We start from the raw sequence: 70,570 nt of genomic DNA, 5'->3' as shown, positions 1-70,570 counted from the left end.
TTTATTCAGATCCAGTGAAGGGGACCTCCATTCCAACTTTGAAGCTCCCCAAGATCAGAGGTGTGGAACCGTGGCCCCTTTAAGACTTGTGGACTTCAACTCCCAGAATCCCTGAGCCAGCATGGAATTCTGAGCATGGCTGGCTCTGGAATTCTGGGAGTTGAAGTCCACAAGTCTTAAAGGGGCCACGGGTTCCCCACCTCTGCCTTAGTCAATAAAAGCAATTTCTGTTGCTAAGCAAGGCAGTTGTTAAGTGAGTTTTGCCCCGTTTTATGGCCTATCTTGCCACAGTTGTTAAGTGAATCACTGCAGTTGTTGAGTGAGTGACACAGTTGTTAAGTGAATCTGGCTCCCCCGTTGACTTTGCTTGTCAGAAGGTCTCAAAAGGGGATCATGTGACCCCGAGACCCTGCAACCGTCATAAATACGAGTTAGTTGCAAGCATCCAAATTTTGATTCCGTGACCATGAGGATGCTGCAACAGACGTAAATGTGAAAACAGCCATAAGTCACTATTTTTAGTTCCTTCGTAATTTCGAATAGTCATTAAATGAACTGTTGTAAGTCGAGGACTACATGCACATCTCAAGCTAGTTGGCAAACACAAGAAATGGGTTAAGGCTGTTGGGTGAAGTCATCCCGCCCGTTTAAGAGGTCCAAGAGTTACAGAGAGGTAGTGTGCTGTCCCAACAGTATATAGCTAACGTAGGAATTAAGAAACTACCTCATGGGAAATGTAGGCAGAACTGCCTTGTGGGAAATGTAGTTCCATAACATGTGACCACATCTGTGTTCCCTGATTGGGCAGTGGGGTACTCTGCCCGGGAAAAGTGATTTATTACTGATCCCTCTCTAATCGGAAAAGTGATTTATTACTGATCCCTCTCTAATCGCCTTTTGTCTACGAGTAGAAAGCAGCTTGCATCGCTGCATGGGTTAGAAGAAATTAATGTGCAATGATGCACATTAATGATGCTCGGGCAGCCAATTAACTCCACGCTTAGGACATTCTTTATAGACCACGTTTATTATCAGGCATCCTTAATAGCAAAACTTACAGTTCAGTGTTAAGATTCTTCTGACTTTCCATGATCTGTCCCATCACGTAGTGTAAAAAGATGATGATTTTATCCCCATGCTGAGTTGGGGATGTAGAATGCTACTATTCCGGTTCACAAAAGCAATTGAACTACGTGATGGGACAGATGATGGAAAGTCGGAAGAATCTTAACACTGAACTGTAAGTTTTGCTATTAAGGATGCCTGATAATAAACTTGATCTGAAAAGAGATTCCTAAACGTGGATTTAACTGTCTGCCCGAGCCTCATTGCCCGGGGAAGAACAGGTAACGTATGGTGAGTAACGCTTGATTCTGCTGTGCCAGTTGCAAAATTAGACCAAAAGAACGTTCACACCGAAGTCATTAAGTGGAAGCACCAGGAATTTCTGGAGACGTGGAATCCGATGGTTTTTCTGAAAAATCCTTCCAGAGTCGCTGAGGTAAATGAATGGGGGCCCACACTGTGACCAGCATGGGGAAGGGGAAGAGGAAGAGGAGGAAGGGAAAGGGAAGGAACAGAAAGAAAAGGGAAGGGAAAGGGAAGAGAGGAAAGGAAACGGAAAGGGGAAAAGTGAGAGTGAGAGTTAAAGTGGAAGTGCAGGAGAAGTGAACCTGTGGGAAAGGGAAAGTGGGAGTGAGCGGAAGGGAAGGGAACGAAGGGTTAAGGCTATGTTTAGGGAAAGAAAGTGAAAATGAAAGCAAAGGTGTAAGTGAAAATGAAACCGAAAGTGAAAGTGTGGGGGCACGAAAGCGAAAAGAAAGGAAAGGGGAAAGGTAAGGAAAGCAAAAGCAAAAGTGGAAGGAATGGAAAGGAAAAGGAAGGAAGAAAGGTTTAGGGCTATGATTAGGGAAAGGGGAAGGAAAGAAAGTGAAAATGAAAGAGGAAGCATAATTGAAAATGAAAATAAGAGTGAAAGTGCGGGGGGGAAGCAAACATGAAAGGAAAGGAGAAAGGTTTAGAGTTGTGGTTAGGGAAAGGGACATAGAAATAGAAATAGAAAGAAAAGAAAGCAAGTGAAACTGAAAGTGAAAGCATAAGTGAAACTGAAAGTGAAAGCATAAGTGAAACTGAAAGTGAAAGCATAAGTGAAAGTGAAAGTGCGAGGAAAGGAAAGGAAAGGCCCTTCCTCTTGCTCTGTCTCCTCCAGGTATTCAGCGTCTACTTCAGCCCCAGAGAGAAGACAGATTTCCTCCTGACTGTCCTGGATGGACTGACGGATGCCTGCAATAATTTCTCTTTGGCAGCTACGGAGTCTCTTCTTGCCAGCATTGCCAGAACCTGCGGCCCAGATATGGAAAAGGTAAGTGAGAACCCCCCCCCCTTGCAAAAAAAAGCCTGGGGAAGTTCCTGAATCCATAACTAGAGACCCCTAACTACACCTGTTTTCAGGTGCTTTGCTTATTCAACTGTCTTAAAGCTTTTCAAGATCTTCAGGACGACAAATGTGAAAAGCTACCTAGTGAGTTTTGCGTTCCAAGTTCATGCAGAATTAAATCAGAGTCCAAGGCAAAACGATCCTTTTTGTTCCAATTTAATAAGACCGACATCTTAGGCACATCTGTGTTAATCCCAATTCTGGAAATGACATCAGAATCCCACCCAGTTAAAACTTCACGATCTTGTCCCCACACCCACAATCCATCACATGATCCAATCTCCTTCTTCCACGCTGGCGTCCATGCCCAGCTTCTTCCGGTCAGGTGTACTGGTGTGGAGACAAAGGATGACCTTGGCTTCTAGTAAAGAATGAAAAACAATACATTCCAAAATCCTACTCCTTCTATTCCCCCCTCCCATTGACTATACTTAAAAAACCAGCATAATGAAATAAGAGGAACTGTGTCAGGCCAAAATTCTAAAAGGAATATAAATGCAGGGCCGACACTTCATTCTTGAACAAAAGGAGTATTTGAGTATTTGAGTATTTGAAAATTTATTTATAGGCCGCCCTTTTCCCTGGGGGGACTCAGGGCGGCTTACAACTCAAAGGGAGGGGGATACAGACAATAACACATAAGGACAATACATAATTAAAAATAGAACACAACATTCATACCATTCGGGTGGGGGTGAGTTACATTCTTTAACCCCAGGCCTGACGGGATAGCCAGATTTTAAGGGCTGTGCGGAAGCTCTGGAGGGTGGTGAGGGTACGAATCTCCACGGGGAGATCGTTCCAAAGGGTCGGAGCTACTACCGAGAAGGCTCTCCTCCGCGTAGTTGCCAGTCGACACTGACTGGCAGATGGAACTCGGAGGAGGCCTAATCTATGTGATCTAATGGGTCGCGAGGAGGTGATTGGCAGGAGGCGGTCTCTCAAGTATCCAGATCCACTACCATGAAGGGCTTTATGGGTGGTAAGTAGCACCTTGAAGCGCACCCAGAGATCGACAGGTAGCCAGCGCAGCTTGCGGAGGATAGGTGTTATGTGGGTGTACCGAGGTACACCCACGATCGCTCGCACGGCCGCATTCTGGACTAGCTGAAAATCAGTTGCTTCCTCCTCCTGCTCTTCCTCTCAAGGACAGTCTCACTGACCGTTACAATAGCACAGTGGTTCCCAAACTTGGCAACTTTAAGACTTGTGGACTTCAACTCCCAGAATTCTCCAGCCAGCCAGAGAATTCTGGGAGTTGAAGTCCACAAGTCTTAAAAGTTGCCAAGTTTGGGAACCACTGCAATAGCAGAACCTTTTGGAGAAAGTTGAGTTTGCGGGAATAGGTGATTTCTTGCACGAGGGTCAACGTTGCCTCTTCTTGAACCTTCCTTCCTCGTTGTCCTCCTGACCGTTTAGGTACCCGATATTATAGAAGGCATCTGCAGCCGTTTGAACCTGATCCGCCGGCCCAGCACCAGAAGGCTGCTCATGAAGTTGGTGGGGCTGTTGGCAGGCAGGACGGAGCACTTGGATACCGTTATCTCAAGTCTTCTGGAACATTCCGCCTCAATAGACAGGTGCCAAACGCCTCCTTCCAGCCCTAGGACGGAAATTGTAGCAATGCTGTGTTTTCATGGCCACCTTCCGTTATTCCTCATTTGGGGCCTCAAGCCAGGGTTTCTCCAACGTGGCGGTTTCCAGGGGGTGGAGACTTCAATTCCCAGAATCCCGCAGCCTGTAGGGCCATTGAGGAGAATTCTGGAACTTGAAGTCCACCTGGATAGTCCCATGGTTGAGAAACAATGCCTTAAGCCAGTGTTTCCCAAACTTGGCAACTTGAAGATGTCCGGACTTCAACTCCCAGAATTCCCCAGCCAGCTGGCTGGGGAATTCTGGGAGTTGAAGTCCGGACATCTTCAAGTTGCCAAGTTTGGGAGACACTGGCTTAAGCCAAACCCAAACATAAAGGTTGGCCTCCTTCAGATGTATGGTTAACAAAACTCCCATAATTCCAAGCTGATGGCATTCAGGAGTTGTGGGGTGGATGTATTTGGAGGCTTCATCAGACAGAGCAAAATTAGACTGGGATTCAATCCATTCAGAGTCTCCTTGACAAACCCAACCCACCAATTCTTCAATCAGAATAGAGCTGGAAGGGACCTTGGAGGTCTTCTATTCCAGCCCCCTGCTCAAGCAGGAGACCCAATACCTTATCAGACAAAGAATTTGAGTTGGAGGGGAGGGAGGGGGAAGGAAGGAAGGAAAAAGGGAGGGAAGGGAGGGGAGAGAGGAGAGAGAAAGAAAGAGAATGTGTGTGTGAGAGAGAGAGAAAGATGGGTGTGAGGCAGGGGAGAGAAGAGGAGAGAGAGAGAGAGAGAAAGAAAGAAAGAAAGAAAGAAAGAAAGAAAGAAAGAAAGAAAGAAAGAAAGAAAGAAAGAAAGAAAGAAAGAAAGAAAGAAGGGTGGAGAGGAGAGGAGGGTGGGAGAGAGAGAAAGAAAGAAAAAAATCTCATTATCCAATCTCTTCTTAAAAGCCTCCAGTGATGCACCACCCACAACTTCTGGTGGCAAGCTGTTCCACTGGTTAATTCTCATCACTGTTGGGAAGTTTCTCCTTAATTCGAGGTTGCTTCTCTCCTTGATTAGTTTCCATCCAATTCAAGAGGGAACATGTTCCATTGTGACCCTTACATGTAATTTGAGTCCCTAGTATGTTACTGCTGGTTTCAGACATGATAACCGATGTTACTTGGGGGAGCAACATATTTGAGTTTTTTTTTAATATAGGCACTTATATCAAGTACCTATATTACTAAATGTCTAATGTCTCTGTGTATTTACCCATGTAGTATGGCTATAGTGTCATTATTTATCATTATTTCCTTTATTCTTATTAATATCATGATTATCATAATTCTGCTATTTTTCATGTACACCAGAGACAAATTCCTTATGTGTTTGATCATATGGCCAAATTCAATTCAATATTATGAGCCACTTGTCCATCAAAACAATGTTGAGTTCATACAACATGCGAGTCTCAGCCACTGTGAGACCGAATAGCTAATGCTTGTGAGAACCTGAACATTTTCTTAGCATGGTGTGTAAGTAGGATTCAGCTGGTTCGCACAGGTTCAGTAGCCAACTTTTTGCGCAGTTTGGCGAACCGGCTGAATAGCTTGCCCCCACACCTGGCTCCACCTCACCCTTTCCCCCCCTCCCAGCCAGTCCTTGCCTTGCTGGCTGGCCACTCACTCGGCTGGACGGCAGGGACAGTAGCTGCGCATGACAAGGAGTGTCTGGGAGGGGTGAGGCATGGCCAGGCCGTGGCAAGGAGGCTGGGCGAGGAGAGGTGCCCCTCAACATGAGTGATGTTGAGTTGGCCATACCTACCCAGTCTCTCAACCACCCAGACACGCCTACCCAGCCGGACATTACGGCAGAGAACCGGGTGTTAAATTATTTGAATCCCACCCGTGCCGAATAGCAATAGCGATAGCAGTTAGACTTATATACGGCTTCATAGGGCTTTCAGCCCTCTCTAAGCGGTTTACAGAGTCAGCATATATCGCCCCCAACAACAATCCGGGTCCTCATTTCACCCACCTCGGAAGGATGGAAGGCTGAGTCAACCCTGAGCCGGTGAGATTTGAACAGCTGAACTGCAGATAACAGTCAGCTGAAGTAGCCTGCAGTGCTGCATTTAACCACTGCGCCACCTCGGCTCATTTACTGCAAGAGCCTCAAAAGAGCCGAGGTGGCGCAGTGGTTAGGGTGCAGCACTGCAGGCCACTTCAGCTGACTGTTATCTGCAGTTCAGCGGTTCAAATCTCACCGGCTCAGGGTTGACTCAGCCTTCCATCCTTCTGAGGTGGGTGAAATGAGGACCCGGATTGTTGTTGGGGGCAATATATGCTGACTCTGTAAACCGCTTAGAGAGGGCTGAAAGCCCTATGAAGCGTTATATAAGTCTAACTGCTATTGCTATTGCTGCATTTAACCACTGCGCCACCTTGGCCCGAAGACCAAATTCTAACCAGCATTCAACGCTGGCCGTACCTTCAACCTTCCTCCCATTTGCAGCAGTCCATCGGAGCTGTGGCGATCCCTTTCGGCTGAAGAAGTGATTGAAGAACAACTTCTGGAGAACTTGCTCACCAGGCTGCAAAGCCAGCATAAGATGGAGCTGCAACCTCCTTCCCTATCCATCTCTGTGAGTTGAACCTTTCTTTTCCTTCAGGGACAACTCCGTTCTAAGCCCCCAGTTTCATTGAGAGAGTCCATCCCTTGGGCTTATTTTGGGCCAAATTCAGAGTCACAGAAATGGTTGGTTGACTTTTGACTTGTTCTACCCTTCTACCGATGGACAATCACTTCAATAGGAGCCAGCCGTGTGCAGCAGCTGCCAAAAAAGCCAACACAGTTCTAGGCTGCATCAACAGAGGGATAGAATCAAGATCACGTGAAGGGTTGATACCACTTTATAAGGCCACACTTGGAATACGGCATCCAGTTTTGGTCTCCATGATGTAGAAAAGATGTGGAGACTCCAGAAAGAGTGCAGAGAAGAGCAAGAAAGAGGATTAGGGGACTGGAGGCTCAAACATATGAGGAACGGTTGCAGGAATTGGAAATGTTTAGTTTAATAAAAAGAAGAAGTAGCAGTTTTCCAATATTTGACCGGCTGCCCCAAAGAAAAGGAGGTCAATTATTTATCCTTCTTATTATCTTCTTTACTCTTCACTTTATTTCGAATTATTTGGAATTATCATGATTATTATTACTGACAGAATACAGAGTTGGAAAGGACCTTTGAGGGCGTCTAGTCCAGCCCCCTACTCAAGCAGGAGACATACCATTTCAGATATGGGTGTCTCTTCTTAAAAACCTCCAGTGATGGAGCATCCATAACTTCCGGTAGCAAGCTGTTCCGCTGGTTAATAGTTCTAAAACTGTTTGGAAGTTTCTCCTTAGTTCTCGGTTAGTTCTCTCCTTGATTAAAATAGTAGAATAAAGCAGCGTTGGAAAGGGACCTTGGAGGTCTTCTAGTCCAACCTTCTGCTCAAACAAGAACCCCTCTACCATTTCAGATAATCTCTTCTTGAAGGCCTCCAGTAACGGAGCACCCATACCTCTGGTGGCCAGCTGTTCCACTGGTTAATTGTCCTCACTGTTAGGAAATTCCTCCAGATTGCTTCTCCCTGATTAGTTTCCATCGGTTGCGTCTTCTCCTGTCCTCGGGTGCTTCGGAGAATAGATTGATGTATTCTGAGAGTTTCTGTACCAGAGACAAATCCCTTGTGTGTTTAATCACACTTGGCCAAATAAAGTATTCAATTCCTTTCAATTTCATTCAAGAAACTGAGCAGGGGGCTGGACTAGAAGACCTCCTTGGCCCCTGTTCTGTCCTCACTACATGTTAGTCTGTGTGCAGCTCGACATGCAGCTGAATCCATCTGTCCTCCAATAAAACAGACCATGCGCGTAGATCCGGGTGCATTATTGGAAGAACAGGATAGGGTGAAGCTGGGGAAAACAGGGATATATACAATGAGAACCAAATATAAGATGGACAGAGTTGAGTTACTGCTGAACATAACAAGGAATAAATACAAGCAATTTAAATCTCATCACCGATGCTCTGTGTGTTCTTAGATGAACATGGGCTACAGATTAAGATGGATGCGTCTTTGTGCTTCTCCAAGTGCTAAAGGAAATGGAGCCTGGCTTCCCAGCATGCAACTTGTTTTGAGAGTGCCAGGCTGATGGGTAAAGGGCTTGGGTCAGCTTCAAACAATATGCTTATCTCTCTGGCCACTAGATGGGGCTAGAGAGCAACAACAGTATATAAAGAGCGTATGTTGGAGCATATTTGTCCTTCCGGCCACTAGATGGGGCTAGAAAGCCACAACAGTATGTAAAAGTTATATGCTGGGGCACGACACTCCCTTCCAGCTCTATTCTGATTGGCTCAGTTCTGATTGCCCCCTCGCAGACTGGATTTTGCTCTCAAAGTCCCCTCCGACCCTTTCCTTCTCCACCCCAAACCCCTATTCCCCCTGCAGTTGACCCAGGCTCTCTACGAGGTGATCTCCGTTCTGGAATCGAGGGACACCATCCAAGGACTTTTTCCGGAACTTCTGATGACCTTCCTTGTGGAGCTTCATTTCAGCAGCCAGAGAGACTCCCTGCCAGATGTGGACTTCCTCCAGCAGTGCGGACAGGTCAAAGGTCAAGTCAGGTGCAGCTTCATAGGAAAGCCTCGTTTCCCCATCCCTGTTCCCAGCCTTTCTGGCATTAAGGGGAGTCCTCGGCTTACAACAATTTGCTCAGTGGCCCTTCCGAATCAAAGCAGTACTGGAAAAAGTGATGTAGAAATGTTTTTCAAACTTGTGACAGTTGAGGCTTCACATGTGGACACATGATCAAAATTCAGACCTTTGACAACTGACTCATGTTTATGACAGTGGCAACGTCACATGATTTGGGTGCTTGGCAGCTGGTTCATATTTATGACGGTCGCTGTGTCCCCCGGGGTCACATGTTCCCCTTTGGTGACCTTCTGACAAGCAAACTCCACAGGGGTCCAGACTCACTTAACAACCGGGTTACTGACTTAACAACTGCAGGGATTCACTTAACGGCGGTGGCTAGAAAGATCATAAAAGAGCCACAACTCATTGAATAGCTCGCACTCTCTTTTAGCAATGGGAATTTTGGGTACAATTGTGGACATAAATCAAGGACTGCCTATTCAGATAGTCCTCTACTTATGACCACAACTGACCCCAAAATTTATGTTGCTAAGTGAGAAATGCCTTAAGCGAATTTTGCCCTATTTTACAACCTTCCTTGCCACGTTTGTAACTGAAGCTGTTCAGTTAGTAACGCGGTCATTAAGCGAATCCAGCTTCCCCCATTGACTTTGCTTGTCAGATGGTCACAAAAGGGGATCATGTGACTCCGGGGACACTGCAACTGCCATAAATCAGCGGCCAAGCATCTGAATACAAATCACGCATCCACGAGGCTGCTGCAACGGTCAGTGAAAAACGTTTTTTCCAGTGCCGTTGTGAGTTCAAACGGTCGCTAAATGAAAACGGTTGTAAGTCGAGGACTTGCCTGGATAAGGAAGAGCAAGGAGCCACAGGCCTGAGTGAGTCCTTGTCTCCCCCCCCCTTTCAGTTTTGCAGTGGAGGCCATCAAGATGCTCCTAATTCGGATCGGATGCCGGTACGAGGTGACCTTCATGGAGAAATCGCGGGGATGGTCGATGCTACAAGGCGGCCGGGAACTCCTGCAGGGAAGCGCCCTCCTGGCCAGGTGAGTTTGCCACAGACAACGCAGCCAAGGAGACACCACTCACCTGTGGCTTAGAAGGTGGAAATCGTCCTCACCTTTTTGTCCGGTGGGTGGGGATGGGGCACCGTGGCTCGGCGGCGAAGAAACTAGATTCAACAGCTGGAAAGCCGGCAGCCCAGGTTCGAGACCCAAGCATGATGTGACGGGTGAGCTCCCATCCTCAGCTCAGCTCCTGCCTCCTAGCAGTTCAAAAGCATGCAAATGCCGATCGATAAATACAGGTCAGTGTTTCTCAACCTTGGCGACTTTAAGTCCTGTCGACTTCAACTCCCAGAATCCCCCAGCCAGCAGAGCTGGCTGGGGAATTCTGGGAGTTGAAGTCCATAGGACTTAAAGTCGCTAAGGTCGAGAAACACTGATACAGGTAGTCCTTGACTTACAACAGTTCATTTAGTTACAACAGCACTGAAAGAAAAGTGACTTATTGTTCACTCTTATGACTGGTTTGCAGCATCATATGATCAAAATCTGGATGCTTGGCAACTGACTCATATTTATGGTGGTTGCAGTGTCCCCCGGGTGGGTGGATGGGTGGGGTATGTGATCCCCTTTTGCGACCTTCTGACAGGCAACGTCAATGGGGAAACCAGATTCACTTAGCAACTGTGCAGTTGTTACTAACTTAACAAGTGCAGTGATTCACTTAACAACTGTGGCAAGTAAGGTCGTAAAATGGGGCAAATATCACCTAACGGTCTCACTTAGCAACAAATGTTTGGGGTTCAATACCTGCAATCACCTTCAGAAACTGCTTATTTAACTATCTTAAAGAGACGAGGTGGCGCAGTGGTTAGGGTGCAGTACTGCAGGCCACTTCAGCTGACTGTTATCTGCAGTTCGGCAGTTCAAATCTCACCGGCTCAGGGTTGACTCAGCCTTCCATCCTTCCGAGGTGGGTGAAATGAGGACCCAGACTGTGGGGGCGATATGCTGACTCTGTAAACCGCTTAGAGAGGGCTGAAAGCCCTATGAAGCAGTATATAAGTCTAACTGCTATTGCTATTGCTATCTTAAGGCTTTTAGAGATCTTCGGAAAGGCAAATTTGAAAAGCTACCTGGTAAGTTTTCCTTCATTATTGAACGAAAGGAAAATTGATTGCTTCCTCTTCCTCTCCTCCTCCTCCCTCCTCCTCTTCCTCCTCTCTTCCCCATCTTCCTCCTCCTCCTCCTCCTCCTCCTCCTCCTCCTCCCTCTCACTGACCATTACAATAGCAGAACCTTTTGGAGAAAGAGTTTGAGAGGAAAGGTGATTTCTTGCATGAGGGTCAGCCAGAAGACTACCTGTACAGATTAAGGAGAAAATGCGCTAGAGAACAAACATAAATAAGATTTTATTTTCCCAAGTTGGCCATAATGTCCTTCTGTATTTTTTTTTTCAGAGCCATGCTACATTTTTCCTGCCCAGAGATTATCAGGGTCCTGGATCTGCTATTTTCTGTCCTCAGCAAGAACAGCGAAACACACAAGCCCACAATCATTGCCGTCTTTGTCGAGGTAAGGAGCGTGTTGGGGGGAAATCAGGTGTGTGATTTATAGGTTAGTTTTCACCCGGCATAGACATCCTCACAACCAACCCTGCTATTCGGCTCAGAACAAACACACCTATCATTTCATTCAAGCAAGCAAAAACAACCTTGATGCTTATTCACTGAATCTCAGCAAACGTTTAAAAAGATTGCCTGTCAAGAGTTAAAATGGGCAGAGAGTTTAAGATTGAAAAATCCACATTATCCACCTTCGATTCTCAATCTTGCCGCCCCCTCCCCCAGACGTATGGACTTCAGCTCCCAGAATTCCCCAGCCAACGTGGTTGCTGAGGATTCTGGGAATTAAGATATCAGCCTTGCAACCCTGAATGTGCCTTTCCCCTCCCTGCCCTTATCCCAAGAATTAGTGACGGCCACGTCGGAGCAGTGGTGAAATCTAAATTATTTGCCACCGGTTTTGTGGGCGTGGCTTGGTTGGGGGGAGGTCATGTGACTGGGTGGGCGTGGCCATCCCCCCACTTTTTAAAGCATTTTTTTCCTGCCAGTTTGGGCGAATAGGCAGGAACAAAATACTTTTAAAAAATTGGGGTGGGGGGAAGGTTCCGATAATCGCCAGCTCGCAGCTGATCCGCGAGATTCTCAGAAGCTTTTGTTTTTTTACTACTGGTTCACAGAACCAACAACAATTGTCCCTACTGATAAGATTAGCAAAGGAAAGGGAATAAGAAATGATATTAAGTCATATTTGGGTTTGTGGAAATACCATCCCAAGAAAACATAGATTGAGAGACCAAAAGAGAGATCCACAACAGCAGAAAAAGAATGGAAGAGAGAAGGAGAGGAAGAGGAGGGAAGGAAGGAAGAGGTAAGGAGAGGAGGGAGAAAGGGAGGGAAGGAAAGAGAAGGAGAGAGGGCAGGAAGGGGAAGGGGAAAAGAGGAGGAGAGGAGGGAAGAGAAGAGGTTAGGAAGAAAGAGGTAAGGAGAAGAGGGAGGAAGGGAGGGAGAGAGAAGGAGAGAGGGAAGAAGGGGAAGGGGAAAAGAGGAGGAGAGGAGGGAAGAGAAGAGGATGATAGGAAGAAAGAGGTAAGGAGTGGAGGGAGGAAGGGAGGGAAAGAGAAGGAGAGAGGGAAGAAGGGGAAGGGGAAAAGAGGAGGAGAGGAGGGAAGAGAAGAGGATGATAGGAAGAAAGAGGTAAGGAGTGGAGGGAGGAAGGGAGGGAAAGAGAAGGAGAGAGGGCAGGAAGGGGAAGAGGAAAAGAGGAGGAGAGCAGGAAAGAGAAGAGGAGGGAAGGAAGAAAGAGGTAAGGAGAGGAGGGAGGAAGGGAGGGAAAGAGAAGGAGAGAGGGCAGGAAGGGGAAGGGGAAAAGAGGAGGAGATGAGGGAAGAGAAGAGGAGGGAAGGAAGAAAGAGGTAAGGAGAGGAGGGAGAAAGGGAGGGAGGGAAAGAGAAGGAGAGAGGGAGGAAGGGGAAGGGGAAAAGAGGAGGAGATGAGGGAAGAAAAGAGGAAGGAAGGAAGAAAGAGGTAAGGAGAGGAGGGAGGGAGGGAAGGAAAGAGAAGGAGAGAGGGAGGAAGGGGAAGGGGAAAAGAGGAGGAGAGGAGGGAAGAGAAGAGGATGATAGGAAGAAAGAGGGAAGGAGAGGAGGGAGGAAGGGAGGGAAAGAGAAAGAGAGAGGGTAGGAAGGGGAAGAGGAAGAGTAGGAGTAGGGGAGAGGGAAGGGAAGAAGGAAGGGGAAGGAGAGGAGGAAGGAAGAAAGTAGAGAAGGGAGGAAGGGAGAAAAGATAGGGAAAATATGGTGGTGTTAAAACAAGTGGATGGGATGGTAAACGAAGCAACCCAAATTGTATATTATATAACCTTTTGAATGGAATAACAAATGTGTAAGAATGACAGATGTAAAGAAGAAGAATAACTATGTGAATGTAGACCTGTAACTCTATGTAAGAGAATAAATTCTTTTCCAAAGAAACAAAACAATTTTCCCTACTGGAGGATTTCATCCCTGCATCTGAGGCTCTTCCTCAAATTACCTTCCTGCTTTGGACTCAGATGTCTCTTTTCCGAAGGTCACCTGGGCCCTCTCTCCTTTTCCTGACGGTTATTCTCGCCACCCGTTACAGAAGGAGACGCCTCTGGATTGTTGATTCCTCTGTCTTCTTCCTGTGGATTTTTTTTTCCCCTGACAATTTCCTGTCACTTCCACCACCCGTCACTCTGGACCGATGGAGAACGGTGGAGAACATCCAACGCTCCCATTGCGTCGGTGACCTTTTTTTGAGTCCAGGACAAGATCTGGAGATCTTTCCTCAGCCCTCTAGACTATGGGTCTCCAAACCTGGAAAGCTGAAGATTGGGGACTTCAGACTCCCGGAATTCTAGGAGTTTGAAGTCCACAAGTCTTAAAGTTGCCAAGTTTGGAGACCATAGATCTAGTGGGATGAGATCTCCAGATCTTGTCCGTATGTGATGCTCTTCTGGCACTTTCCTCTCCTTGCTCTGATTTACCATCCCCCTCACCCATACCCAGATGCTGTCCTTCCCTAAAGAGGGGTTTCATCCCTGAAGGCCAAAAGGACCATTTGTTCTTCTGGTATCATGGCTTTGAGAAGATGTTCTTCCATGGGAAGCTACCAAAATGAATTCAAACCGCATGAAGGCATCTCTCTTCTTCTGTTGACAATTATGAATGTGCTCCATCCTCAAGTTGCTCTTTTCCCAGAGAAACTTGGTCCTATCTATTTCTCCCCTTCTGGCCCTCATGATGGGTCCTTCCCCTTCTTCCTCAGCTCCTCCACTACCAAGACATCGATCAGTTCCCCTCCGAACAGATCTTTGAGAGCCTTGAAGAATGGACCCAAAACCCCAGTCCAGATGTTCGGTCTCTTGCCATGAGAGCCCTGGGCATCCTGGCCATTCATCCAGACAAGGTGAGGAAGCAGAGCATGGGTTGGGAAGCGACACCCAATTGTTGATCTGATGGGGTCTGATGGATGTGATCAGGTCTTTGCACAAGAGGAAGAGATGCCCACATTCACAAGTTGGTCTTCCCTGTAGATGTAGGTGCCAGGGAGGGCTTGAGAAAGGAGGTCAAAAAAGTCAAGATGTCAGAAGTGTCAACTCATAGAGTTGCCCTGGTGAAGAAGGAGGGGGGAAGCGTATTCCATGTATATCTTCGGCTAAAGTCGGATCTCAGATTATTACAGCAGGCTTGTGATGTGTGCACCTCGTTGGTGAATGTGATTTATGACACAGACTGAGGGGAGGGAAGGAACAGGGGGTCTGTTGGATGTGATCAGGTCTTTGCACAAGAGAAAGAGCTGCCCACGTTGGTCTTCACTGTAGATGCAGGTGCCAGGGAGGGCTTGAGAAAGGAGGTCAAAAAAGTCAAGATGTCAGAAGTGTCAACTCATAGAGTTGCCCTGGTGAAGAAGGAGGGGGGAAGTGCATTCCACGCATATCTTCGGCTAGAGTCGGATCTCAGATTATTACGGCAGGCTTGTGATGTGTGCACCTCGTTGGTGAATGTGATTTATGACACAGACTGAGGGGAGGGAAGGAACAGGGGGTCTGATGGATGTGATCAGGTCTTTGCACAAGAGAAAGAGCTGCCCACGTTGGTCTTCACTGTAGATGCAGGTGCCAGGGAGGGCTTGAGAAAGGAGGTCAAAAAAGTCAAGATGTCAGAAGTGTCAACTCATAGAGTTGCGCTGGTGAAGAAGGAGGGGGGGAGCGCATTCCACACATACCTTCGTCTAGAGTCGGACCTCAGATTATTACGGCAGGCTTGTGATGTGTGCACCTCGTTGGTGAATGTGATTTATGACACAGACTGAGGGGAGGGAAGAAACGGGTAAAGTTCTGTCATAATTCAAATGAGGCTGAGATCTGACTGCAAAAAGGCCTTGCCAAATGGGGCTCCTAATAAATGACTGGATTTCTTTTGAAACTTGGCTCCAGGCTCATGAATCAATGAGCCTGGAGCATCTTTCGGAAACCTGACAGACAGTCAGATCGAAACCTCATTTGAAGAAGATCTTGAGATGTTTCTCCAGCAAAGCCAACTCCAACATTTACATAACGAAGTGAAAAAAGTGATTTACGAACATTGCTTCATCCCCATAATCAAAGCACTTGAGACACACTTGGCAGCTGACTCATATTTATGACGGTTGCTGTGTCCCGGGGTCATGTGATCCCCTTTTGCGACCTTCAGGCACACTCAAGGGGGAAGCCAGATTCATGTCACAACCCGTGGGACTACCTAAAAACGATAGCAACTGGAGCACGTCAAGTCATAAAATGGATCAAAACTCACGTCACAACGGTCTTGATTAGCAACAGAAACCAGGGTGCTGACTTGCGGTCATAACTTGAGGACGATGTCCAACCCAGGCCTTGCTGAGTTATTTATGTGTTGCGCGAAGTTGAGAAAGGGAGAGAGATGGGTGGGTTGAGAGATAATTTGATAGATCAGTGATGACTAACCTTTTTCTCCTCACATATGTGCATGACCCCACCCCCCATCTCCGCACTCCCCTTGGGCCCCGTTCATGCACGCGACACCCCCCCCCCAAATCTCCCGGCACAATCATTTGACACCGCCATGCCCCATTTCGGGCCTAGCAGGCCCCCCTGAAGCCTCCTGGGACCAAAAACGAGCTGCGGGGTGGGGGGGGCATGCCCACACCCATAATGCAATGCACCCCGCCCTCCGTGTATGAGTGCACGAGCCCCCCGCTCCCCCCGCGCATGCACGTGAGTCTCCCACGGGCCCCGTTTTGGGCCTGAATCCGCGTGCCACAGGTTTGCCATCACGGTGATAGATAGATCAATAAACCAATAAGGCATGTATAGCAATAGCAGTTAGACTTATATACCGCTTCACAGGGCTTTCAGCCCTCTCTAAGCGGTTTACAGAGTCAGCATATTGCCCCCACAGTCTGGGTCCTCATTTCACCCACCTCGGAAGGATGGAAGGCTGAGTCAACCCTGAGCAGGTGAAATTTGAACAGCCGAACTGCAGATAGCAGTCAGCTGAAGTGGCCTGCAGTACTGCACCCCAACCACTGCGCCACCTCGGCTCCTTCCTTCCTTACTTACTTACTTACTTACTTACTTACTTACTTACTTACTTAGCAATAGCAATACCAATAGCAGTTAGACTTATCTACCGCTTCCTAGGGCTTTCAGCCCTCTCTAAGCGGTTTACAGAGTCAGCATATCGCCCCCAACAACAATCCAGGTCCTCATTTTACCCACCTCGGAAGGATGGAAGGCTGAGTCAACCCTGAGCCGGTGAGATTTGAACAGCCGAACTGCTGAACTGCAGTCAGCTGAAGTAGCCTGCAGTGCTGCATTTAACCACTGCGCCACCTCGGCTCTCTATGACGGTCATCACCTCCTGTCTACAGGTGGAGGAAGTCAAGGCCTTGATGCCCACCCTCTTGGGAAGCCTGGAAGAAACGGACATCGGCGTCATCCTGGAAACCATCACCGCCCTTCAAAACCTCCTGAAGTTCATGCAGAGGAGCGACATCGTGACCCTGGCAGAGAAGCTCCTTCCGTTGTTTAGCGCAGTAAGACCCTCCACCCCTGGTCAACTTCTCAAGACCTTCTTCCGGTGCCTCTCAACCTTGACCACTTCCAAGAGGGCTGGACTTCGACTCACTCAATCAGAATAGAACCAGGAGGGACCTTGGAGGTCTTCTAGTCCAACCCTCTGCTCAAGCAGGAGACCTTCAACCATTTCGGACAGACAGTTGTCCAGTTCTCTTCTTAAAAAAGCTCCAGTGTTGGAGCATTCACAACCTCTGGTGGCAAGCTGTTCCACTGGTTAACTGTCCTCACTGTCAGGAAGTTTCTCCTTAATTCCAGCTTTGCTGGCTGGGAGTTAAAGTCCACCCATCTTAAAATGGCCAAGGCTGAAAAACACTGACCTCTTCCCAGTTTTGTGGGTCCTTGGATCCTAGGGTAGACATCACACCTGTAACAAGCGCAACCGTTTTCCGTAAAGCAGAGGTCTCCAAACTTGGCCAGTTTAAGATTTGTGGACTTCAACTCCCAGAATTCCTCAGCCAGCCATGTTGGCTGGAGAGTTCTGGGAGTTGAAGTCCACAAGTCTTAAATTCAGGGAGTTGAAGTCCACCCCATCTTAAAGTGGCCAAGGCTGGAAAAACACTGTCCTCTTCCCAGTTCTGTGGCTCTTTGGGTCCTCTTTCCTCTGAGGTGTTCTCCTGTGGCTGGGTCTCCTTGGTCTCCTCTCCCTAGTTTACTAGCCCTAGTAAAGGAGACAAACCTCCATAAGACCCAGCTAGAGCATGGATTGAAACAATATTTAGGACTAGGGCTACAGAAATCAGGCCCTTAAGCATGAAGGCATCTCCTGGAGAACATCTGGCAGAAATCTTGGATCGGCCTGACTGTTTCCCTTTAAAGGAAAGCTCTCCAAATTTGGCAACTATAAGACTTGTGGACCTCAACTCCCAGAATTCCTCAGCCAGCATGGAAAATGGAGTCCCGGGGCTTGAAAACCTGGGAATCCTGGGAGTTGTAGTCCACAAAATCTTAAAGTGGCCAAGATTGAAGACGTTTGTTTTAAAATCTCACAAAGATGCTGTCAGGCATCCAAATTTAAATCAGAGTCCCAGGCAAAGGATTCCTCAAAGTTCCAATTTATGAAGAGAGCCACGATGGCACATCTGGGAAAACCCGAATCTGAAAGCTTCCCGGTTACCCCCACCCAGTTGAAAGTTCAAGATCTTTCCCCCATAAGTCCATCCAATGGTCCAATCTCCCACTGCCACGCTGGCAGCTTCCACCCATCCAGTTCCGTTCAGGTGCAGAGGTGCAGAGACAAAGGATGACCTTGGTTTTCTAGAAAGAATGTTGTTATGGCTACCTATCATCTAACTCCGTACAATCCCATTTTCCCACCATAGAAAATGTATAGCAGAATAATAGAAAGTGTGGCAGGCCAAAGATCCAAAAGGAAAGATGGCTGCACGCCTGACAGATGTTGCATTGTCCGATTCCAAGAGGATGTTGTTTTTTTGCTGGTTCGGACAACAGAGGAAGAGGCTGGTGTGGCTGTTGTTATGAGAAGGGGTCACCAACCTCAGGGACCACTAAATTCATAATTTTAAATCCTGCGGACCTCTAATACAGTGTTTCTCAACCTTGGCAATTTGAAGATGTCCGGACTTCAACTCCCAGAATACCCCAGCCAGCGAATGCTGGCTGGGGAATTCTGGGAGTTGAAGTCCGGACATCTTCAAGTTGCCAAGGTTGAGAAACACTGCTCTAATATGAATTAGGGACGGGATGGGGTCCTTCAGGCACTTAGCTTGGCCGCCTGTTAGCGGAGAGAAGCGCCTGGGGTCCGCCCTAGGTTTGCTGTCTATCACAGCTAGGAATCTCAAATACGGCCAAGAATGAAAGTTTGTCTTGTAGCCAGCCTGGGCGCTCGACCGGCCCCCTGCAAACTGTTCCAGGAGCCCAGCCAAAGTTTCGTCTGCCGCTCGCTGAAGCGCCTGGGCTCCCAGGGAGGAAGGGAAGGCCTGGAGCTCCTAAACAGGCGACTAAGCTAAGTGCCTGAAGGACCCCATCCCGTCAACGAGCGGGAGTAATTGCTTTCACAAGGCATATCTGGCTGTAGTTTGAGGGTCCCTGATTTAGTGCAAAATTTTAAAAAAATCAAAAAATGCAGAGAGTTTTCCGCGGGCCACCAAAATTTTCTCGCGGACCACCAGTGGTCCATGGGGCCACCAGTTGGAGACCCCTGGTTACGAGGATAGGTTTCTCTGGTTGAGTGCTACAAGACCAGGTTGCGATGCGGGTTAAGGCGAACGCCACCGCATCCCCGACCCTCCGTGGGTGTCTCTGCTTGTTGTTCGCAGACAGACGCGAAGGTGCGCAACTCCGCCATTGTCCTCTTCGCCGAGCTGCCCAATTTGGTGAAGAAGAAAGAGAAGTATCTCATCCAGGAGCAGGTCAACCAAAGTCTGGTGCCCCTGTTGCTTCACCTGCAGGACGAGGAACCGGAGGTCGCGAAGGTGAGTTGAGTTCAGGAACTGAGTGGGTGAACGGTTGCAGGAACTGGGGATGTCTAGTTTAATGAAAAGAAGGACCAGGGGGGGAACATGATAGCAGCCTTCCAATATTTGAGGGGCTGCCCCAAAGAGGAGGGGGAACCATCTATTCTCCAAAGCAGGGGTCTCCAACCTTGGCAACTTTAAGACTTGTCTGGCTGAGGAATTCTGGGAGTTGAAATCCACAAGTCTTAAAGTTGCCAAAAGAAAGAAAGAAAGAAAGAAAGAAAGAAAGAAAGAAAGAAAGAAGGAAGGAAGGAATATAGCAATAGCAATAGCAGTTAGACTTATATACCGCTTCATAGGGCTTTCAGCCCTCTCTAAGCGGTTTACAGAGTCAGCATACCGCCCCCACAGTCTGGGTCCTCATTTCACCCACCTCGGAAGGATGGAAGGCTGAGTTAACCTTGAGCCGGTGAGATTAGAACCGCTGAACTGCAGATAACAGTCAGCTGTAGTGGCCTTCAGTACTGCACCCTAACCACTGCACCACCTCGGCTCCCTAAGGAAGGAAGGAAGGAAGGAAGGAAGGAAGGAAGGTGAATATAGATGTCCCCAATAGCCATGCCCATGCTTGATTGATTGATTGATTGATTGATTGATTTTTTATTTATTTATTTTATTTATTTATTTATTTATTTATTATTTATTTATTTATTTTATACGATTTATAGGCCGCCCAATTTTGGAGGACTCCGGGCGGCTTACAACGAAGGGAAAAAAAGAAATAATAAAAGAAAGAAAGAAATAAAAATAAAACAGGTTAAAATCTACACACATACATTCGTTACGATCGGGCCTGGACCTCAACAATGAGGTCAACAGCCCCAGGCCACCCGGAATAGCCAGGTTTTAACAGCTTTTCTGAGGTTTTGGCCCACTTTAGGATTTTTCTTGACAGTCGTTAAGCGAATCGTGCGGTCATTAAGTGAACCGTGCAGCCTTTAAGTGAAACGGGCTTCCTCCATTGACTTTGCTTGCTGGAAGATGGCTGGGGAGGTTCCATCATGGGGATCGTGTAACCCTGGGACGTTGCAACAGTCATAAAGTCCATGCCAGTTGCCCAGCGTCAGGCGTATTGATCATGTGACCAATTGCAGCTGGGCACTTTGTCCCTGTCCCCGCAGGGCTGCCAGGATGCCTTGCTCAGGTGTTTCCGGTTTCTGGGTTGGTCCCTTCCGAAGAAGATCAGCAGCAAGAAAGCCTGGCACGATCACCCTCTGATCCCAGAGAGCCTCTGCCGCCAAATCGTGAGTTCCGCTTCCTCCTTTTTAAATGATTGTCCTTATTACAGCGGTACTTTGGAACGCGATTGCTTGGAAATGCATAAAATTCATTACCTGAAGTGTTTTGCCGTGAACGTTTTGTCCCAGGGTGAAATCTACTTACCTTTATTACCAGTTCGCAAATGTGAGCATGCACCACCTATGCGCAGGGCGCAGAACATCAAAAACAGATGTGGTGACGTCTGGACGGGTGGGTGGAGCCTGCTATAGAGCGCGCCTGTAAAGCAGGGGTGAAATCCAGCAGGTTCTGGCTGGTTCTGGGGAACTAGTAGCGGAAATTTTGAGTAGTTCGGTGAACCGGCAGCGGAAATTTTGAGTAGGTTGGAGAACACGTAGCGGAAATTTTGAGTAGTTCAGATAACTGGTAGCGGAAATTTTGAGTAGTTCGGAAAACTGGTAGTGGAAATTTTGAATAGATTGCTGAAGCGGTAGCAGAAATTTTGAGTAGTTTGTTGAACTGGTAGTGGAAATTTTGAGTAGTTCATTGAACCGGTAGCAGAAATTTTGAGTAGTTCGGTGAACCAGTAGCGGAAATTTTGAGTAGTTTGGTGAACTGGTAGCGGAAATTTTGAATAGTTTGGAGAACCAATAGCTGAAATTGTGAGTAACTCAGTGAACCAGTAGCGGACATTTTGAGTAGTTCATTGAACCGGTAGCAGAAATTTTGAGTAGATCGTTGAACCGGTAGCGGAAATTTTGAGTAGTTCATTGAACCGGTAGCAGAAATTTTGAGTAGATCGTTGAACCGGTAGCAGAAATTTTGAATAGTTTGGAGAACCGATAGCTGAAATTTTGAGTAGTTCAGTGAACCAGTAGCGGAAATTTTGAGTAGTCCATTGAACTGGTAGCAGAAATTTTGAGTAGTTTGGTGAACTGGTAGTGGAAATTTTGAATAGTTTGGAGAACTGATAGCTGAAATTTTGAATAGTTCAGAGAACCGGCAAATGGGGTAGGAATGGAGATTTTGCAGTATCCTTCCTCTGCCACGCCCACCAAGTCACGCCACGCCCACCAAACCATGCCCACGGAACCAGTAGTAAAAAAATTGAATTTCACCACTGCTTGCAAAAGTAAGTAGAACAGCGAGGGGGAGGAGGAGGCAACGTCACGACGATATAGACGTGCAGTCTCGATGCTCCGAGATCGCAGCCAATAATTTTGCCGCTGGGTGGTCCAATCGGACCTAAACCGTCCCGAAGAGACGGTGAACAGGAAGCATATGTCTTGCTGACCTCGGGGATATCGCAAAATCCCTGAAAGAAGCAAGAAAAGTTATTCAAGCCGGCGACAAAAAATCCAGCCAAGGCTGACGAAGTCGGGGCGGCTCCAAAACAGAAGGATACGGAAAGAGAAAGTGTTTCCAGCTGGTGAGGAACTTTTTACTGTTTTAAAAAGAGACTGCCTATAAAAACTTAAAATTAATCTAAATTGGAGAACAGAAGAATCAAGCGGCGGAATGAAATTTGGAATGGTTTTGGACAGTGGTTATCTTACTTTTTAAATGCTATCTTCGTGGATGGAATTTATGCAAGCCTTTTGAAACGGACGGATTAAGTTTTCTTCTTCTATTTTTTTTTCTTTTGTTGTTCTCTGTAGCCTATGGACTAAAGTTTTCCTCTTTAATTGCTGTGGGTATTTTTCTAACTTATTTAAAGATTGGAGTCTTTTTTTCTAACTTGGAATACAAAAGAGATACAAAAGGAAATTAGATTTTCAACAGTATTACAGCTGCTCGGAGGCTGGGCGGGTTTGTTGATTGGAGTTTTGTCTATTGAAAATGGAACACTGTGCCATGCGCTGTGCCATCCTGCTACTACCCAGGGGAGGGCCTTCTCTGTGGCGGCTCCGGCCCTTTGGAACAAGCCCCCCGCAGAGATTCGGACCCTCACCTCTCTCCAGGCCTTCCGAAAAGCTGTTAAAACCTGGCTGTGTCGGCAGGCCTGGGGTTGATGAGTTCCCTTCCCCTCTCGAATCGTGCGGCTGTTGGTTGTTTTACATGCCCTGTACTTTTTGTTGTAGTTCTTGTGTTTCCCTTCCCCTCCTTTGGGTTTCTGCGTTGCCCTGAGTCCCGCCGGGAATAGGGCGGCATATAAATAAAATGAACCTTGAACCTTAACCTTGAACCTTTCTAGCTAATATAAATTGCGCACCGCAGTTATTGTATTGTATTGTATTCTATTTGGTTTATTTGTAGGTCGCCCTTCTCCAGGAGGGACTCAGGGCGGCAAACAACTCAAAGGGGAAAGGGAACATAAACAACAGTACACATAATTAAAATACACGAAAATCACACAGCCACACCAGTCGAGAGGGGAGGGGAACTCATCAACCCCCCAGGCCTGCCGGCACAGCCAGGTTTTGACGGCTTTCCGGAAGGCCTGGAGAGAGGTGAGGGTCCGGATCTCTGCGGGGAGTTCATTCCAAAGGGCCAGAGCTGCTACAGAGAAGGCCCTCCCCCGGGTGGTAGCCAGGTGGCATTGGCTGGTGGACGGAACCCGGAGGAGGCCGACCCTGTGAGATCTAACGGGTCTTTGGGAGGTAATTGGCAGCAGGCGGTCTCTCAAGTACCCAGGTCCAATACGTTGGAAAAACCAGTATGCCCAAACTGGTAGCATTTTTTACTACTGCTTCAGGCGAACTGGTAGCTTTTTTTTAACAACCGCTTCGGGCAAACCGATCCGAACCGCTAGTGTTTCACCCCCCCTGATTTTGTCTTGATGCTCATTGTTTTTGGGTGTTCCAACACTGGAGGCTTTTACGAAGAAACTGGACAGTCATTTGTCTGAAATGGGATGGGGTCGGGCTGGATGACCTCCAAGGTCCCTTCTCTGAGAAAATGATTGTTTCTTCCTCTCTCTCTCCTTTGACAGTCCTGGAAGGTAAAAACCATCCCTGCCGTCTTGCTCCAATGCCTGGATCACCTTCAATGTTCCCAGGTCTCCATCCGGAGAGCAGCGACCATCTTTATCGGTGAGCCCGGGAATTCTGGGAGTTGGGGTCCACCTGTCTTGAACCATTCTGACAGGGGAATTCTAGGATAAGTCACTTTTTTTCGGTGCCGTTGTAGCTTTGAAGGGTCACTAAAAACTGTTTTACGGCGAGGATTACCTGTATTGTACTGCCTACATTCTCTGTCTCTGTCTCTCTTTCTCTGTCTCTCTGACTCTCTCTCTGTCTCTCTCCCTGTATGTATGTATGTATCTATGTAAGTGTATACACACAGACACACACAGACACAAACACACACTTGCTGAAGCTTTATTTAAACGGCACTCTACATGGGGCTGCCCCTGAAGAGTGTTTGAAGACTGCAGTTGGTTCAGAATGCAGCCGCGCGAGCGATACGGGGTGTACCTAGATACACCCATGTTACACCCATCCTCCGCGAGCTGCACTGGCTCCCCATTGGTCTCCGGACGCGCTTAAAGGTGCTAGTCGTTACTTTTAAAGCCCTACATGGTATTGGACCTGGCTACCTGAGAGACCGCCTCCTGCCACTCACCTCCCAACGACCAATAAGATCGCACAGGTTGGGCCTCCTCCGGGTGCCGTCGACCGGACAATGCCGGCTGGCGGCTCCCCGAGGGAGGGCCTTCTCTGTAGCTGCACCGGCCTTGTGGAACGATCTACCCGTAGAGATCCGGACCTTACCACTCTCCCGGCCTTCCGTAAAGCCACTAAGACCTGGCTGTTCCGGCAGGCCTGGGGCTGTTGATTAATATCCAGCCCCACTTGATTGAATGGATGATATCTTATTTTTTAAATAATTGTATTTTTAATATTTTTATGTTTTTACTTTTGTTGTGAGCTGCCCAGAGTCCCTAGGGAGTGGGCGGCATACAAATGTTATTAAACTTTAAACTAAATGTGTATATGGACGATTGATGCTTGGTCTTCTCGAGGCCGTTCGCTCTCTGCCCCCCCTCCAGCCTTGGCCCACCGGTGAAACATTCTTTTATTTATGCAAAAGCAGAGCGCGTGATTGAGAGGCAGCCTGGCCTAGTGGTTCGGGTGCTGGCATGAGCACCAGATATGATTTCGGTCAGCGTAGCCCTGAATGGCTTGGTCTTGGAAACAGCCCGGCCAAGATCAGGTGGACTCTGCCAAAAATCTTCCAGCTGTGGCCAAAAACATCTGTGGTCCTTATCTGTCCCTTTCTCGGTTCTTTTCAGGCTGTGTCGCTCAATCGGCAGACCCCGTGGCCATCACGCCAGAAAACAAGGACTTGATATTCATCTGTAAGTACCAGGCACAGAGATCCTGGTTAAGGGAACCCTTGCAGTTGTTAACCCGGTCGTTAAGCGAGTCTGGCTTCCCCATTGACTTTGCTTGTCGGAAGGTTGCAAAGGGAGATCACACAGTGTGGATGCTATGGCCATCTAAATTTTAGCCCATTGCCAAGCGATCGAATTTGGATCGCGTGACCACGGAGACACCGCCAACAGTCGAAAGTGTGAAAAATGGCTCTGTCACTTTTTTCCATGCCGTTGTAACTTTGAGCACGTCAGGCCTGCAGCCATCTTTCCTTTTGGGTCTTTGGCCTCTGACACTTTCTATTGTTCCGCTGTGCATTTTCTATGGTGGGGAAATGGGATTGTACGGAGTTAGATGATATGTAGTCATAACAACATTCTTTCTAGAAAGCCAAGGTCATCCTTTGTCTCTGTACCTCTGCACCTGACCGGAATTGGGTGGGTGGAAGCTGCCAGGGTGGCAGTGGGAGATTGGACCGTGGGATGGACTTGGGGGGCAGGGGGAGGGATCGTGAACTTTCAACTGGGTGGGAAAACTGGGAAGCTTTCAGATTTGGGTTTTCCCAGATGGGCCAACATGGCTCTCTTCATCAATTGGAACTTTGAGGAATCTCTTGCCTTGGACTCTGTTTTAATTTTGGATGCTATTTGGAACCCTGACATTACGGTTACTAAATGAACTGTTGTAAGTTCGTGTCAGGGTTCCAAGGAACAGACCCATAGCAAGCGAGAACCCGAGACTGGTGGCTTCCTCAAAAGGAACAGCTTTATTGGATTGATCATCTCGGCACAGATCTGGTAAAAACCGACTCTGAAGATTCCCACCGTTTTTCACCCTGTTAGAAGATAAAGTTTCCCCTCAACCCCAAACCATCTGTCACATGGTCCAATCACGATGCTGTCTGGTTGCCTGGCAACATCACACCTCCCTCCTCAGGCTAGGTGTGAGAACGTCCTTGGCTCCCAAGAGAAAGTGTTTTGTTTTGGCTACACAACCTCAGGTATCAGGGGTGGGTTGCTTACCAGCATGACTGCCGGTTCGGCGGCCCAAAAAAGTTTGCCGCGTGCGCATTTGCAGCCAAAAATGTCTTGCGCCTGCGCAGAACATTTAGAAAATGAAAAATAAAGTTTTTGCAATGAAGATTGTTGTGCGCTTGCGCAGAACCAAAAATCAAGATGGTGGAGCCGACAATAGAACCGGTTCACTGGCATGGCAGGCCGAGTTACTACCTACTTGTCCGAACCGGTCCGAACCAGTATGAACCCACTTCTGCCAGCTATTTCTAATTCCCCTCCCTACCAGTGGTGGGTTTCAAAAAATTTTCGAACCTACTCTGTGGGTGTGGCCTCCTTTGTGGGAGTAGCTTGCCGGCCATGTGACCTGGTGGGAGTGGCTTGCCGGCCATGTGTTCTCTCTTTCTTTCTCGCTCTCTCTCTCTCCCTCCTTCCTTTTGTCTCTCTGTCCCTTTTTCCTTTTTTTCTTTCATCTCTCTCTCACTTTTTCTTTCTTTTTTCTTTATTTCTTCCTTTCTTTCTCTTTCTCTCTCTGTGTGAGTCCGTCTGTCTGTGTGTGTGTGTGTGTGTGTCAGTGGTGGGTTTCAAAAAATTTTGGAGCCTCTTCTGTAGGTGTGGCCTGCTGCTTTCCGGGTCCACTGGTGGAACCTCTTCTAACTGGTTCGGTAGATTTGACGAACCGGTTCTACTGAACCGGTGCGAACCGGTAGGAACCCACCTCTGCTCCCTACCCCTCACCTCCAGTGTGGCAATACTGAAGCTCCAAGATGGCTTCAGCCCGGTCAGCTTCAGGGTTCACAAGTTCTTTCAACCTTCTCCGCCCATCGAGGCTGTTCTCTGACCAACACCCCATTTTGTGTCTTCCAGCCCTTTCTAAACTTCAGCACGACCCCGACCCTTCGGTCCGTGTATCCGCCCTGGAAGCCATGCAGATGGTCCAGGAAGCCTGTGGCGGCCCCTCCATCGCGCTTCGGAGCCAGACCCACTTCAACCTGGACAGGGAAGAGCGCCTCTTCTCCCAGGGACACTGGGAAGCACCGGATCCGTCCCTGACCCATCGCTGGAATCCGTCGTCCCCGGTCTCGCATAGGATCGTGACCGGCTTCGTCAGGAGGCGACAGTCGGGGCCCGCACGCCAAACCTGACCCACCTCCATGGGGAGGATGGCTGAGCACGCCAGCCAGCTGACTCTTCAAGGAGTGGTGGGCTGCAGCAGAACTGATGTAGAAACCCCCGATCCGGAAGGGCTCCCAGCGAGAAAGCCAGCAATGGATGTGATCCAGTCCCCTGGTAGTGTCCAGAAGTCCGAGGTGGCCCCGTGGCAAGGTGAATTTTGTATCGACACCGATCTGGTGAATTTCCACACTGAGCAGAACTGACTCATTCACACTTCTTTGTAGTATCCATTTTCTCCTTTGAGCAACTTACAAGAGCGAGGAACCAGTTGGACAACGAGAATGGAAACTGTCCCGCAAAGAAGAATCGCAGCGGCTGATCAAAATCGGCGAAGTCCAATTCGATCCAGGTAGTCCTCGACGTACAATTTTCGTGTCATGACGGTTGAAAGTTACAAACAGCACTGACCAAAGTGACTTAGGATCAGTTCTCACACATACGACCGTTGTGGCATTCCTCATGGTCACGAGGTCCAACTTCTGACACTGGGCAACTGGCATGTACTTATGACTGTTGCAATCACATGATCACCGTTTGTAACTTCCCCAGCCATCTTCCGACAAGCAAAGTCAATGGAGGAATCCAGATTCACTTAACGGCTGCACGATTCACTTAAGGACCACATGATTTGCTTGTCAAGAAAAAAATCCCAAACAGGGCCAAAACTCGCTTAACAGCTGCTTTGCTTAGCAACGGGAATGTTGGACTCCGTTGTGGTCATAGGCCCCACGGCTACCTGTAGTGATGGTCGTTAAGTGAGACAGCCTTGCTTTAACAATTCCCACCCCTGCTTTCTTGGCTGAGGCTGATAAACGAACATGTCGGTGGTTAATTGGAGTGTCAGGGTTCCAAATAGCATCCAAAAGTAAATCAGAATCCGAGGCAAAGGATTCCTCAAAGTTCCAATTGATGAAGAGAGACATGTTGGCACATCTGGAAAAACCTGAATCTGAAAGCTTCCCGGTTTCCCCCACCCAGTTGAAAGTTCAAGATCTTTCCCCCACACCCACAAGTCCACCCCATGGTCCAATCTCCCACTGCCACTCTGACAGCTTCCACCCATCCAGTTCCGGTCAGGTGCAGAGATGCAGAGACAAAGGATGACCTTGACTTTCTAGAAAGAATGTTGTTATGGCTACATAGCATCTAACTCCGTACAATCCCATTTTCCCACCATAGAAAAGGCATAGCAGAACAATAGAAAGTGTGGCAGGCCAAAGATCCCAAAGGGAAAGATGGCTGCAGGCCCGACACAGAGTTTTCTGTGGCACTTTGCAGGAGTGATTGGATGGCCCAGTTTGGGCGATTGTAGAATCAGCTGCCATTTTTTCCAAGTGACCGGAAATCAAGGCGCCTGATCGAAATATGCCGGCCACATCTGGAATAACGCCAGGTATCTGCCCAGATTGCAGAGGGCTGCAGAAAACTCTGGAAATCTTTAAAAAATCAGTGCATGTCAGGGCACGATGGGTGAGGGTGTAAGAAGGTAAGTGCATGATGGTTTTGGGTTTAGGTTTATTCGATTTATATGCCGCCTTTCTCCCAAGGACTCAGGGCAGCGTACAACATTAAAAGAAACATATAATACAAAAGTTAAGAAGAAATTAAACAGGATACCCCAAACCCATGATGGGCGATGGGAGGGCTGAGGAGACTTATCTGGGGTCTCCAGAGATGGAGAAGCCTCTGGGACCCCATGGGGGGCTGGGAGGAGATAGGCAGGGTAACAGCTGCAGCATCTCTGCGGTCAGTTGTAAGGGCAAATGACCACGGGGGCAATTGCAGCGGTCGTAACTTTGGAACGAGGTCATAAGCAGCAGCCGGTCGTTAAGTGAGGACTACCTGGAGTCGCAATGGGAGCGAGCTGTGATCCAACTCTTTGCCTTTCTTTGCTACAGAACTGGGAATTGCAGGATGGGGTTTTTTTTTGGAATGAAAACGATTGCTGGAATCTGTTGGGGAGCCGAGCATCGCAGATGGTAAGTTGGCAAAAGAGCTCAGAGAAATCATGAGTCATTGCTGCCCCCGTGTGGCCAGTCTGGGAATAGCATTTAGAATAGCGACGACACCTTTATTTCTTAATTGTTTGCTATGGAATGAATATGAATCCCTTCATTCTATTTTCCAGCAAAAGGCCCCAAAACAAGTTACAATTATAATCTAAATTTGGCCTTAAATGAAACAGTTCAACAAATATAATATTGAATGAATATTACATAATATCTCTCTTTCTCTCTCTCTCTCTCTCTCTCTCTCACCTATCATCATTATTTATCTATCCTATATATCTATATCTGTCTGTCTTTCTCTATCTATCTATCATCTATCTATCTATCTATCTATCTATCTATCTATCTATCTATCTATCTATCTATCTATCTATCTATCATGATCTATCCATCTATATATCTGCCTCTGTCTTTCTATATCTATCTTTCTATATATATCTATCTATCTTTCTATATCTATCTATCTTTCTATATCTATTTATCTATCTTTCTATATCTATCTATCTTTCTATATCTATCTATCTTTCTATATCTATCTATCTTTCTATATCTATCTATCTATGTATCTTTCTATGTATCTTTCTATCTTTCTTTCTATCTTTCTATCTTTCTATCTTTCTATCTTTCTATCTATCTCTATCTGTCTATGTCATCTATCTATCTATCTATCTATCTATCTACCTATCTATCTTTCTCTGTCTGTCTATATCTGTCATCTATCTATCTATCTATCTATCTATCTATCTATCTATCTATCTATCTATTTCTGTCTGTCTGTCTATATCTATCTACTATCTATCATCTATATCTGTCTATCTATTTCTATCTGTCTATATCTATCTACTATCTATTTCTATCTGTCTATATCTATCTACTATCTATCTATCATCTATATCTATCTATCTATCTATCTATCTATCTATTTCTATCTGTCTGTATATATCTATCTACTATCTATCTATTATCTATATCTATCTATCTATCTATCTATCTATCTATCTATCTATCTATCTATCTATCTATCTATTTCTATCTTTCTATATCTATCTACTATCTATCTATCTTCTCTCTCCCTCTTTTTCCTTTTCCGTAGAAGCAGCCTCCCGAAGAACCGATCAGACCAAGACTACAAAACCCTAATAGGTGATAGAAATAATCCATTCTTACTTCAGAAGAATGCACTATAAATAAAGATTTCCAAAGTACTCACGGATTGCAGTTTCTTGCAATGGGCCTGTGGGAAATTTTGCTAGTTTCTACCATGCTCTTTTGCAGACAGGAATAACCGGCGGATCCTACTTCGCTCCCCTGTTCTTTTATCAAAACGTTGTTCTAAATTTTATAGTTATTCATTCATTCAATTTGGAATAAATCAATTCCACCCTCCAGGCGGCCAGCAACAGGCAACTTTTAAACTCCAAAGGGCAGAGAAGGAAAAGCATAAAGGCCATAAACCAGAGGCCAACCTTTGGAATAACGTACTTTGGGTTGGTTCCCAAGATACACAAATCAGTTGTTCTCTTCTCTTATTTGATCCACGCATGACCTTAAAACGTGGGCAAAGTTTTAAAGCAGATAGATTTATTTATTTCCCAGGGTTTTCCAAACTGCAGGCTGTGGAAGGCAAGAACTTGATTGGGTTCTCTGAGATATTAAAGCATTTTTAAAGTTCATCTCAACACAGACCGTTTTCCACCACTGGCGCTTCAAAATGCCCAGCAATCTTATTTTTAACTAACTACACGGATTCCTCGACTGACAACAGATCGCTTAGCGACCATTCAGCGTTTCAACGGCACTGAAAAAAAGTGACTTAGGACCATTTTTCACACTTACGACCGTTGCAAATCCGAGACACTTGGCAACTGACTCATATTTATGACGGTTGCAGGGTCCTGGGGGAGTTGTCACGCAATTGCCTTTTTGCGACCGTCAGACAAACGAAGTCGATGGGGGTAGCCAGATTCGCTTAACGACCGTGTCGTTAACAATTGCAGTGAATCCCTGGTGACGAGAAAGGTGGTAAAATGGGGCAAAACTCATTTAACAACTGTCTCGATCAGCAACAGAAATATTGAGCTCCATTGCGGTCGTAATTCAAGGACTACCGCGAATAAACTCTTCTGTGTTTTGAACCCGATAAATGCACCTGACGGAACCTCAGGCGTAATGTTGTGGCCGCCAGCTTGTAAAATGAGGCAAAACTCACTTAACAACTGTCTGGCTCAGCAACAGAAGTTTGGGGCTCCATTCTGGTCGTAAGTCAAGGGCTCCCTCTATATGACGGTGGGCGTAAGAGAGAGAGAGAGGGAGAGAGAGAGAGAGAGAGAGAGAGAGAGAGAGAGAGAAACATGTCTGTCCAATCTCATTGTAGAAAAACAGCATCTACCCAAATTTTTAAAGGTTAACTTTTCTCGCCATATAAACATCTATACATCTGAACTAGACGGTGTTGTTTCTCTGTGTCATGTATGTGGCTATATACATATTTATTTATTTATTTATTTATTTATTCATTCATTCATTCATTCATTCATTCATTCATTCATTCATTCATTCATTCATCTTGTCATGTTTATGTAGTGTTATTTTGGAGGTGGGGACCCTTTGAGAGCTGCATGCAAGGAATTTTCATTTTTAATGTATGCCAATTAGTATACATTTAAAGTGACAATAAAGTTATTCTATTCTATTCCTAATTCATATTCTTCTATTCTATTGTACTCTATTCTATTTCTATTCTATTCCTAATTCATATTCTTCTATTCTATTCTATTCTTAATACTATTCTATTCGATTCCCATTCCATTCCATTCCTATTCTATTCATTCCATATTCTATTCTTATTTCCTATTCTATTCTTAATTCATATTCTTCTATTCTATTCCTGATTCATATTCTTCTATTCTATTGTGCTCTATTCTATTCTATTTCTATTCTATTCCTAATTCATATTCTTCTATTCTATTCCTAAATCATATTCTTCTATTCTATTCTATTCTATTCTTAATACTATTCTATTCAATTCCCATTCCATTCCATTCCTATTCTACTCATTCCATATTCTATTCTTATTTCCTATTCTATTCTATTCCTAATTCATATTCTTCTATTCTATTCTATTCTTAATACTATTCTATTCAATTCCCATTCCATTCCATTCCTATTCTATTCATTCCATATTCTATTCTTATTTCCTATTCTATTCTATTCCTAATTCATATTCTTCTATTCTATTCTTAATACTATTCTATTCAATTCCCATTCCATTCCATTCCTATTCTATTCATTCCATATTCTATTCTTATTTCCTATTCTATTCTATTCCTAATTCATATTCTTCTATTCTATTCCTGATTCATATTCTTCTATTCTATTGTGCTCTATTCTATTCTATTTCTATTCTATTCCTAATTCATATTCTTCTATTCTATTCCTAAATCATATTCTTCTATTCTATTCTATTCTATTCTTAATACTATTCTATTCAATTCCCATTCCATTCCAATCCTATTCTACTCATTCCATATTCTATTCTTATTTCCTATTCTATTCTATTCCTAATTCATATTCTTCTATTCTATTCCTGATTCATATTCTTCTATTGTACTCTATTCTATTCTATTTCTATTCTTCCTAATTCATATTCTTCTATTCCTAACTCATATTCTTCTATTCTGTTCTATTCTATTCTATTCTATTCTTAATACTATTCTATTCGATTCCCATTCCATTGCATTCCATTCCTATTCTATTCATTCCATATTCTATTCTTATTTCCTATTCTATTCTATTCCTAATTCATATTCTTCTATTCTATTCCTGATTCATATTATTCTATTCTATTCTATTCTATTCTATTCTTAATACTATTCGATTCCCATTCCATTCCTATTCTATTCATTCCATATTCTATTATTCTATTCTATTCCTAATTCATATTCTTCTATTCTCTCTTGTTTTCTATTCTATTATCTTCTATTCTTTTGTCCTCTTCTATATTCTCTTCTATTCCCTTCTCTATTCTCTATTTTTTCTATTTTCTATTATTTTCTATTTCTATCTTCTATCTTTTCTATCTTCTTCTATTTCCTATTTTCTATTATTTTTTCTTTTCTATTCCATTCCATTCCAAACAGATCAATAACTAAATATCTCCAACCCTTCATGCCTTCCAACTGGTTTATTGGATAGGAAGAGGCAGATGGATAAAGTTAACCATTAGGAAAGTTAAAAAAAAATAAAAACACTTTACAAAACTTTATAAACTGGTCGTTTAAGTCAGGTCACGTCAGCCCCCCCCCCCCCTCCGTTGGCTTCTTTGCAGGCCCTGCTTTGAAAAAAAACCCCAGGTTTTAATGTTTTCCCCCTCCGTGCCTCAGAACGTAGACATTCCCCAAGTCCTGAGTTCGAGACTCGGCACAGTTTTCCTTGCTGACCGAAAACCCCGGGAGGAGCACCGGGCCTCCTCCTTCTCGTCCCCTCCCTCTGCCTTCAAATCATGGTCACTCGGTTCTTGATGTACATGTGGTAGGGGTCGCTGGGCTTGTCCACCTCTCGGGATCGAGTGTAGCTCAGGATCAGGCTGCCCACCGTCAAGGCGAAAAGGAGCATCATGAAAACGATGTACATGTAGGCGTACGTATCTTTTCCCTCCCGGTCGGCCTTGCCCAGCTGGGGACACGGCTCCACGCAGGAGAGGGTGCCGTTGAGAAGCCTCAACATCACGTCCAGCTGCTGGAACCAGTCCTTGGTGTGGTTAGAGGCCATCCTGCTATCTGGAGAATGCTGGTGGACGACCAAAACAGAAGGAGATTCAGAATGGCATCCCTCCTCCCCAGAAAACAGAACTGCCTCCCCAGTGAGAATTTGGGGAGGAAGGACCCCTCCCACTGCAGCAACCTGGAGAGGGACGAGACCGTAGGCCGCCTCTAGGACAGGGGTCTCCAACCTTAGCAACTTTAAGCCTGGTGGACTTCAGCTCCCAGAATTCCCCAACCAACTTTTGCTGGAGGACTTCGACTCCCAGAATTCCCCAGCCAGCTTTGCTAGAGGACTTCAACTCCCAGAATTCCCCAGCCAGCTTTGCTGGAGGACTTCGACTCCCAGAATTCTCCCCAGCCAACTTTGCTGGAGGACTTCGACTCCCAGAATTCCCCAACCAACTTTTGCTGGAGGACTTCGACTCCCAGAATTCCCCCCAGGAACTTTTGCTGGAGGACTTCGACTCCCAGAATTCCCCAGCCAACTTTGCTGGAGGACTTCAACTCTGCTGGCTGGGGAATTCTGGGAGTTGAAGTCCACCAGGCTTAAAGTTGCCAAGGTTGGAGACCCCTGCTCTAGGATGCCCCCACCCCCCAAAAAAGTCTCCTTTGTGATTCTCAGAGGATTTTTTGTTTGTTTGTTTTTGCAAACATTAAGTTATGAAGTCTTATAAAATACAAAAGTAAATGAATGAGCAAGGAGAGGAAAAGGGAAGGGGAAAGAGAAGCAAGGAGAGGTATGGAAAAGAAAAGATAAGAAAGAAGTACTGACTTCTGACTCTCTCTCTCTCTCTCTTGCCCTTTCTCTGCCCTCAGGTGCCTTGGAGAATAGCTTGACTCCCTCTTCTTTGGGGCAACCCCTGAGATATTGGAAGGAAGGAAGGTGGGAAGGAAGGAAGTTGGGAAGGAAGGAAGGAAGGAAGGAAGGAGAGAAGGAAGCAGAGAAGGAAGGAAGGAAGATGGGAAGGAAGGAAGCAGAGAAGAAATGGAGGGAGGGAGGAAGCAAGGAGAGAAGGAAGGAAGTAAGGAAGGAGAGGAGGGAAGGAAGGAGAGAAGGAAGGGAGGAGTGAAGGAAGGGAGGAGAGAAGGAAGGATCTCTCCTTGATTAGTTCCCACCCATTGCTGCTTGTTCTGCCCTCAGGGGCTTTGGAGAATAGTTTGACTCCCTCTTCTTTGGGGCAACCCCTGAGATACTGGAAGGAAGGAATGTGGGAAGGAAGGAAGTTGGGAAGGAAGGAGAGAAGGAAGGAAGGAAGGAAGGAGAGAAGGAAGGAAGATGGGAAGGAAGTAAGCAGAGAAGAAATGGAGGGAGGGAGGAAGGAAGGAGAGAAGGAAGGAAGGAGAGGAGGGAAGGAAGAAGAGAAGGAAGGAAGGAGAGGAGGGAAGGAAGGAGAGAAGGAAGGGAGGAGGAAAGGAAGGATCTCTCCTTGATTAGTTTCCACCCATTGCTTCTTGTTCTACCCTCAGGTGCCTTGGAGAATAGCTTGACTCCCTCTTCTTTGGTGCAGCCCCTGAGATATTGGGAGACTGCTATCATGTCTCCCCTAGTCCTTCTTTTCATTCAACTAGACATACCCAAAATTCCTGCAACCGTTCTTCATATATTTCAGCCTCCAGTCCCCTAATCCTCTTTGTTGCTCTTCTCTGCACTCTTTCTAGAGTCTCTGCATCTTTTCTACGTCGTGGAGACCAAAACTGGATGCAGGATTCCAGGTGTGGCCTTAGCGTAGTATAGTAAGGTCATCCACTCCGCCCCTGTTACAGGTAACTCTCAGCTTACAAAGCACTCAAAAGCATCTTGTATTTGATTCCAAGCCGTTCCTGCCTTCTGAAATGGCCACTCCTCTTTCTTTCTTTTCTTCCTAACCTCAAGACTTTGTCCACCAAAGTGTTTTTTGCTCCGCTGCAGATCCGGTTCCTGTTGACCTCATCGCCCTTTCGTGGTTATCATCATAGTAACCTGAGAGGAGATAAGAGCCATACCTCGCCTCCAGGTGTGTCTTGGGAGAACCTGCCCCAGTCTGTTCCTCAAACCTGGCCCCTTTTTGGTTTTGGTGAGTTTGGTTTGGATTGGATTGGATTTATTTCATTTATATGCCGCCCTTTTCCCCGAAGGGGACTCAGGGTGGCTCACAATTCAGTCAGGGAAAGGGGTACAGACAGGGGATAAAAAGACGAACATAACAGTACACAATTTAAAAGCACACAACAACCTTACCATTCAAGGGGGGGGCAAAAGCTCTTTAGCCCCAGGCCTGTCGGAATAGCCAGGTTTTAAGGGCTTTGCGGAAGGCCTGGAGGGTGGTGAGGGTTCGAATCTCCACGGGGAGTTCGTTCCAGAGGGTCGGAGCAGCCACAGAGAAGGCTAGTCCTCCGGGTAGTCGCCAGTCGGCATTGGCCGGCGGATGGAATTCGGAGGAGGCCTAATCTGTGGGATCTAATCGGTCTAGTGGAGGTGATTGGCAGCAGGCGGTCTCTCAAGTACCCAGGTCCAATACCATGAAGGGCTTTATAAGTGACGACTAGCGCCTTGAAGCGTATCCGGAGACCAATAGGCAGCCAGTGCAGCTCGCGGAGGATAGGTGTTACGTGGGCGAACCGAGGTGCACCCACGATCGCTCGCGCGGCTGCATTCTGGACTAGCTGAAGTCGCCAGATGCTCTTCAAGGGCTGCCCCATGTAGAGGACATTACAGTAGTCCAGTCTTGAGGTCACGAGGGCGTGAGTGACTATTCTGAGTGCCTCCCAGTTCAGGTAGGGCCGCAACTGGTGCACCAGGCGAACCTGGGCAAATGCCCCCCTGGTCACAGCCGACAGGTGGTGTTCGAAAGTCAGCTGTGGGTCCAGGAGGACTCCCAAATTGCGAACCCTGTCTGAGGAGCGTACTGTTTGACGTAAAGTAAAGTAAACTAAAGTAAACTAAACTTAACTTAACTAAAGTAAAGTAAAGTAAAGTAAACTAAACCTAAACTTAACTAAACTTAACTAAACTTAACTAAACTTAACTAAACTTAACTAAACTTAACTAAACTTAACCAAACTTAACCAAACTAAACCAAACTAAACCAAACTTAACTAAACCAAACTAAACCAAACCAAACCAAACCAAACCAAACCTTTTAGTTCTGCATCTCTCCCCCCGGACTGCGTCTATTACCATGGCTATCATCGTCCACTATTACCTCAGAAACTTTACCCTAGCCATCTCGACTATTATTCTTTCTATATTAGACCTTTAGAGAAAGAGGCCTTTTTAGCTCCCTCATATCGTGCCAGCCTTGACCGGTTTATTGTGCTGTTGCTCTATGGACTTTATATCTTTATGTACGGATTGCTCGCTTATTTTATCACCTTTTTTATACCTGCGCAATTTTTCTTTGTAAGTAGTGAGGATGTGTATGATTGTAAGCGAATGATCCCACTTTTTAAAACTTGTGTAATTCCCTTTATATTATATTGTTGTATTTTAAATCTTCGTGGGGGTGTGAGTGAGTGAGTGTTTGGGTGTGTAAGCGAGATTGGGATGGGAACCGGGTTCCCCCACACTGAGTGCTTCGCATCTCAGGATGACTGATTCGAAGGGCCTGTCGGGAAATGCGGGGGCTATGGGGGTGGGTGGAGGGACTACGGACACGGGAGTGGGCCAGAGCATTTTTTTACAAAAATGTTGTGAAATCGGGTCAATCCTGTGACTTGCCCATTTTTATGGCTATAACGGGGAAGGCTCCATGCCTGGCGTACGCCAAGGAATACCTGCAACTCTTTGCCTCTCTGGAGATCCAGAGAAATTTTTCTGACTTCCGAAGGAGGCGTCAGGTGTCAGAAGGAGAGAATCACTTGAATCGGGGCCAGCCGGGTGCTGCAGCAGCCAAAAAGGCCAAAGTTATCCCAGGCTGCCTTGCTAGAGGGAGAGAATCAAGATCACGTGAAGTATTAGCACTCCTTTGTAAAGCCTTGGTAAGGCCACACTTGGAATACGGCATCCAGTTTTGGTCGCCACGATGTAGAAAAGATGTGGAGACTCCAGAAAGAGTGCAGAGAAGAGCAAGAAAGAGGATTAGGGGGCTGGAGGCTAAAACATATGAAGAACGGTTGCAGGAACTGGGTGTGTCTAGTTTAATGAAAAGAAGGACTAGGGGAGACATGATAGCAGTCTTCCAATATCTCAGGGGTTGCCCCAAAGAAGAGGGAGTCAGACTATTCTCCAAGGCACCTGAGGGCAGGACAAGAAGCAATGGGTGGAAACTCATTGAGAGAAGCAACTTAGAACTAAGTAGAAACTTCCTAAAAGTGAGGACAATTAACCAGTGGAACAGCTTGCCACCAGAAGTTGTGGTTGCTCCAACACTGGAGATTTTTAAGAAAAGACTGGACAGTCACTTGTCTGGAATGGCATAGGGTCTCCTGCTTGAACAGGGGGTTGGACTAGAAGACCTCCAAGGTCCCTTCCAACTCTGTTATTCTGTTATTCTATCCCCCAAAGCACCTGAAAGTAGGTTAAGAAACAATGAATGGAAACTCACCAAAGAGAGATCCAACTAAGTAGAAACTTCCTAACAGTGAGAAGAAGGAAACAGTGGAATGGCTGGCTTTCAAAAATTGTGGATCTTCTAGCCCTGGAGAATTTCAAGAAGAGTCCGAAATGGCCTAGGGTCTCCTGCCTGAGCAAGGGGTTGGACTAGAAGTCCTCCAAGGTCCCTCCCAGCTCTGCCATTCGGTTACTCTGTTAAGAAAGACAAGCACACAGGAAAATATACAGTATATATTTTTCCTCCTTTAGGAGACCAGCTTTCAAATATTATATAATTCATGTCGTTCTTGGATGAGGGCGGGTTGTTATGATCCTGTTTGGTGGGAACACTTAAGGTCCCTGCCAGCAGCGGAACAAAAGTTGATGGATCGCCGGGTGTAAATTTGCACAACTGGGTGGGGCAAGTCACCCCCAACACAAAGTCAACCCTTCCTTCAAACCCGTTGCATTCAATGGGACGTACTTTTTGCAAGCTGAAATGCACAATTCGCGAGTCTCTCTCGAACCGCAAAAATGCAATCCGCCCCACAATTTTTTTTTTGATTTCCCGAATAGCAAAGAGTCTAGATTAGGCTCTTATTTTTTTTAACCCCCCCCCCAAAAAAAAAACCAGTCCAACCAGTTTCAGATCTTAAGTTTCACTTCATCTTGGCCGCTTCCTGATGGGTTGCGAGAATCAAGGGCTCTTTTGTGCAATTCAGCCAAACACACACACACACACACACACACACACACACACACACACACACACACACACACACACACACAAACACACACACACCGCTGCTCATTTTCCATCTTCCCTCAACAACCGCGGGGATTTGCTGAACCAAAAACAATTTTTTTTAAAAAAGGATCCCGAAATCAGCACGACTCACTGAGCAACCGCCTCGCTTAGCAGCGGAAATTCCGGTCCCAACCTGGGGTCGTATGTCGAGGACTCTCTCTGCTGCCCCAGCCCAGCGAAGGACGGGTGCACCAACTGTCTCTCGGGCAGGCGAAGCCGCTTTGCATCCCTGCCCAAAATGAAAAGCCGAGAGCCGCAAGGGAGCCTTTTAATCTTCCAGACGGACCGAGATCCGCCCTCCGAACAGCCTCCTCTTTTTGTTGAGGGCCCTGGGAGACCAGATCAGGGGATCGCCCAACGCCTTCTCCTGGCAGGCTTCTGCCAGGTTCTGCCAGGCCCCGCCTGATTCCTGGCTTGTTTTGGCTAAACACAACTCTCCTTCTGCAAAAGCAGCAATTCTGGAGCGTCTCAGAACCACAGAGAGCCGGAAGGGGCCTCGGAGGTCTTCTAGTCCAACCCCTTGCTCAAGCAAGAGAGAGCCGTGATGGCGAACCGATGGCACGCATCAATGGTGGGACTCGCTTACCTCGGCTACCGGTTTGCAAATGTGAGCACGCTCACAAGAGCGCCCGCTTTGCTCATGCTCGCCAGCTTCTGCGCATGCGCACCACCGCAGAAGGTTGCGCATTATGTCAGGTCAGGCGGGCAGAGCCTCCTGCAGCCACCACTACTGGTTTGCCCAGACCGGTAAGAACCAGGCGCATGCCACCTCTGGTACATATGGGGGCCACGGGTGGCACACAGAGCCCTCTCTGCAGTCCACGCCTGCCATCAGCCCAACCCAACTCCATTGTGCATTCATGCACACCAGTGGTGGGTTCCGGATCCCATCGCAACCGGTACACAGTTCATGGGGCTGGGTGTCCTAGCTGGGCTCTCGCGCTGCGAGCGCATGCATATAACACCCAGCTGCTTGGCGGAGGCCGCACAGGCACCACACCCTGTGCGCATGTGCGCAATTAGCTGGTCACGTTATAAACAGCTATGGAACACGGACGGGTGGGTGGGCCAAATGAGCCGCCGTACCAGTACGGTGGTCGCTGTTCTCGGCTACTACCGGTACGGTCGTACTGGTCGGTACTGCCCGGAACCCACCACTGGCGCACACTTCCCACTGGCCGGGTAGTCTTTGGGTCTCTGCCATGCCTGCCGGGAGGGGGGCATGGGGCATGCGGGGGATGCATGCGCTCATTCGTGGGAGAGGCGCAAGCACGGGGTGGTAGTGGTGCTCACATTGTATTGCAGAGCCGAGGTGGCGCAGTGGTTAGGGTGCAGCACTGCAGGCCACTTCAGCTGACTGTTATCTGCAGTTCAGCGGTTCAAATCTCACCGGCTCAGGGTTGTCTCAGCCTTCCATCCTTCCGAGGTGGGTAAAATGAGGACCCGGATTGTTGTTGGGGGCGATATGCTGACTCTGTAAACCGCTTAGAGGGGGCTGAAAGCCCTATGAAGCGGTAGATAAGTCTAACTGCTATTGCTATATAGAGCCGAGGTGGTGCAGTGGTTAGGGTGCAGTTAGCTATTGCTATTGCTATTGCTATTGCTATTGCTATTGCTATCTATCTATCTATCTATCTATCTATCTATCTATCTATCTATCTATCTATCGGATTGTTGGGGGCAATATGCTGACTCTGTAAACCGCTTAGAGGGGGCTGAAAGCCCTATGAAGCGGTATATAAGTCTAACTGCTATTGCTATTGCTATTTTGGCTTCCAGGTTGGTGCAAGAGTCCTTGCAGGCCTAAAACAGGGCACCGGGGAGGGGGGGGGCTTAGCAACTTAGGGGGCGTGTGTGTGTGTGTGTACTTAGCGACTTAGCTAAGTGAATCACTGCATTAGTCAAATGGGTCACAAAGTTGTTAAGTGAATCCGGGGCTCCCCATTGACTTTGCTTGTCAGAAGGCCGCTAAAGGGGACTTTCACATGACCCCCGGGTCTCTATGACCGTCATAAATATGAGTCGGTTGCCAAGGGTCTGAATTTTGACCGTGAGGATGCTGTCTTGGGAAGCAACAGGAAAGTCCATTTGCCTCCTGAAAAAAGCAACTTTGGGACAACCGTGATCTGGATGACGGAGAATCTCTACAGACTTTGAGCTACGCAATTTGGGGTGAAGACCCTTGGAATGGGGTGGGAGAAGGAATGGATTTCCAGGGGAAAAATTGAAGGAACCATTTGCACCACTAAGGGGACCCTGAGGACACAGATAAAACCTCCAAGTGGCCTCAAGGACCCTCTAAAAAGGATGCAAAGGACCAGCTGTGTCTGCAAGGAGCATCAATCCTTCCATTTCCCCACCATCCAGTCAGAGCTGAAGAAGCTTCTTGGATGAGAAGAGAAACGTCTTTAAAATAAAAAAACAGAAAGTCCAGTTGCTTCTTGAAAAAAAGCACCTTTGGGACAATCATGAACCTGAATGATGAAGAATCTCTACAGATCCTGATAACAAGGGTTGTTTTCTCCAAACTCACTGAAATTCAGATCGGGTCAATGATACTCAATAAGGGCGAGATCCTCTCCTAATCTTGACAATCCCGTATTTTTCACTTCCAACCAGCCATTTCGATTTTGTTATTTTTTCTACAAACATACCAATGTTTTTACTGACACCGGTTTGTTTCCAAACATTTGATGGTCCATCTATGGGGCAATGAATCAAATGTCTTATTTTCCATTGTTTCAGCTCACATGCTGTTCCATTTTGGAAGACTCAAAGCAAGATTACCTGGACACAAGGTGTTCTTGATAACATTGAGAACAAAATACACACGCACACACACGCACAATGCACTGTCACTTTGGAGCAGCCACATATCCACGGGTGGGAGGGGCTCCGGGGGGGCAGAAGGACCAGTGAAATCATAAGCGTGACACAAATTGAGACGGAATTCATAGATAACAGAGTTGGAAGGGACCTTGGAGGTCTTCTAGTCCAACCCCCTGCTCAGGTAAGAGACCCTACACCATTTCAAGGCAAGTCTCTTCTTACAAAACTCCAGTGATGGAGCACCCACAACTTCTGGTAGCAAGTTGTTCCACTGGTTAATTAACCTTGTTGTTAATTAAACAGCGGAACTATTATTAATACCCACAGTTATGAAAGTTGGACCTTAAAAAAGCAGACAGGAAGAAAATTCCATAGTGGGAAAAGTCAGGTTCTACATTTAGGCAGGAAAAACGAAATGCACAGGTACAGTATAGGTGGTACCTTGCTCAACCGTAGTAACTGTGAGAGGGATCTTGGAGTCCTAGTGGACAAGCATTGAAATAGGAGCCAGCCGTGTGCAGCAGCTGCCAAAAAAGCCAACACAGTTCTAGGCTGCATCAACAGAGAGAATCAAGATCACGTGAAGGGTGAATACCACTTTATAAGGCCTTGGGAAGGCCACACTTGGAATGCGGCATCCAGTTTTGGTCTCCATGATGTAGAAAAGATGTGGAGACTCTAGAAAGAGTGCAGAGGAGAGCAACAAAGAGGATTAGGGGACTGGAGACTAAAACATATGAAGAACGGCTGCAGGAACTTCCAATATTTGAAGGGTTTCACATTTCACAATAGACTTGCTTAACAACAGAAATGTTGGGCTCAATTGTGATCGTAATCCGAGGACTACTTGGATAAGGCCCCAACCACCAACCGAGCCCGTGAAATATTAGCCGTGGCATGTAGAACGTAAATCCTGTTTTAAGAAATGCATTTGTAGGGATTTACTATTGTTTGGGAAGGGCAGATGTAGACGTCAGAGCCAGCTCTTAAATTGACAATATTTTTTTTTTAATCCACTGGGAAATGGGAGGCGGATTTCAGCCTTCGGAGATATATTGCCCTGTTTTTATAATACACCCGGAAGACAGGAAATTTAGCCTCAGGTGAAGTTGACGTACTCTTTGAGTTTCGTAACTTTGTGGGAAAACAACATCTGGGTTAAAAAGTGCAGTTCTCCTTGGCGTGCCTCAAGGGATTAATTTTATTGCCATCTCTCTCTCTCTCTCTAGAAGTCTTTTGCAATTTTGGCTGCTTTGACATGGGAGGATTTCAACTCACAGGATCACCCAGCTGGGATACTTTAAGACAGTGTTTCTCAACCTTGGCAACTTGAAGATGTCTGGACTTCAACTCCCAGAATTCCCCAGCCAGCATTCGCTGGGAGTTGAAGTCCAGACATCTTCAAGTTGCCAAGGTTGAGAAACACTGCTTTAAGAGGATTCCCAGAATGCTGCAGCTAGCCTGCTTTAATACAGGTGGACTTCAAGTCCCAGAATCCCCCAGCCAGCAGGCTTTAAGACGGGTGTTAGGGTTAGATAGGGGTGGAATAAAGGGGCAGGACAAGCCGCTTCCCAGAACTGTTTATTTACACGCTGGAAAATAGCGAGTGCAAATTGCCTGGCAGCTCCGTCTTCTAAGGGAGTTGTGTGGCACATTCAGCCACTGACAGCTCTCCAATTTCCCAGCGGGAAATCACACTGGCTTTAGATGTTCCCCATTATTTACATATGCAAGAGAGAGAGAGAGATAGTGAGAAAGAGAGAGAGGGGAAGAGAGAGAGACAGAGGGAGAGAGAGAGCGAGACAGAGACAGAGGGAGAGAAAGAGAGAGACAGAGGGAGAGAAAGAGAGAGAGAGAAAGAGAGAAAGAAAGACAGAGAGACAGAGGGAGAGAAAAAGAGAGAAAGAAAGAGAGAAACAGAGGGAGAGAGAAAGAGAGAGAAAGAGGAGAGAGAGAGAGGAGAAAGAGAGAGAGACAGATGGGAGAGAGAGAGGAGAAAGAGAGAGAGAGGAGAGAAAGAGAGGAGAAAGAGAGGAAGAGAAAGAGACAGAGAGGGGAGAGAGAGAGAGAGAAAGAAAGAGAAAGAGAGACAGAGGGAGGGAAAAAGAGAAAGAGACAGAGACAGAGGGAGGGAGAGAAAGAGAGAGAGAAAGAGAGAAAGAAAGACAGAGAGACAGAGGGAGAGAAAAAGAGAGAGAAAGAGAGAAAGAAAGAGAGAAACAGAGGGAGAGAGAAAGAGAGAGAAAGAGGAGAGAGAGAGGAGAAAGAGAGAGAGAGACAGATGGGAGAGAGAGAGGAGAAAGATAGAGAGAGGAGAGAAAGAGAGATAGAGGAGAAAGAGAGGAAGAGAAAGAGACAGAGAGGGGAGAGAGAGAGAAAGAGAGAGAAAGAAAGAGAAAGAGAGACAGAGGGAGGGAAAAAGAGAAAGAGGCAGACAGACAGAGGGAGAGAAAAAGAGAGAGCGGGAAAGAGAAAGAAAGACAGAGAGACAGAGGGAGAGAGAAAGAGAGAGAGAGGAGAGAGAAAGAGAGAGGGAGAAAGAGAGAGAGGAGAGACAGAGGGAGGGAAAAGAGAGAGAGAAAGAGACAGAGGGAGAGAGAAAGATATAGAGGGAGAGAGAAAGAGAGAGAGAGAGAGGGAGGGAGGGGAAAAGAGAGAAAAGAGAAAGAGAGAGAACAAGAGAGAGAAGAGAAAGAGAAAGGGGGAGAGAAAGAGAGAGAGGAGAAAGAGAGAGAAAGAGAGACAGGGGGAGGGAAAAGAGAGAGAGAGAGAGTTTGGAGTGATTCCCCCAACTCCTCGTGTTCACCACCATCCTATCGGTTGAGCTTGGGAAGCTTTCGGTCTCAGGTGCATTTCAACCTTCCCCGAGAGACTTTGCAGGAACCCCAAAAGCCTGTAGTAGTGCGCGTGCATGCGCGTGGGTGTGTGCGCGCGCGCCTTTCCCACGCACCGCTTGCTGACTCTGAGCGGGGACTCCGCGGGCCTCGCTCCCCTTCTGCTGGTGAGCCTTTCGCACCTGCGTCCGTCCCGCATCCCCGCGTCTGTCTCGCCGCTGCGTCCCGCTCGGCTTCACACGACCTTCTGACCAAGGCAGGGATTCCCATCCTTGACAACCTGAAGCGGCGGTGGATTTCAACGCCCAGAATCCCCGCAGCCCTGGGAGCTGGAAGCCCCCTCCCCTCTTTAAAAGCTGCTTAAGGTTTAAGCCTCTTCTAAGCCAAGCGGCTGCGTTCCCACGACCTGCAGACCCTCCAGCCCAATCCGGGTTCCAGCTGACCCGAAGGACGCGAACTTCTCCAGGGAATCCGTTTCAGCACCAGCCCGCTTTGGCTGCAGCCCACCCCAGGGGGCTTCTGGCTTGCAGAGCCCCCCGAACCCGGGGGCGAAGCGGGCGAGGGGCGCTCTGCACGTGCCCAGAGGGCCCCCTCGCCCCTCGCCCCGGCTGCAACCTCGCTCCGATCGACCCACCCGAGCCCACGACGGCCGCCGCACTCACCTCTGCCCCCGCGGCGCCCTCCGCATGCCACGGCTCGCCCGGCTTGCCCACTCGCCGCTGGCAAAGCCCCGTTTGCGGGCGCCGCCTCGGAGCGCAGGGCGTGTGGGGCGAGGCTCCGGCAAGCCTTCCTCCCGCCCGGGGGCAAGGGTGCGTGTGCCAGGGACGGTGGGCGCCCGCGGGCGCCAGGGGCAATGGCCGGGTAACGAGCGGCGGGAGCAGGTTGCAGAGCGTGCAGCCGGCTGGCCGTTCCGCGGTTGGTGCCGAGGCTCCCGCGCACGCCAACCTTGCAAGGTAGGTCAGGCAGCTTAAAAGACCTGGCTCTTTTTTAAAAAAAAAAGATCTTAAGTATTTTTTTTTCTTTAATATACCTAAGTGCTTAATGAACAGTGTATTGTGTGAACTCACGGTGTATTGTGTGAGTACAAAATATTAATACGGAGGAGGAGGAGGAGGAGGAGGAAGAAGAAGTAGAGAAGAAGAGGAGGAAAAATAGGAAGTAGAAGAAGAGGAGGAAGAAGAAGAAGAAAGGAGAAGAAAGGGAAGAAAGGAGAAGAAAGGAGAATAGGAGGAGGAAAAAGAGGACGAAGGAGAAGAGGAGGAAGAAGAAAGGAGAAGAAAGGAGAAGAGGAGGAGGAAAAAGAGGATGAAGGAGAAGAGGAGGAAGAAGAAAGAAGAAAGGAGAAGAGGAGGAGGAAAAAGAGGATGAAGGAGAAGAGGAGGAAGAAGAAAGGAGAAGAAAGGAGAAGAGGAGGAGGAAAAAGAGGACGAAGGAGAAGAAGAGGAGGAAAAATAGGAAGAGGAAGAGGAGGAAGAGCAGGAGGAAGAAGAGGAAGAAGAAAGGAGGAAGAGGAAAAGAAGGAGGAGAAGAAGAGGAGGAGGAAGAGGAGGAGGAGGAGGAGAAACTTGGTTGATTCCTAGGATGCTAGCAACAATCCATATCAACCACCACAGTGTATTGTGTGAACTCACAGTGTATTGTGTGAGTACAAAATATTAATACGGAGGAGGAGGAGGAAGAGGAAGAAAAAGAAGTAGAGAAGAGGAGGAAAAATAGGAAGTAGAAGAAGAGGAGGAAAAAGAAGAAAGGAGAAGAAAGGAGAAGAGGAGGAGGAAAAAGAGGACGAAGGAGAAGAAGAGGAGGAAAAATAGGAAGAGGAGGAAGAGCAGGAGGAAGAAGAGGAAGAAGAAAGGAGGAGGAGGAAAAGAAGGAGAAGAAGAAGAGGAGGAAGAGGAGGAGGAGGAGAAACTTGGTTGATTCCTAGGATGCTGGCAGCAATCCATATCAACCATCATCACCAGTCAATTATGTTTGTGATTCATTTTTAAATGTTCAGTTGACTTTGAGTTTCATGTTTAATTAATAAATAAAATATGTAATAATAATGTTTACTTATACGGTAGGAGTAATCTTTCACCATTTACCTTCTAATTCCTACCTCTTTTAGCTAACCACTGGTAAAACAAATCCCAGGTTAAAACAAATATTCCGATCCTTCCTTGTCTTTTATTTTTAATGTCAATCTATCCATCTCTGCAGAGTCTGGTATTTTTCTAATTATATTTCCATCCGTGGGAACCTGGCTCTTTTTAAAGTTTGGGGCTCCAAAGTAAAGTTTTCTCGTTGGGGGCTGTGTGTGTGTGTGGGGATAAGATTCATATCTGATCCCCCTCCTCATTCTACAGGCAGTCCCCGACTTACAACAGTTCATTTAGTGACCATTCTAACGGCCCTGAAATAAAAGGGACTTGTGACCCTTTTCCACCCATACAACCGTTGACACATTCCTCAGGGCCACAGGATAAAAATCCAGACATCTGGCGACACTCACATTTACGACGGTCACAGTGTCACAAGGTCACGTGACCCCCCTCCCCTTTTGCAACCTTCCAACAATGGGGAAGCCAGATTCACTTAACAACCGTGTCACTAATTTAACCACTGCAGGGATTCACTTAATAACGGTGGCGAGAGAGAGGTCGTGAAAATGTCCCAAAAACTCACCGAACGTACATCTCACTTAGCAACAGAAATTTGGGGCTTGAGTTGTAAGTCGAGGAGTACCTGCACTCCCCCCCCTCCCCATCTTACAACTAAGTTGTAATTGTGTTTTGTGTTTTTGTAGTATTTTATCAATATCATTTTTATCTCTTGATATTGCAAGCAGCTTTTACCTTGTGTAAGTTTAATAAATAAAATTGGTCAGCAGGGGGCGCTTTCAAGGCTGAAAGGGGGCTTAAAGCCAGGAATTGCAAGCTCCCCCCCCCCCCAAGGTTGTATGGGCACATTCACACACCCCAAATCACATCTGCAGCTCTTGGGAGCCCCCCCCCCCAAAAGACTTGGGGATCTCTTGGAAGCAGCCTTTCCAAAGACGGAGCATTGGACTGCAAGGTCCATCCTCCCCAGCCCACACCACAGGAGGGGAACTGAAGACCAGCCAACCCCTCGGCACGGTGGCTGACGATGAAGACAGACAAGAGTTTGGTCCACGGCCCTAGTAGGACTACAATTCCAACGATGCTGAACCTCAGCAAGCCTGGGTGGGGAGCATGGCCGTTGTAGTCCACCCTCGCTGGGAAGGGGGCAGAAACAAACATTAAGGCAGCCAAGGGGATAATGCATTTTAAGACTCCCCTCCCTATTCCTCGGCCTGGGAACTCAATAAAGGCTGGACTACAACTCCCATCAGCCCCAGCTGACTGCCCTCCTGACTTTTTTTGACCCCCACACTGCAGCACATTAACGGAGAGGATCAATAAATGTACTTAAAATAAATAAATACTTCTGTTGAATGTATAAATCTTTAGTGAAACACATTTTATGTCGAATGGGTGTTTAATAAAAAAATGTTTTTTATGTTGAATTAATTTAAGGTGTTGCAATAAATATATGTTTGTGTTAAATGGATAAGTATAAATAAATGTTTATGTTAAACGGATAAGTATAAATAAATGTTTATGTTAAATGGATAAGTATAAATAAATGTTTATGTTAAACGGATAACTATAAATGAATGTTTATGTTGAATGGATGTTTAATAAAAATGTTTTTTATGTTGAATTAATTTAAGGTGTTGCAATAAATAAATGTTTATGTTAAATGGATAAGTATAAATAAATGTTTATGTTAAATGGATAAGTATAAATAAATGTTTATATTAAACGGATAAGTATAAATAAATGTTTATGTTAAACGGATAAGTATAAATAAATGTTTATGTTAAACGGATAACTATAAATAAATGTTTATGTTAAATGGATAAGTATAAAAAATGTTTTATGTTAAATGGATAAGTATAAAAAATGTTTTATGTTAAATGGATAAGTATAAATAAATGTTTATGTTAAATGGATAAGTATAAATGAATGTTTATGTTAAATGGATAACTATAAATAAATGTTTATGTTAAATGGATAACTATTTGATAAAGAAATCATTGCGTTATACCTGCCATGTTTAGGATTTTCTGTTGCAGGTTTTAAAAATGGTTTTCTGCTACCTGGGGCTGTTCCTTGAGTTGGGAAGCTATATAAATTTGTTTTCATAAAATAATTTGCGTTTCATACGTTTTTCTCTCCTTTGAACGCTGCTGAATTAAACCATAATTAATCTACCATTCAGAGTGATGCCGCTTGCTTCCCCATAGCTAATATAGATCCAGGTTTAGAACTGGCCAACATTGATACTTAGTTGAGGCATAGCAGAAAAGAATTGGGGCAAAAATTTGATTTTAAGTCCAAATGTGGGTCTTGGAATTCCCAAAAAATGGGTTTTAATGAGTTCAGTCATTAAAAAAAAAATCTCACAATAGCAGGAGAAATGCAACTTTTTGGTTAACAAGGCACTGATTAAATGTGTTTTATTTGCATATCTATTTGGCAGCAAAACTATTTCTCCCCCCCCCCCCAAACTGGTGAAAAGAAGCAAAATAGCTATCCTAGGTAGCCCTCGACTTACAAGAGTTCGTTTAGTGACCGTCCAAAGCTACAACAGCAGGGAAAGTTATGACAATTTTTCACGTTTACAACCGTTACAACATCCCTATGGCCAAGTGCTCAAAATTTGGACGCTTGGCAACTAACTCGTATTTACGACGGTCGCAGTGCCCCAGGGGTGTGATCCCCTTTTGCGACCTTCGCACAAGCAATGGGAGAGCCAGATTCACTTAACGACTGCAGCGATTTGTTTAACAACGGTGCCCAAAAGGTTGTAAAATGAGGCAAAACCCCACTTAACTGTCTCATTTAGTAGTGGACGTTTGGGGACTCAACTGTGGTCGTAGGTCGAGGACTACTGGCCTCCAGATTTCCTTCCACCTCCGATCCTTTTGCTAAGCAGCCACATCCCTGCATCCGTCGTTGAGTGAGGACCGCGTGTGCTTCACCCGTAGTCCTCAACTTACAAACCACAATTGAGCCCAAAATCTCTTTTGCTAACTGAGACAGTTACATTCTCTCCCATTTTACAATCATGCTTGCCACTGCCATTAAGTGAATTCAGGCAGTTGTTAAGTTAGCGATATGGTTGTTAAGTGAATCCGGCTTCCTCCATTACCTCTGCTTGTGGGAAGGTCGCAAAAGGGGAATCCCATGACCCCGGGACACCGCGACCGTCGTAAGTATGAACCAAGCATTCTGAATTTTGATGATATAATTGTGGGCGTGCTGCAAAGGTCATAAGTGTGAAAAGTGGTCGTAAGTCATTTTTTTTCACTGCCATCGTAATTTTGGTCACTAAGTGAAAGTTTGTAAGTTGAGGGCCAAGGGGCAGCCTCTCCCCCTCAATGGAAATAAGATAAACTGAATGGATGGATGGATAAATGATAGATAAATGATAGATAGATGATAAATAGATAGATAGATAGATAAGATAGAGATAGATAGATAGATAGATAGATAGATAGATAGATGATAAGAGATAGATATAGAGATAGATATAGATCGAGAGAGATAAAGATGGATAGAAAGAAAGATAGATGATAGATGGTAGATAGATAGATATGAGAGATAAGATAGATGATAAGAGATAGAGAGATAGATATAGATCAAGAAAGATAAAGATGGATAGAAAGATAGATAGATATAGATAGATAGATAGATAGATAGATAGATAGATAGATAGATAAGAGATATAGAGAGATAGATATAGATCGAGAGATAAAGATGGATAGAAAGATAGATAGATAGATGATAGATAGATGGTAGATAGATAGATATGAGAGATAGATAGATGGTAAGAGATAGATAGATATAGATCAAGAGAGATAAAGATGGATAGAAAGATAGAAAGATAGATAGATAGATAGATAGATAGATAGACAGACAGACAGATAGATAGAGATAGATAGATAGATAGGAGATATAGAGAGATAGATATAGATCGAGAGAGAGATAAAAGATAGATAGATCAGAGAGAGAAAAGTATAAAGATGAGAGAGATAGAATAACTTTATTGTCACTTTAAATGTACACTAATCAACATATATTAAAATGAAATGATAATGGATGGACAGGCGGATGGATGGAGGGATAAGATAGATTGATAAAAGTGGGGAAGCCAGATTCGCTTAACGACCATGTTACTAACTTAGCGTCTTGTGATAATTCACTTTTTTCACAGGTGGTGAAAAAAGTCATAAAATAGGGCAAAACTCACTTAACTAATGTCTCACTTAGCAACAGAAATTTCGGGCTCCATTGTGGTCGTGAGTTGAGGACTACCTGTGTCAGAGGTCCAGGTCCTTGCGTTGCGTCGATACGCTCCGTCCGCCCAGGAATAAAACCTGCCAGCCAGAAAAACTCCCATCCTTTTAATATTTCCCGAAGAGACAATCCAGGATTTTGCAACCCAATCGGCCTCTTCGGGTCGATCATTCCTCCACAGCGGCTGCTTCCTCCTCGCTTAAACGACAGTTAAAGACTTCTTGGAACACTTCCAGGAAGGGCTGCGTGGCTTCTTCAACCGAGACGGGTCTCTGGAGCTCCTGGCTAAGGGAGGTCACCCCCAGCCCCTCCAGGCCACACGGGACGATGTGGTCGAACCAGGACAGGTCGGTGCAACAGTTCAGGGCCAATCCGTGCGTGGTGATGTGTCTCCCGCAATGGACACCTGGGGGGGGGGGAGAGCAGGAGGACAACATCAATGCGATACGGCAGAATGCAAGAATGGCAATGAATGAATGGGGGATACAATACGGTGCAATACAATAATAATGAATGAATGAATGGTTACAATATTGTACAATATCAATACATTCTTCAATGTAATACAATAACAACAACAACAACAACAACAATTAATTGCAATGTCCTGCTCCTATCACTGATTCTGGAGCCCCAGGCTGGGCAAGATCCATGGGTTCGTTAGTCCACTCTCCATTTGAAGCCTGCCGTCTGAGCTGGCTGGGCAGCATGGGCCTGGCAGTCCCTCTTCTATCGCAGCACTGGGGAGCCCCAAGACCGGGCCCAGGAACCCAGGTTGGCTGAGGATCATGGGCGGGGTAGTGTCCTCCCCATTAAGAGCCCTGACCAGCTGGGTACCATGAGCCTGGCGGTCCCTCTCCTCTGCATGGACTGGGGACCCCCAAGAGTGGGCCCAGGAACCCCAGGGTGGTCAACATACATGGGTATGTTAATCCCCTCTGCGGCCCTGGCCGGCTGGGCACCATGGGCCTGGCAGTCCCCCCTCCTATTGCTGATTCAGGAGCCCCAGGGTAGGCAAAATGCATGGGTATGGTAGTCCGCTCTCCATTTACAGCCCGCAGCCTGAGCTGGCCGGGCACCATGGGCCTGGCAGTCCCCCCCACCTATCACTTTATTCTGCAACCCCAGGGTGGGCAAGATGCATGGGTCCGGTAGTCCGGGCACCATGGGCCTGGCAGTCCCCCCACCTATCACTTTATTCTGCAGCCCCAGGGTGAGCAAGACGCACGGGTCTGGTAGTCCCCTCCGCGGCCCTGGCCGGCCGGGCACCATGGGCCTGGCAGTCCCCCCTCCTATTGCTGATTCAGGAGCCCCAGGGTAGGCAAAATGCATGGGTATTGTAGTCCACTCTCCATTTACGCTGGCCGGGCACCATGGACCTGGCAGTCCCCCCCCCCCCCACCTATCACTTTATTCTGCAGCCCCAGGGCAGGCAAGACGCATAGGTCCGGCAGTCCCCTCGGCGGCCCTGGCCGGCCGGGCACCATGGGCCTGGCAGTCCCCCCCACCCCATCCCCGACCGGGAGGCCCCAGGGCTGGGCAAGGCGCATGGGTGCGGTGGTCCCCCTCCGGGCTTCTCACCGATGGCGCAGAGCTTGCGGTCCCCGAGCCAGACGCCGGTGCGGGGCGGCGGGAGGGCGCGGGCGCTCGGGAGGCCGAGGCGGCGGCAGACGTCCCGGGCCAGGCGCTCCAGGGCGGCCACGTAGGCGCGGAGGGCGAGGCGGCGGCGGCGGAGGTCCAGCACCGGGTAGGCCACCAGCTGGCCCGGGCCGTGGAAGGTCAGCCGCCCGCCGCGGCCCACGTGCGCCACCTCCGCCCCCAGCGCCCGCAGCCGCCCCGCCAGCTCGCCCGCCTCCAGCCCCGGCTCCCCGCGCAGCCCCGCCGTGTAGACCGGGCCCCGCGGCTCCCACAGCACCAGCCGCTCCGGCTCCTCCCTCGCCGCCGAGCCCCGCTGCAGCGCCGCCGCCGCCGCCGCCTGCGCCCCCAGCGACGCCCCCAGCGAGACCCGGCCCAGCCGCACCAGCCGCACCGGCCACCCGGCCGCCCCCATGGCTGCTGGCCGCAGGGCGCCCGCGGGCCACACGCCCCGCCCCCCGGACACGCCCCGGACACGCCCTCTCCTCCCACGCACGTGCCTGCGGTCCCGGAGAGGGAGGCCGTTCCTGACTTTCGCTTTCGCTTTCCTCTTCTCCCTCTGCCTTCCCGTTCTTTCTCCTTCGCTTTATCTCCTTCCTTCCTCCCTCCCTCTCTGCTTCCCTTCTTTCCACTTTCATTTCACTTTCTTCCCTTCCCCCTCCTTCCTTTCCTTCTTTCCACTTTCATCTTCCCTTTCCTTTCCCTTTTCCACTTTCACTTCACTTTCCTCCCTCCCTCCTTTCCTTCTCCTTTCTCATTCCTTTCTCTCTCTATTCTCTCTTCCTTCCCATTTTTTCTCCTTTCTTTTATCTCCTTCTTTCCTTCCACCCATCTCCCTCCCTCTCTGCTTCCCTTCTTTCCACTTCCGTTTCACTTTCTTCCCCTTTCCTTCCCTCCCTCCTTCCTTTCCACTTTCACTTCACTTTCCTTCCTTTCCTCCCTTCCTCTTTTCCTTCTCCATTCTCGTTCCCTTCTCTCTCTATTCTCTCTTCCTTCCCATTTTTCTCCTTTCTTTTCTCCTTCTTTCCTTCCATCCATCTCCCTCCCTCTCTGCTTCCCTTCTTTCCACTTTCATTTCACTTTCTTCCCCTTTCCTTCCCTCCCTCCTTCCTTTCCACTTTCACTTCACTTTCCTTCCTTTCCTCCCTTCCTCTTTTCCTTCTCCATTCTCGTTCCCTTCTCTCTCTATTCTCTCTTCCTTCCCATTTTTTCTCCTTTCTTTTATCTCCTTCTTTCCTTCCATCCATCTCCCTCCCTCTCTGCTTCCCTTCTTTCCACTTTCATTTCACTTTCTTTCCCTCCTTTCCTCCTTCCTTTCCTTCTTTCCACTTTTATCTTCCCTTTCCTTCCCTTTCCCTTTTCCACTTTCACTTCACTTTCTTTCCTTTCCTCCCTCCCTCCTTTCCAGTCTCATTCCCTTCTCTCTATTCGCTCTTCCTTCCCATTTTTTCTCCTTTCTTTTATCTCCTTCTTTCCTTCCACCCATCTCCCTCCCTCTCTGCTTCCCTTCTTTCCACTTTCATTTCACTTTCTTCCCCTTTCCTTCCCTCCCTCCTTCCTTTCCACTTTCACTTCACTTTCCTTCCTTTCCTCCCTTCCTCTCCTCCCTTCCTCTTTTCCTTCTCCATTCTCGTTCCCTTCTCTCTCTGTTCTCTCTTCCTTCCCATTTTTTCTCCTTTCTTTTATCTCCTTCTTTCCTTCCATCCATCTCCCTCCCTCTCTGCTTCCCTTCTTTCCACTTTCATTTCACTTTCTTTCCCTCCTTTCCTCCTTCCTTTCCTTCTTTCCACTTTCATCTTCCCTTTCCTTCCCTTTCCCTTTTCCACTTTCACTTCACTTTCCTTCCTTTCCTCCCTCCCTCCCTCCTTTCCAGTCTCATTCCCTTCTCTCTCTATTCGCTCTTCCTTCCCATTTTTTCTCCTTTCTTTTATCTCCTTCTTTCCTTCTACCCATCTCCCTCCCTCTCTGCTTCCCTTCTTTCCACTTCCATTTCACTTTCTTCCCCTTTCCCTCCTTCCTTTCCTTCTTTCCACTTTCATCTTCCCTTTCCTTTCCCTTTTTCACTTTCACTTCACTTTCTTTCTTTTCCTCCCTCCCTCCTTTCCATTCTCATTCCCTTCTCTCTCTATTCTCTCTTCCCTCCCATTTTCTCCTTTCTTTTATCTCCTTCTTCCCTTCCATCCATCTCCCTCCCTCTCTGCTTCCCTTCTTTCCACTTCCATTTCACTTTCTTCCCCTTTCCCTCCTTACTTTCCTTCTTTCCACTTTCATCTTCCCTTTCCTTTCCCTTTTCCACTTTCACTTCACTTTCCTTCCTTTCCTCCCTTCCTCCTTTCCTTCTCCATTCTCGTTCCCTTCTCCCTCTATTCTCTCTTCCCATTTCCCCCCTTTCTTTTATCTCCTTCTTTCCTTCCATCCATCTCCCTCCCTCTCTGCTTCCCTTCTTTCCACTTTCCTTTCATTTCCCTTTCCCTCTCCCTCTTCCTTCCTTCTTTCCTTCCTCCCTTTCCCTCCCTCCCTCTGCAAAACGCAGCCCAGGTGATCACAATTTTTTTTTCTTCTCTTTAAAGAGTCAAGTGATCTTCTCTGAGTGTGTGTGAACAATCTCCGGTCAACCCTGTAGAAACAATGCAATGACCTACTTGTGTTTTACAACAATGCGATAAAACAATATAAAGGAGGGGAAGAATAAAATACTTTTTTGCACAAAGGGCAAACCTCTGAGTTGCCTACTCTGGGACCAGAGTCCAAAAGAGGTTGTCCTCAGAGCCTGAGAAGCAGCAAATGTGTTGACTTTCTCACTTGTTAAAACCTTGGAGAAAGGATCATAACAGTGGAGCTTGCAAAGCGGCTGGGGAAGAGTGAGCCAGCTCTTATTTGTCCTTAAACCAGCTTCTGCCCTTGGAAGGCTACCCAGATACATTTACAACTCCCAGTCCCAGAATTCAAGGAAGTGCAACGACAATAAAATAAAGTAAATAAACTGGTGGATTCTGGGAGTTGAAGTCCACACCTCTCCAAGTCACCAAGCCTGAGAAACATGTGATGCATGCCAATTTTGATTTGGAGGCCTCGGGGGTCTCTTCCTGAGTGTATTACTTTCTTATTTTGTATGTCTGCTGAGATCTTAAAGCAGCGGAGGCAACTTCCTTGTATGTCCACTCACAGTTGGGCAAGAAAGAATTATATTATGTTCTATTATGTTCTATTCTTTCCTTTTTCTCTTTTCCATCCTTCCTTTTTCTCCTCTCCTTTCTTCTCTTCTCTATTCTATTCCATTCCATATTACTCTATTCTATTCTGTTCTTTCCATTTTCTCTTCTGCATCCTTCCTTTTTCTCTTCTCTCTTCTCTTCTCCTCTTCCCTTCTCCTCTCTTCTCTGTTCTATTCCATCCCATTCCATATTACTCTATTCTGTTCTGTTCTTTCCATTTTCTCTTCTGCATCCTTCCTTTTTCTCTTCTCTCCTCTCCTCCTCTCCTCTCCTCTCTTCTATTCTATTCCATCCCATCCCATTGTGGGAAGTTATCATCCAGCCCTCTCCCAGAAAAATGAAATATCCTAGGAAATATTGAAAAGGCAGAATATTTCTCTGGGTGTGAAAAGAAACATGTTTCAAAAGAGAGAATAGTTGCCTATAGCTTTCTGCCCATCCCCAGCTAATGGGCCATTAAGATGGCCAGGCTAGCCCACTTTACATAACAAAGACTTCTCCTCACTGCAGCTGTAGGGGGAAGGGATATTACTCAACTGACCACAAGGCAACTGAGAACTCATCACAGCCTAGAGAGTAGCCCCCTGCATGGCACCATGGGAGTCTGACAACCAGTCAGAATACATTTCTTACACAGGAACAGGAAACAGAGAGGTGGGAATGAAGAGGTTATAAAAAGCCTAGCAAGCCCCTCCTTCAGCCCTTCTCTTCTTCTCCACCAACATCAAAGCATGTGATCACCTTTTCTGTTCAGGGCTCAAGCCATGTGGCCCTGTCCACCATTAAAACCATCTTTCCAAGCAGCCTCCATGTCTCCAGTGTCTTTTCCCACACTTGGAGCCGAACCCAGAAGGACATTTCTTTCAACACCATATTATTCTATTCTATTCTGTTCTGTTCTTCCCATTTTCTCTTCCGCATCCTTCTTTCTTCTCCTCTCCTCTCCCCTTCCCAGCCCAGTCCAGCCCATATTATTCTATTCTGCTTTCCATTTTATCTTCCCCATCATTCTTTCTTCTCTTCTTCCTCTTCTCTTCTGTTCTCTTCTCTGCCCTATCCTATCCCATCCCATCCCATCCCATCCCATCCTTGGCTTCCAGCTGAAGGCACCAGTCCTAACTGCACTATCAATTCTGATTGTGCACCTGTGTAATAAGCTCACCTTGGCCTGATTCCACCAGGATGTGTGCATTCAGCATCCCCGTCTTTCCAGAGGATGCGTGGCCAATTTATTTTGGGAGAAGGAAAAACATATTTTTCTTTCTTTCTTGGCCTGCCACGGCATAGGCCTCGGAAGTCACAGTAACTTAATAAATCCGTTTCCTTTTGGAAACACGACAAGGAAGCAGGCTGTGTCTCAGTCGTGCTTCGTTTGTAGCTGGTATCCGGTCTTTATATCTTAAGACGGGAGTTTAGCACATAATTCCCAGCCCTCTGAAGGAATTCTCGTGCGCATTGGCCGTGGCGGAGTTGTGAAAAGGGTGCACAGGTAATCCTCGGTTTACGACCACAAATGTTTCAGCCTATAATTTTCGTTGCTAAGCAATGCAGTTGTTAAGTGAGTTTTGCCCCATTTTAATGACTTTCCTTGCCACAGTTGTTCAGTCTGGCATGACGCATTTAAAAACCAGTTGCTAACAGAACCACAGAGCAAAAACTAACCATCCTCATTTTGGACATAAGTTGGAACTATCTGGAGTCGACCAACTTTGATGGCATTGCTGCTCTTTCAATTTAGTCTCGTCTGCTGGGAAGTGCCTGGAAAAATCCTGGCATTTATTTGGAGCAGCATTTTAACAGAGTAAATAGAATCACGGAGTTAGGAGGTCCCTTGGAGGTCTTCTAGTCCAGCCCCTTGCTGAAGCAGGAGACCCTGTACCATTTCAGACAAATGTTTGTCCAATCTCTTCTTGAAAGCTTCCAGTGTTGGAGCATTTACAACTTCCGGTGGCAAGCTGTTCCACTGGTTAAGTGTCCCCACTATCAGGAAATTCCTCCTTAATTCCAGGTTGGCTTTTCTCCTTGATTAGTTTCCACCCATTGGTTCTTGTCCTGCCTTCAGGGGATAAATGAAATTTCATTGCATGCAGCTCTCAAAGGGTCACCTCCTCCTCCAATAGTCACTAAACTTGACAAAATAAATTAACTAATAAATACAAAATTATGCCTCTACCCACAACAAAACCTAGTTCAGATGCCTCCGTGTGCATTGTAGACATCGCCGTGTAAATAAATTTATTTATTTATGCTGGAAATAAACGCCTTGGGAAGCTAGGATATAAATCTGAGCCATAAAGAAATAAAAGAAATAGGTCTATTTGAAGCACGTCACCACCCAGCAATTAAATCAATGCAAAATCTCAATGTTCTTCTCCCGTGCACCTGATCCCTGTTTTATGAGGCTGGCCTGTTCCACAGAACGTCCTGCCAGTGGGGGAAAAAAGCAGCAACAGGTAGAGAAGAAAAATAGTTGCGGGAATTGGGGATGTCTAGTCCAGTGAAAAGAAGGACCAGGGATGATGACTTGATAGCCGCCTTCTAATATTTGAGGGGCTGCTGCCCCAAAGAAGATGGGGGGGGGGGGTTTGTCAACCTTTTATCCAAAGCCCCTGAAGGCAGGACAAGAACCAATGGATGGAAACTAATCAAGGAGAAAAGCCAAGCTGGAATTAAGGAGAATTCTGTTCTGTTCTATTCTATTCCTATTCCTATTCTATACTGTACATTCCATATTCTATTCTATTCTACTCTATTCTATTCCATTCCATTCTTCATTCCATTATCCTATCCTATCCTACTCTACTCTACTCTATTCCAATCCGTTCTGTTCCACTCCATTCCATTCTATTCTATTTCATTCCATTCTTCATTCCATTATCCTATCCTATCCTATCCTACTCTACTTTACTCTATTCTATTCCAATCCGTTCTGTTCCACTCCACTCCATTCCATTCTTCTATTCTATTCTATTCTATTCCATTCCATTCTTCATTCCATTATCCTATCCTATCCTATTCTATCCTATCCTATTCTACTCTACTTTATTCTATTCCAATCCGTTCTGTTCCACTCCACTCTACTCCATTCCATTCTTCTGTTCTGTTCTATTCTATTCTATTCCATTCCATTCTTCATTCCATTATCCTATCCTATCCTATCCTATCCTATCCTATCCTATCCTATCCTATCCTATCCTATCCTATCCTATCCTACTCTAGTTTATTCTATTCCAATCCGTTCTGTTCTACTCCACTCCATTCCATTATTCTATTCTATTCTATTCTACTATTCTATTCTATTCCATTCCATTCTTCATTCCATTATCCTATCCTATCCTATCCTATCCTATCCTATCCTATCCTATCCTACTTTACTCTATTCTACTCCAATCCGTTCCATTCTGTTCCACTCCACTCCACTCCATTCCATTCCATTCCATTCCATTCTATTCTATATATTCATTTATTCTGTCATGTTCATATAGTGTCTATTGGAGGTGGTGACTCTTTGAGAGCTGCATGCAATGAAATTTTCATTTTAATGTATGCTGATGTATGCTGTATGTACCTACAAAGTGACCATAAAGTTATTCTATTTCTATTCTATTCCTAATTCATGTTCTTCACAAGTATTTGTGCTCCAGGTTGCATCACTTAACTCCAGCTGCTGATGGGGAATTCCAGAGGTTGGTTGGGGTTTTGTTTTTTTTATTGCATCCTGGCTCACAAGGAGTGAATTCTGACGCAAATCAGCCCTTCCTGCTTTTTCTCTTTTAATGTCTCTCCAGCTAATAATAATTGGGGGTCAGAAGGAAGCAAGAGAAGTCCATCCGAGCTGGTTTTGTAAATAAGGACACTCTGAATGTAACAGAATAACAGAGTTGGAGGGGGCCTTGGAGGCCTTCTAGTCCAACCCCCTGCTCAAGCAGGAGAACCTATACAAGTAGTCCTTGACTTATGACCACAACTCAGCCCAAAATTTCGGTTGGTAAGCAAGATATTTGGTCGGCAAGTTTTGCCCCATTTTTCAACCTTTCTTGCCATAGTTGTTAAGTGAATCACTGCAGTTGTTAAGTTAGTCACACGGTTGTTAAGTAAATCCGGCTTCCCCCTTGACTTCGGCTGTCAGGATGGCCGCTAAAGGGGACCACGTGATCCCACGACACTGCAACCATCATAAATATGAGTCAGTTGCCAAGAGTCTGAATTTTGATCACGCAACCACGGGGATGCCACAAAGGTTGTAACTGTGAAAAACCACGTAGAACAGAAAAACAAGTCCCTTTTTCCCCTGTCCAGTTGTAACTTTGAATCAGGGGTGAAATCCAGCAGGTTCTGGAGAACCGGTAGAGGAAATTTTGAGTAGTTCGGAGAACCAGCAAACGCCACCTCTGGCTGGCCCCAGAGTGGGGAGGGAATGGGGATTTTGCAGTATCCTTCCCCTGCCACGCCCACCAGGCCACGCCCACAGAACCGGTAGCAAAAAAAAATTGAGTTTCACCACTGCTTTGAATAATCAACTGTTGTAAGTCGAGGACTGCCTGTCATAATTTTGTCTGGCTGGAGAGCTTTCCCCAGGAGAGGAATATAAACACACCTGGCTACAGCACGGAAACCGCTTTGGTCGCACTGACCGATGATCTCTGGAGAGCCAGGGCTGGGGGGGGTGAAAATCTACGCCCCTCAGACAGGGCTCGCAACTTGGGGGTCCTCCTGGATCCACAGCTGACTTTAGAACACCATTTGTCGGCTGTGACCAGGGGGGCATTTGCCCAGGTTCGCCTGGTGCACCAGTTGCGTCCCTACCTGGACCGGGAGGTACTCGCAACAGTCACTCACGCCCTCGTGACCTCAAGACTGGACTACTGCAATGCGCTCTACATGGGGCAGCCCCTGAAGAGCATTCGGAGACTTCAACTCGTCCAGAACGCAGCCGCGCGAGCGATTGTGGGTGCACCTCGGTACACCCACGTTACACCTATCCTCCGCGAGCTGCACTGGCTACCAATCGGTCTCCAGATACGCTTCAAAGTGCTAGTCGTAACTTATAAAGCCCTTCATGGTATTGGACCTGGGTACTTGAGGGACCGCCTGCTGCCAATTGCCTCCCACAGACCCATTAGATCTCACAGGGTTGGCCTCCTCCGGGTGCCATCTACCAGCCAATGCCACCTGGCTACTACCCGGGGGAGGGCCTTCTCTGTGGCAGCTCCGGCCCTCTGGAACGAACTCCCCGCAGGGATTCGGACCCTCACCTCTCTCCAGGCCTTCCGAAAAGCCTACAAAACCTGGCTTTGCCGGCAGGCCTGGGGGTGATGAGTTCCCTCCCCTCTCGACATGTATGGTTGTGCGACTGTTGTCTACTTTTATTATTTGTATTTTGTCTTTTATGTTCCCCCTTTTTTTCCCCTTTGAATTGTTCGCCGCCCTGAGTCCTCCCGGAGAAGGGCGGCATACAAATAATAAAATACCAAATACCAAATACCTCTCAAAATAGCCGTTTCTGGGACGGAAGGCAATTTCCGCCCCCAGGAGGCATCTTCCAGCTGTGCCAGCAGAAAAAAAAAAACCACGTCACAGCCACAACTGCACGCAAGGGAGGCCCAAACAACGTAGGACAAGCAGGAAACTGACCCCAAAATTTGCAAAAACAGGAAACATCCGGAGGAAACGCAGAAATGCACAGGGGGCTGCAGAGAAGGAAGGAGAAAAGATTCAGCTTTTCCCGGATTTTTGCACCGGTGTGTGTGTGCTTGTGTGTTGTGAAGCCCTTTGGAATGCATGGAAACAAAGAAAGAAGATGGGAGATGGAGGATAGGCTGCAGATGGAAGGGAGGAATCATTTTTTTTTAAAAATAATGCAATTTTGCAAAACAAAGCAGGGAAAAAAACCCCATTTTTCTATAATAAATACAATTATAGGGGGACCCTGGAGGTCATCCATCTGGCCCCTGCAGGCAATCCTCGACTTACGACCCCAGCGGAGCCCAAAACAAAGGTCTCGCTCATCAAATGACACTTTGGTCTCCATTGGGGTCGTAAGTCGAGGACGCTGCCTTCTCAGCGCCTCCAAATCCCATCATCTTCTGCGCCGGGGTGACGACGTTAGCGCTCAAGCACCTTTTCCCCGCCCACCGACCGCAAGATGTAGAGGAGAGGTGGCGGGGTGGTGGAAGGAACGGTGGCTCGGAGCCAGGGCGCATGCGCTCTAACCGCGGGCGTTTGCTGCGGTCTACCGCCCACTCGCGGCCGCCGTAGCTTCGCCGGAACTGGCTACGCTCGGCCGCCGTAGCGAGCGCGCGCCAAAGGAGCGACCGCGGCCTGGCGTTGCCATGGCGGCGGTGGAGGGTCGCGGAGGGGAAGGGCCGCTGTGGGGCTCTCGGGGCCCCGGTCGCCCCGCCATGGAGGACGAGCTTTACCTGGAGAACATCGACGAGTTCGTCACGGACCAGAACCGAGTCGTGAGTGGAGTGGGTGGGTGGGAAATCTGTGTGGGGTGGGGTCCCACGGTCACTAAAAAGCTTCATTATTATTATTATTATTAACAAATAAATAAATAAAGTTTAATTGTTGAAATGCGTTTAGTTGCTTTCCTGCGGCTCCTTGAGGCCCCCAACTCGAATCCTGCCTCTACTCCAACTCCCATCATCCGCAGCGGGGATTGATAGGGATTGTGGTAGGCCGGGGACCTCTTGAGGGGAGGGACGGGGGGGGGCAAGCAAGAGGGATCCGAAGGGGCGACTCCCGAGACCCCGCGGGAGCCTTGTTGCTGCTGCTGCTGCTCTGCAAGGGACTCCAAAGCATCCCATAATAATACCCTTGGCCTTCGGGCCTTCGTCTCCCCCTCCGAGGGTCAAAAGGGGAAGGGGGGGCTCCTCTTTGGGATTTTAGGGAGGGCAGGTCTGGTTGTGCATCTCTTCATCTGGGGATGGGGCTTATATGCTCTCCCCCCCTCCCCAAATCCACAGCAGCCCTGAACTCTGGATTCCCCTCTGGCATCAAGGAAAATAATGATAAGTGATCATAATAGCAATAGCAATAGCAAGTTAGACTTCTATACCGCTTCATAGGGCTTTCAGCCCTCTCTAAGCGGTTTACAGAGTCAGCATATTGCCCCCAACAATCAGATAGATAGATAGATAGATAGATAGATAGATAGATAGATAGATAGATAGATAGATAGATAGATAGATAGATAGATGATAGATGATAGATAGATGATAGAATAGATAGAGAGATAGATAGAGAGATGATAGATAGATAGATAGATAGATAGATAGATAGATAGATGATAGATAGATAGATAGATAGATAGATAGATAGATAGATAGATGATAGATAGATGATAGAATAGATAGAGAGATAGATAGATAGATGATAGATAGATAGATAGATAGATAGATAGATAGATAGATGATAGATAGATAGATAGATGATAGATAGATAGATAGATGATAGATAGATAGATAGATGATAGATAGAGAGATAGATAGATAGATGATAGATAGATAGATAGATAGCAATAGCAGTTAGACTTATACACCGCTTCATAGGGCTTTCAGCCCTCTCTAAGCGGTTTACAGAGTCAGCATATTGCCCCCAACAATAATCTGGGTCCTCATTTCACCCAGATAGATAGATAGATGATAGATAGATAGATAGATAGATAGATAGATAGATAGATAGATAGATAGATAGATATAGATGATAAATAGATAGATAGATAGATAGATAGATAGATAGATAGATAGATAGATAGATAGATAGCAATAGCAGTTAGACTTATATACCACTTCATAGGGCGTTTAGCCCTCTCTAAGCAGTTTACAGAGTCAGCATATTGCCCCCAACAACAATCCGGGTCCTCATTTCACCCACTTTGGAAGGATGGAAGGCTGAGTCAACCCTGAGCCGGTGAGATTTGAACAGCCGAACTGCAGTCAGCTGAAGTAGCCTGCAGTGCTGCATTTAATTAACCACTGCGCCACCTCAGCTCCCAAAAGAATGGGATGACTTCTCCAGAAAAGAAATATATAAACTATGCAATTGTACGTGTGTGTATAAACAAATACTATATGCATAGCATAGTTTTTGCTTTTGCCTTATAATAGTAATGGTTTGGTAAGGGTAAGGGTATGGTACAGTGTGGTATGGTCTTTATTGTCATTGTACAAAAGAAATATAATGAAATTGGCTTTAGCCTCACTGGTGCAATCCAGGACACCAAATACAAACGACATGAATAGAATCCTATCCTATCCTACTCCAATCCGTTCCATTGTGTTCCACTTCACTTCACTCCATTCCATTCTATTCTATTCTATTTTATTCTATTCTATATATTCATTTATTCTGTCATGTTCATGTAGTGTCTATTGGAGGTGGTGACCCTTTGAGAGCTGCATGCAACGAAATTTCATTTTAATGTATGCCGATTAGCATACCTACGAAGTGACCATAAAGTTATTCTATGGTATGGTCTTTATTGTCATTGTACAAAAGTAATATAATGAAATTGGCTTTAGCCAACACTAGCCTCAATCCAGGACAAATACAAACGATATAAATAGAATCCTGCTCTGCTCTGCTCTGCTCTGCTCTGCTCTGCTCAGCTCCATTCTTCATTCCATTATCCTATCCTATCCTACTCTATTCTATTCTATTCCAATCAGTTCTGTTCCACTCCACTCCACTCCATTTTATTCTATTTTATTCTATATATTCATTTATTGTCATGTTCATGTAGTGTCTATTGGGCGTGGTGACCCTTTGAGAGCTGCATGCAACAAAATTTCATTTTAATGTATGCCAATTAGTGTACATTCCAAGTGACCATAAAGTTATTCTGTGGTATGGTCTCTATTGTCATTGTACAAAAGAAATATAATGAAATTGGCTTTAGCCAACACTAGCCTCAATCCAGGACAACAAATACCAACAACATGAATAGAATTCCAAAGCAGGTAATCAGGGAAAAAAGGGAAAAAAAACACTAGCCATACGTTTCAACATGTGCGTGGAGTGATTGTGGTTGTGTTTAAGAGTCTGACAGCCCAAGGATTGAAACTACTCCTGTTTATATAGTAATTTTATTTATGCCTGCATAAATGGATGCAAATCTCAAATGACTTTCTCCAGCCAAGGTTCAGGCCTCCCCCAAAAGTCAGCTGTGAGGTATAATGAACCATATTCTGAAGAATAACACATACAGCGACAGTCACCTGTAGCGGTGTCAGTCCGGTCTTCAAGCTAAGAGGTCAGCCTCCCTGGACTCCAGGACTCTTCCCAACCCAAGGATGATTGTAGTAGTGTTGGTTCAATACGTGGTGGCATTTTTAAAAAAAAAATAATGACATGCGTTCCTTTGCAGGTAACATATAAATGGCTGAGCTTCACCTTAGGAGTTCATGTGAATCAAGCAAAGCAGTAAGTTATTAATCTCTCTTGCCTGTACTTAGTAGCCCAGCCTGAAAAACAGGAGGACGTCATCTCTAATCCTCATGTAGTCCTCATGACCACGGTTGAGCTCAAAATTGAGACTGTTGCTAAGTGAGTTTTGCCCCCTTGTACAGCCTTTTTGCAACAGTTGTTAAGTGAATCACTGCAGTTGTTAAGTTAGTCACACAATTGTTAAGTGAATCTGGCTTCTCGGTTGACTTTTGCTTGTAAGAACCACAAACTGAACTGGCATCACCGAACAGCACAGTGATGTGATGTTTGGCTTAAAGACGGCTTCCATTAAGCAATGGAAATTCCAGGACTACATGTAAATAAGCTTTGTTACATGTCCATTTTAATTTGGGGCTATCTATCTTTGGAATGTGTTACCCTTTAGGGCAGGAGTCTTAACCCTCAAAGAGAGGGACTGGCCCAAAGTCACCAAGCTGGCTTTCATGGCTAAGGCAGGACTAGAACTCACCATCTCCTTGGCCCAAAGTCATCCAGCTGGTTTTCTTGCCTAAGGCAGGACTAGAACTCACCGTGGAGGGTAGAAGAGAGAGGAAGAGAAGGAGAGATAGTAGGAGAGGAAGAAGAAGTGTGGAGGAGAGGTAAGGGAAGAAGAAAGAGGCAAGGGAAGGTGGGTGGAAGGGAGGGAAAAAGAAGAAGAGGAGGGAGGAAGAGAAAGAAAGAGTAGGAGAGAAGGTAGGAAGGAGAAGAAAAAGAGTAGGAATAGGGAAGAGGTAAGGGAAAGAAGAAGGGGATGGAGAGGAGGAAGGAAGGAAGTAGAGAAGGAAGGGAGGGAGAAAAGTGAGAGAAAACAAGGTGGTATCTTGGCAGGTGTGAAGGATGATAAATAAAGCCTTTTAAACTATACCTTATAACCTTTCAAATGGAATAATAATAATATAAGAATGGCAAAGAAAAAGAATAATTATATGAATGTATATCTATAACTATGTAAGAAAATAAATGACAGTAAAAATATAAAGCATAATATAGGTAAATAATATTTGGTCATAAGTAGCTAAGTTTAAATAAATAAAGAAATGTACATAAAAATGGATAACAAATAAGGAGATTATGAATGAAAGATAGAAATGTATAGAAGGGAAAACACTAACTGCAAAGAAACCGATTCGGAACTGCGGTACGATATACGACGGAACTTATTGTTCCTATGTTGTTTTTAAGTTATGTGTTTGTTTTTGTTGATGTGCTTATGTGTTTAAAATAAAAATTTATTAAAAAAAAAGAAAAAAAGAACTCACCGTCACCTTGGCCCAGAGCCACGCAGCTGGCTTTCATGGCTAAGGCAGGACTGGAACTCACCGCCTCCTGCTTTCTAGCTTGGTGCTGTTACCACTAGGCCAAACCGCTTTTCATTTTAGCTGTTTCATCTTGAGCTTCAGAGCTTACTTTGGATAACGTATATGCCAGTGTTTCTCAACCCTGGCGACTTTAAGTCCTGTGGACTTCAACTCCCAGAATTCCCCAGCCAGCTGTGCTGGCTGGGGGATTCTGGGAGTTGAAGTCCACAGGACTTAAAGTCGCCAAGGTTGAGAAACACTGGCATATGCTCTTGTTTTGTTTTTCAGCGGTCAGTTGTTGAAAATTTCCCCAAAATTAATTGTCTGTTTTAATCTCGGCCTTTGCCCTCCTTTTAACAGGATGTTATATGACTACGTAGAAAGGAAACGGAAGGAGAATGTGGGAGCCCAGTTGCATGTCACCTATTTGCTGGCAGGGAACCTGGTTCAGAGCGGGCACACCGTAAGTCACAAAGGGGATTTCTCTTGCAATGGACATTTGAATTTAAATTTGGTAGCCGGAGTGGAAGCCGAAACCCAGCATTGCAGGCTTAAATCGCTTCCCTGAAAATGAGTTCTACCGATGGCCAGAAAACATGGGTGCCAATTATATACCGTATTTTTCGGAGTATAAGACACACGGAGTAAAAACAAGTTTTTGCCTCCGCAGGCCTCCCAAACCCTCTGCATGCCTCATTTTTTTGTGAAAAACGGGGCATGCAGAGAGTTTGAGAGACCCGCAAAGTGCTCCTGGGAGCTTGTGAGAGGCAAAAACGGCCCATTTTTTGCTAAAGCTGGCCTGTTTTTGGCAAAAACAGGGCATGCATAGCCTTTAGGTAGCTTGTAGAGTGCTCCTGGGAGCTGGATGGGGCAAAAACGAGCAAAAACTGGCCCATATTTTCACTCGTTTTTGCCTTCCCCAGCCCCCAGGAGCACTTTGCAGGCCTCCCAAACCCTTTGCACGTCCATTTTTGTGAAGGCGGAGTTTCAGGAGGCCAAAAATGTTGTGTTTGGTGTATAAGACGCACCCAGATTTTCACCCTCTTTTTTTTGGGGGGGGGGGGGGGAAGGTGCGTCTTTTATTCCGAAAAGTACATTATGTTAGTAATCAGTCTTTGGATGATAAGAAATATTTGCTGAAGTAATAAGCTGCCTTTTCTTTTTTTTAGTACCATAAGGTTGCAGTAGTGAGAGAAGATAAATTAGAAGGTAAGTTTGTGCACCTCTGAAAAATACAATGAATTATTTTTCCATTGTTTTTTTTTTTCCCCCCACAACAACAACCATGTGAGGTGGGCTGGGCTGAGAGGGAGAGACTGGCCCAAAGGCACCCAGTTTATTTACCCCACTTGTTTTGAGAAAACCTCCCTCCTTCCCTCCCTTCTTCTGCCTCCTTTCCAGCCTTGAAGTCCAAATTCTCCACAGTGGCCAGCGTGCACGTCTACAGCGTCCAGAAAGCCCAGCTCAGGGACAGCAGCCCCCTCTTCAACACCGACTACGACATCCTCAAGGCGAATCTCGAGAACTGCGGCAAGTGAGTGAGCTCGTGGCAAGCCGTCGGCGTCACGGTGGCCGTTCTGAGCTACACATTGCAAGCTGACAGCCTGACATCAGTAACGGTGGTGGAGGTGGGGAGAAGCAGTGGGGCTGGGGGACGCAGGGAGGGAACTTACAGGAATCAAACCAGGGGTGAAATGCTACCGGTTGGGGCGTTAAAAACATTAAAAAAAAGGTTTTTTTAAAAAAAGTTCCAGCAATCGTCGCACAGCTGATCTTCGGAACTTAAAAAAAAAACACCTTTTTAAGCATTTTTTTTACAGGTTCTCTGGAAACACGGGGGTGGTGGTGGTTTTTTTAGCTCTCAGCAGGCCAAAAATGGAGGGTGGGAGAGTATCTGTTTTTGCTCCCAGCGGGCTGAAGCCCACTAGGCCTAAAACGGGACCCGGGGGGGGTGTTTGCTGAGAAAGAGAGAGAGAGGGAAGGAAGGAAGAAAGAAGAAAGAAAGAAAGAAAGAAAGAGGGAGGGAGGGAGGGAAAAAGGAGAGGAAGGATGGACTACAAACCTGGTGTCAGCGTTCCAAGTATCACGCAGAATTAAATCAGAGTCCAAGACAAAACGATCCTTAAAGTTCCAATTTAATAAGACAGAGGTGGCGCAGTGGTTAAATGCAGCACTGCAGGCTACTTCAGCTGACTGCAGTTCTGCAGTTCGGCTGTTCAAATCTCACCGGCTCAGGGTTGACTCAGCCTTCCATCCTTCTGAGGTGGGTAAAATGAGGACCCAGATTGTTGTTGGGGGCAATAATGCTGACTCTGTAAACCGCTTAGAGAGGGCTGAAAGCCCTATGAAGCGGTATATAAGTCTAACTGTTATTGCTATTGCTATCATGCTATGAAATCCCAATACTGGAAATGACATCAGGATTCCACCCAGTTAAAAGTTCATGACCTTGTCCCCACACCCACAATCCATTCACATGGTCCAATCTTCTTCTTCCACGCTGGCATCCACACCCAGCTGCTTCCGGTCAGGTGTGAAGGTACGGAGACAAAAGATGACCTTGAGCGTCTAGAAAAGAATGATAACAATACATTCCACAATCCCACTCCTGCTTCTTACCACCTACAAAGCCCTCCATGGTAGTGGATCTGGGTACTTGGGAGACCGCCTCCTGCCGATTACCTCCTCGAGACCGATCAGATCTCATAGACTAGGCCTCCTCCGAGTGCCATCTGCCAGCCAGTGCCGGCTGGCTACTACGCGGAGGAGAGCCTTTTCAGTGGCAGCTCCGACCCTCTGGAACGATCTCCCCGTGGAGATTCGTACCCTCACCACCCTTCAGACCTTCCGTGCAGCCCTCAAGAACTGGCTATCCCGCCAGGCCTGGGGGTAAAGATCTGATCCGCCCCCACCTGAATGTTGGATGAATGTTGTTTACTTTTTAATTATGTGTTATGTTATATGTTATTGTCTGTATCCCCCTCCCTATAAGTTGTTAGCCGCCCTGAGTCCCCTCAGGGAAAAGGGCGGCCTATAAATAAACCTATTCAATTCAATTCAATTCTATTCCCCCCTCCCATCAACTACACTAATGAAACAACATAATGAAATAAGAGAAAGTGTGGCAGGCCAAAATTCTAAAAGGAATATAATGGCAGGCCTGACAACTGGCACTAGACGCAGCTTCACAGGATAATCCAGGGCTGGAAGGTACCTGGAGGTCATCTAGTCCAGCCCTGCTCCAGCAGGACATTGTTAAAGTGAGTTTCTGTCTTTTGATCCCCCAGTTATATGACTACATAGCCACGCCCACCCAGTCACATGACCCCCCCCCACCCAGTCACCCCCCACCAAGCCATACCCACAGAACCTGGTAGTAAAAAAATTTTTAGATTTCACCACTGAATGAAACCCGAGACGTGCTGTCCCATGGGAAACACCCAACTGCCAGTGAGCGCACAAAGTGAGGGCTTAAACCATTTGTTAATAGCTGACTGGACCTTTACTGATGAACCAGGGGGGGATTGTCCGGGACCAAGGGAAAGTTAGCGTATCTTTTGTGCGCGGAAATCTCTGAACCAGCTTTGGCTCTTCTGTAACCACTTCGGCTTTAGTAAAGCACAGGTAGTCCTTGACTTACGACCACAATTGAGCCCAAAATTTTCATTGCTACGTGAAATGTGTTTTAAGTGGTTTTTGCCCCATTTTACAACCTTTCTTTCCACGGTTATTAAGCGGATCACTGCCGTTGA

The 70,570-nt window shown here is 46.5% G+C and overlaps 3 protein-coding genes across 4 annotated transcripts in view; 1 reads left to right on the top strand and 2 right to left on the bottom strand.

Moving 5' to 3' along the window:
- Positions 1-33,279: 33,279 nt before the first annotated feature.
- KCNE3 (potassium voltage-gated channel subfamily E regulatory subunit 3) lies at positions 33,280-51,413 on the bottom strand. 2 transcript variants are annotated; one of them, XM_032220183.1, is made up of 2 exons: positions 51,239-51,413; positions 33,280-33,899 (listed from the first exon to the last, which is right to left on the bottom strand). In XM_032220183.1, the coding sequence occupies exons 1-2, from the start codon at positions 51,389-51,391 to the stop codon at positions 33,606-33,608; spliced, it is 447 nt and encodes a 148-aa protein (XP_032076074.1). In that variant the 5' UTR covers positions 51,392-51,413; the 3' UTR covers positions 33,280-33,605. The 2 variants fall into 2 exon arrangements, with proteins under 2 accessions (XP_032076074.1, XP_032076075.1); XM_032220184.1 differs by lacking the exon at positions 51,239-51,413 and adding an exon at positions 42,463-42,498.
- LIPT2 (lipoyl(octanoyl) transferase 2) lies at positions 51,313-53,291 on the bottom strand. Its single transcript, XM_032220182.1, has 2 exons — positions 52,802-53,291; positions 51,313-51,626 (listed from the first exon to the last, which is right to left on the bottom strand). The coding sequence occupies exons 1-2, from the start codon at positions 53,268-53,270 to the stop codon at positions 51,388-51,390; spliced, it is 708 nt and encodes a 235-aa protein (XP_032076073.1). The 5' UTR covers positions 53,271-53,291; the 3' UTR covers positions 51,313-51,387.
- A 9,036-nt stretch (positions 53,292-62,327) lies between these two features.
- Positions 62,328-70,570, top strand: part of POLD3 (DNA polymerase delta 3, accessory subunit) — a 21,849-nt gene continuing 13,606 nt past the window's right edge. The window contains exons 1-5 of the mRNA XM_032220244.1: positions 62,328-62,531; positions 65,441-65,496; positions 67,179-67,281; positions 67,988-68,027; positions 68,220-68,352. Coding sequence (XP_032076135.1) covers positions 62,403-62,531; positions 65,441-65,496; positions 67,179-67,281; positions 67,988-68,027; positions 68,220-68,352 — 461 coding nt within the window. The 5' untranslated portion in view covers positions 62,328-62,402. The remainder of the gene's footprint in view (positions 62,532-65,440; positions 65,497-67,178; positions 67,282-67,987; positions 68,028-68,219; positions 68,353-70,570) is intronic.

Source organism: Thamnophis elegans, chromosome 6 (genome assembly GCF_009769535.1).
Source record: "Thamnophis elegans isolate rThaEle1 chromosome 6, rThaEle1.pri, whole genome shotgun sequence".
NCBI classification, from domain to species: Eukaryota; Metazoa; Chordata; class Lepidosauria; order Squamata; family Colubridae; genus Thamnophis; species Thamnophis elegans.
The sequence above is the reverse complement of the archived record's forward strand: the minus strand, read 5'-3'. Positions and strand labels throughout refer to the sequence as shown.

Excerpts from the sequence above, each read along its gene's own strand:
- KCNE3 (XM_032220183.1), bottom strand. The coding sequence starts at position 51,391 with ATGATCGACCCGAAGAGGCCGATTGGGTTGCAAAATCCTGGATTGTCT. Across the intron at positions 33,900-51,238 it reads GACCTGGACCTCTGACACAG|CATTCTCCAGATAGCAGGAT; the intron begins GTAGTCCTCAAC and ends GTCGTCCACCAG.
- LIPT2 (XM_032220182.1), bottom strand. The coding sequence starts at position 53,270 with ATGGGGGCGGCCGGGTGGCCGGTGCGGCTGGTGCGGCTGGGCCGGGTC. Across the intron at positions 51,627-52,801 it reads CCGCAAGCTCTGCGCCATCG|GTGTCCATTGCGGGAGACAC; the intron begins GTGAGAAGCCCG and ends CCCCCCCCCCAG.